The 72089-nt window shown below is 44.1% G+C and overlaps 1 protein-coding gene across 4 annotated transcripts; it reads right to left on the bottom strand.

Annotated features, from left to right (window-relative positions):
* Positions 1-22777: 22777 nt before the first annotated feature.
* On the bottom strand, positions 22778-42689 carry tle3a (TLE family member 3, transcriptional corepressor a). 4 transcript variants are annotated; one of them, XM_041938110.1, is made up of 21 exons: positions 42275-42689; positions 41598-41745; positions 40945-41045; positions 40691-40754; positions 38736-38780; positions 34488-34550; positions 34180-34284; positions 30385-30589; positions 29962-29969; positions 28334-28456; positions 27863-27913; positions 27614-27766; positions 27015-27147; positions 26730-26905; positions 26315-26388; positions 25980-26229; positions 25261-25508; positions 24990-25137; positions 24724-24874; positions 24432-24508; positions 22778-24129 (listed from the first exon to the last, which is right to left on the bottom strand). In XM_041938110.1, exons 2-21 carry the CDS (start codon positions 41619-41621, stop codon positions 24022-24024), a joined length of 2307 nt encoding a protein of 768 aa, XP_041794044.1. In that variant the 5' UTR covers positions 41622-41745; positions 42275-42689; the 3' UTR covers positions 22778-24021. The 4 variants fall into 4 exon arrangements, with proteins under 4 accessions (XP_041794044.1, XP_041794045.1, XP_041794046.1 ...); XM_041938111.1 differs by having other exon boundaries at positions 26730-26902; XM_041938112.1 differs by having other exon boundaries at positions 34210-34284.
* Between the last annotated feature and the right edge of the window lie 29400 nt (positions 42690-72089).

Below are 72089 nucleotides of genomic sequence, written 5' to 3'. Positions count from 1 at the left end.
GCTCTTGTCTAAATGTGAGGGGGTATGCAGACACTGTTAGGGATGGTGGCAGGCATGTTTACAGGCTACAACTAAGAACCTAATGGTGAGTGGTGTTATTGATTGATTGATTGATTGATTTTAAATAAATAAATAATAAAGTTATTAATTACACCTGTGCTGTATTGCAAAAGACACATTGTCAAATGAAAAATCATACATAATCATCAAAGCATATGTAGTACCAAATCATACATTTTAGTATACTGTTTTGTTCATAAGATGATGGTTACTTTACTACAATAGTGACATTGTAAAGTAAAATGTAGTTTTTGAGGAAACAAGGCTTTTGTTCAACAGTCATGCTGTCTTTCAAAGCTAAAAAAAAAAAAGAGTAGAAATCTCCTGAGCCCTTCGATCAAATGCAACCCTCTGCAAATCAAAGCAAGCCGATTATCTGTGGACTTCCACCTCCTGTGCTTTCACTCAGCCTCTGTGACAGGCCTGTTTGTCTTAGAAACAATGCATTATTTAATTGGATATTATTCAGGGGTAATTCAAATGCAGACCTAGTCATGAGAGAGACCTTGAAGATTTATGTTTGCTTAATCCTTTGAATTTGTGTATGCTGTGTGATTCAGCAATGCACTGGAGCAAAACCCAATCATTTGAAAAGAAAAAAAATACCCTCTTTAATATTCATAATCCCTTTTGAACTGTAAACTCCATCTGTAGTTTAAAGTGATGACTCATTCAAAGCGTAATCTTAATCCTTTTTTACGCAGCTTAGTTCTGAAACCAAAGGGAACTGGGGGAAATTGAAAGCTGCCATCAATGCAATAAACCAGAATCAAACACAAGCAGAAGGGCACCATCTAATCCTCATACAAGGGCACTAATGCTGTTCATCTGTGTCCCTCACTGCTAAGCAATGTATTGTTACACAAGATGAGAAAAAACACAGGATCTCTGCATTAGGAAACTAGATTCTGTAGATTTGTGAATAATGCGAGTCCAACAGACACAAACCATGAAAAGTTTCCAGCAGTAGATCATTATATTTTCCCTTAGTTTGGATTCCCTCATACTCTCCTGGCTTCAATGTTCCAGGCTGCATCTTTGTGCATGAAACATACACCACTGTGATATGTAGTTTGGCTCAACAGAGACATTCAGTTTGTTAACATCATGTAATCCAATTAATACGAGAGTATGGTCAGCACCTTAACCATGTTATCTTACTCGCATTAAGGTAATTGTAGGAGTAACCATGATTTGATTAAGATCGCTGGGTTACTTAAAGGACCAGTGTGTAGGATTTAGTGGCATCTAGTGGTGAATACCTGAACACCCCTCCCCTAACTCCTCCCTTTCCAAGTGTGGCCACAAAACTGTTTGATTTGTCCATTTTGGGCTGCTGTAGCAACATGGCTGTGCAACAGGGCGAACTCCATGGAAGAGGACCTGCTCCATCTTCAGATATAAAGATCTCATTCTAAGGTAAGGTATTTTTATTTTCAGGTGATTATACACCAATAAACACATGCTTATGAATATTATATTCCATTTCTGCCAATAGATTCCCCTAAATCTTGCATTCTGGTCTTTAACTGAATTAAATGTGGTGAGGCAAGAAGGCCTGTTCTGTAAAATCATTCAAAGAGAGAAAAACATGGCCGAGTCTCTTCAGTCAACCCAGTATTGGCTCAGGAATCACCTCATGATTTATAATGCAATATCAGTATGTACTTTATGAAGTAATATGCCCTACATGTAGAGGAGGGTGACGGGTGTGGTGGTTGCCTCCCATCACAGTTACCATAACCACAGACTTTCCAGTGGCTATGCTAAAACTGGCATTAAAAACAGTCACGAAAATGATTATTGTTGCTAACCTGCAGACAATAGAATATCAGCTGCTCCGGATCAGGAAACATGCAGGTTTGCACATTGAGACAGTTGCTATGCCTTTTGAAGGAGGGCTGCGAGTTGCACAGAGGTGGAAAAGTCTTCCAACAGCAGTGTCAGGTTTTACTAACTGGATTACGAGTGAAAGTCAGAGCCATCAGGCAGATTAGCCTGCATCAACACAAGGTCTGACCAGTCACTATGTCTCACAGTAGACACATGAAAAGTGATTTAATGTCCACATAGATGCAAATGCTTAGAGAAAGCTGTGGAAATAAACTGAAGGTGAAATATCAAATCTTTGGCCCTACACATGATGTAGCATCCTGTGTATCCAGATAGTGCAGCTAGATCTCATTACGACAGACTGCAGGTCACACAGCACATTAAGAATGTGTCTCGATTGACCCCTTAGTGAAAACTCTCCTGCTGAACATGCAAATAACTAGTTTTACCATTTCTTTTCCACAGACCAGAGCCAACACTGGACATCAGAAGGACCACTGTGCTGGATCTCAATGTATACAGGATACACCTACATCTAGGTGCTGTTGTTGCAGTTAATCTGTCTTATTCATTTACATCAGCAATGGTTGGCCCTAAAATAAAAAGAAATATGATGTTTAATAATTTGGGGAAATTAACTCCCTGCATTGGATCTGAAATTCTGGTGTTATCCTAGATTCAGATTTGAGCTTCAAGTCCCACATTAACAAGGTGACAGAAACACGGCTAAAGTATGACTATTTTTAAATCAAAAAGATGCTGAAAAACGGATTCATGCCTTTATTTCAAGCCGACTCGATCACTGTAATGCACCATTTACTGGCCTCCAGAAGAAAACCACTGAGAAACTTCCGCTCATTCAAAACTCTGCAGCTCAGCTATTTACCAGAACCAAGAGGAGAGAGCACATTAGTCCAGTTTTAGCTGCTCTGCACTGGCTTCCCGTAACATTCAGAATTGAGGTCATCCTCCTTGTATACAAAGCTGTTAATGGACTAGGACCAAGCTACATTGCTAACTCCCTCGTTTGTTATTTGCCTTCAAGAACACTGCGATCACCTGCTGCTGGTCTACTGGAGGTTTCCAGCAACAGTCAAACAGAAATTGGGGATGCCGCCTTTGTTAAATATGGCCCAAAGCTCTGGAACACACTACCAAAAGATATCAGGGAAGCCGCTCACCAAATATTTTCAAAAGAAAACTAAAAACTTATCTCTTCACTTTAGCCTTTAACTAGCTATGACTTCCTGATACAGGCCTGAAACTTTTGTGCATTGCCGGCTGCACTTCTTTTAAAATGTTGTATTTTACTCGTTTTTATGAATCCTGTTTAATTTATTTTTACCTATTTTTTATTATTTAATGCTGCGATTTGATGCTTTGTCATTATTTTTATTTTCATCCTTATTCTACTCCATTTTTACCTAGATTTTAATATTTTATTGTGTGGTTTTATGCATTGTCTTTATATACCGGTATATTTTCATCCTCATTGTCATTATCAAGTGGGTTTCATTCTCCATCTTATTTCACATTCATTTTTATCTGTTTTATGTCGGTTCTGTTTGTTTTTTTTCTTATAAAGCACTGCAATTCCTGTGTGAAAGGTGCTATACAAATATCGTTTAATATCATTATTATATGTGTATATTACTTTAATTGTGCAGCTGGTAAAGGTAATTTGAATGTCTTTAGACTCTACTGCTATATACTGCTGGGTAGTTTAGAGTAAAAGTACATTTGCCTCCAAAATGTAGGGGGTAGAAGTAGATGGAGATACTCAGGAATTATAAGAACAGTACTTGAGTAAATGTACTTAGTTACATTACACCACTGCCTGACAACTTCCAGATGAGATATGAGCAAATGTAAGCTGACGTGCCCCACATGTGTTTTGCATGCAGTTCGACAACGCCCATCAACATTTTTTTGAACGAGTATGAACAGACTTAAAAAAGTAATGACTCATCTTTTGCAAAACAATATAAACCATGTTTTCTCAGCTCGGTGTAACTGATTCGAAATGTGCTCAGAATCTCTGCAGAAACACTCAGTAGGTCTAAACACTTTGTTGTTCTCCTCATCTGCGTCTGTTTTCACTTAGCTTTGTGCGATGATGAATGGAGCACTGGGACTTACGGATGGGTTAATTAGCAGTGAGAGCTCATCTCATTAGACAGTGTATGGTATCAGTGCTGAGTCTAACATGTTGTCTGAGCTCTGATGACACATTCCTCCACAGACCTGCTTCAGCAGCTCTCCATGTATATCAGTCTGTTTATAGATGGTGGCCACCTCATCGCTGAGACACATCATTACATCGGCCATCTGCACGCCACACTACATTAGTCTACACCTATACTTACAAAATGGCTTGATGTGTAAATTTGTGACGATGAATATTCATACATACCTAAAGGAAAAGTTTTATAAATGCTGTTTTTGCTGAGTAACTGCCCTGGTAGGATTCTGGCTAATGTTTCTCTTCCTTTATTGCGAACATATCCCAGAGACTTTCAGGAAATAGTCATAATGCATGACTAACTCGTATTGAGTAAGAACAGAAAATAGAAAATGAAAACAGAAAAGAGCTGCAGACTCACAAACAGTGTTTAAGCCTTATTGGTCGAATTAAAATACCTGGTACTTGTAGTTTGGTTTGGCCAAATTTACCAAAAACAAACTACAAGTCATCGAATATTCTTTCTCTATTCTAAATTGAACTTGACAAAATATTTTTTTGTCATTAACTCAGAGTTAAACTTAATTAAATTCAGCCTGCAAAGCCATAATTAATGCAATTAAGAGGGAATACTTCATTGGGAGCCTCATTAGTCTATAAGCATCCCTGAAAAATAAAATAAAAACAAGTAGCCAGCCAACAAGCATGCAAGAAGACTTGATTCTGAATTGTTATCTATGTATGACTCTATCAATGCAAGTGCCACCATATTGCACATGTGCAGCAGAGTGATCCACCTTCTCACCAGCGAGAATAGCAGTCGGCCTGCACGAGGCAAGTTGTGGAATATCTGAAATCCTTTCAGATTTTGTAAACCACATTTTCTAAATAGAACAAATTAATCACCAGAAAGAATGTTTCCAGCAAAGCAAAGCTGAATTTGAGGTGCAGATGATTTTATTTCATATTTTGCATTAAAATGCATCATGTATCCCGACTGTATTGATTCAACCAGATTACATTTACACCTTAATGTGTATTTCCAGTGTCCACATTGAGAGCCAGTTGAGATTTGATTGCTCTGTCCAGCTTCTTGTCCTTGTTCTTTCTACCCTCCTCTCATTTGAATGTGCCCAAAACACCAACAATCAAAATAGACAGCAGCCATCCTTGAAGCTATTGTGTGGATTTTTGATTGCTTTCCAAATCAGGGGAACAAGCTGTCTTCGACAACTGGAATGCCGAAGACCAAAGCAGAGGAGGATGCTTTTTTATGCAGCTACTTTCATGGGACTGAAGACTGGGTGTCAAACCTACACATGCGGCATCAAACTTTTGGTTTCAGAAGATTGCAAACCGGTGCTATTCAGAACAGACATGCACTTGCACTCAGCCATGCAGTTGGAGACGAGGGTTGCAGCACCCATTTGGTACTTATCAACAGGTTTTAATTTCGCCCACGTCTGTGAACTGAAAATGCAATTTCACTTATACTTGTGTCCGTTGTGTTCACAATGCATCCTTGACCACAAGATGGTTTGACCAATTGGATCACAACCCTCAAAGTGTCTTGGGTGCATTTACACCTGTACTTTCACGTGGTCATGCATCCGATTGCAGTCCAATCACAAAAAAAAGCATTTTAATGCGAGGTGTAAAGGGGGTCTTTTTTTTTTTTTTACATAGCCTTACATTATACCTAAACAACAACACGCTCAAAGTAATGTTTAAAGTCACAAACAAAGCAGCACCAGAATAGTTCATTGTCTGTCTGCACTTCTGTGGGTTTTGTCCAATAAAGGCCCTTTCAGACACAATGTGGGTTCAGCATTTCGTCAGCGAGCTAGCGCCCAAACTTCAAGTTGAGCTCGCCTAGTGATACGCTGGGCTGCACACGCCACTTTGCTCGACACAGCGAAAAGCTGTCGTGGTGTGGCACAAGCCATTGGAAGTAATGGGCTTCAGAGTGCAGCAATGCATTGCGTCTGGAAGGGCCTTAACATTTCATAGCAAACACAAAGATTTCTTAATCACGTCTTCGCGTTCGCTATATTATGCACTGACAGTCAGTTTACTTTGTGAACATGTCCCCACATTTTGCAATATGCCTTTGCACTCAGTATCAGACTGTGACAATTCTTGACATTTTACAAAAAATATTTTGAAAAATAGGTCATTCACTTTTCACTTATTTGATATTTAAAAAGTTGTATTTTTTTTAAATTGCAAAGTTCAATTTTTCAGTTACTCAGTGACTCGAGCACTGACTCTAATGACCGCATGTATTTTCACCACAACCGTCTGTTCATTCTGACCATCTTTATTTCCACAGACCGATTCCTGCATAAATGGTCTGATATCAGATGCAAAGTGTCTCCAATTTAGAATCTAATTAAGTTTGATCTAACCGAGGCATGGAGCAGGTGTGAATCCCTCTCCTTCCACATTGTCTGCTTATCTTTGACACAGGAAGCAATCCAGCACTGAGCCACAGTCGCATTTCCACAGCACCTAGCCATTTACACATCTTAATAATTTAATGATTCTGGCAATTGGACATTAAATTTCTTATTTTCTAATCAGGAAAACCACAGGAGCTTTCTCCGTGTTGGTCAAATACAGATCATTTGACAAATCATCCCCCAAAGCGGGCTTAATGTCTCGTGCATATTCATAGCTTTTTCAGATTTCCAATCAAAGTGGCTGGCGGGTCTCTGGTGTGAGCTGTGCCTCTCGCTCCTCTATGAATCATTCATGCTGTTTAGCTCACAGTTGTTTGGGTGCATCTGGCTCGGGGAGGTATGGGGTTGGCCAAATGGAGAGGCCACATGGCGGCTCCAGATGTTTTGCTTTTGTATATGCACAGCTCATCAAAAACAACAAGCGCTGCCACCTTAGAGTCTCTGCCATCTGGGAGAAACCAGACAACAGCTTCTCATGTTCCCGGGTGAATTATTGGAGGGCTCTTTTGAAAAGACAGGAGTTGTTTTCAGGCAAACCCCTAATGCTACGTTCAGCAGCTATGACAGGAGCACCTAGTCTACTGTTTTTGGGATTTTGGGCAGCAGGCCGCTAATTTGAAGACAGTTCTTCAGCTGGAGGGCCCGGATTCAAAAAGCAACCGCTCAGCTGAAGAGTCCTTCAAATCGCTGACAGCTCGGGAAGGCGTTTTGTAGCTGCTACGTCTGACCTGCCTGTGTAAAACAGGGTGAAGCAAATTGACTTCGCTCCTCAGGGATCAATACAAAAAATGATTAACAATGCTGTTCCAACACTAACTTGTCTTTCAGTTTTTATTGCATCTCAGCATAAATCAATCAAAGTAATGAGAAAGCTGTTTGGGAGCTGAAGTTCACTTTTCACACAAAGTTTTTGAATATCTGTCAGGTCACATTATTCTGAGGGCTGTGTGCCGCGTTCCCTGCAGGCTCTTTGTGTCCAGCCCCCTGTGCACATCACACCCATCCCCAGATCCCTGCCACTCTCAGTAAAATCATTATTTAGTCCTTTTGTAAGCAAGCAGTGTCCCAGATCACAAATTAATCTTTCATATGTTTCCAAGATCTAGCCTTCTGTAATCCCATCTGTATGAGACACAACAAAGCACAGCCAGAGAGCGCCCATGAATTATTCATTCATTTCTCATGAAAGGCTTTCGTTATGTCTGTCATGTTTCACTCTTGCAAGGAAAATCCATTGATCCTTGCCTTTTCTCTGACAACAAGAACAAACAAGCGACATCACAAGGCTGTACATTTTCTCACACTCCGACAAATAGATCTGACAAAAATGCACTGGCAGTAAAGCATTGTATAATATGCATATGTGCATAATGTGTACACACATTACAAATGCTCACTCACACATACTGTGCGCACACCACATTAAACACATCTCCATGCTCTTAACTAATAGCTGCAAGTGCAACCTCAGGGAAAATGTTTGAACTGGAACACAGCGAGGCACAGTGGATTAAGTCACTTGTGCCTTGCCAGTAATCATTTATCTCCAGTAGTATTATAATATAATGGGCATGTCTTCTTTTTGACAAGTTGCCTTCATAATTCAGTGCAACAGAATAGAGAAAACAGCATTGTTAACAAGAAAAGGCTTTAAATCACAAGCACGGAGTACATTTCCTGTAAAATATTAATGTGGAAAGTGTGTTTGTGTACAAGGAACAAAGGGCAGAGTGTTGTACATCAATGGGCTGACAGTGCTGCAGGCTCCACAGACCGGGCTCTGCTTACTCCTGCTATGGCACACTGTGTATGTATAGGGGGTTGGTGCATGGGGGAAAGAGAGAGGGTCATTTATAATATATGGGCCTGCTGGAGCGTGAGGTGTTGGGTCTGCTTAGGTTAGTGTGCATAGCTCTGTGTGGCTGGTCTTCACCTCGCTCTGAGCACTTGCCTTATTTACTTTAAAAGCTTCCCTCTGGAGCCTTGTTTGGAAACTTGGAGGGCTGGATGGATAAGACAGATCCAATTCACTAATACCTCCATTTTTACCATGATGAGCCTATTGCCTTACAAGATTGGGAGCAGGCACAACTCTCCCTTTGAAAGTCACACAGCCTTGTAAGTCCACATTAGTGTCTTGTTACCTGCAATGTAATGAGGTTAGTCGGGCGCTTGTCTGCAGGGTGCTCCAGTAATACTCTCGGTTCTCAGGTTGGAGGCATCTGACTGGATCCTATTAAGAAAAACGCAGTGGCTTTATCTCTATTGACAGCAATGAAAAACTACACATCAGACACAATGAAAAAAACACTGTATATTAACTGTACAATTCCCATTAATCCTTCCACCTGAAGCTCGTTCTATTCTTGTCGCCCATGCTTATTTCATAGTACACTGCTGCTCTGATATGACAAGTTGCTCATGCTGATTGTGTGTACTTGACTATGTAGATTATACAGCAGCTTGCAGGATAAGAGTGCTGTTGTTGGCCCAGGCTGCCTCCTCCCTGCCTGTCAGCGCCAAGCGGAGATGAGCTTGTGGCCCGTTCTGTCTGCTGTTAATCCTGCCTGTTCTGCTTTGTCAAAGCTGCTGTTTGAACAATGGAGCTGTCTTCTTGTCTGCTAATTTAGGAACAAACATTTGCCTGCGTAGCAAACAAGCTCTCCCAGGAAGTGCTATTAATAGGATAATTAAGCAGACGGTAATGAGCAGGATTACTGCTAATTATGACAAGATTTGTTTTGGCATTTGCCTGAGAGGCAGCGGAGTGTTAAAGTCTGCACAGGAGTTCATCACTGCACCGAGCGAGCAGGCACCTGAGTAAACAGACTGGGACTCACTGGGGGTATGGGTGTGCTACATGCACATGTGCATGTGTGTGTTTGTAGGTGGATATGTGGGAGAGGGAGGGGGGGCACGGTAAACAGAGGGAAGATAATAGCAAAAGCACAACAATGCTAGAGGTGCTGCCAGACCAGGCTACCAGTCTGAACCAAGGTCAATCCAACCTGCCTCTATCCAGCTTTATGGCTGTGAGGGGCTGCTAGCTGACCCTGAAATATGCCTGTCACAGTTTCCCAGTCCAACGAAGCATCTTCAGATGTCTCGTTTTCACTGACCAACACTCCCAAATCCCAAGATATTCAGTGTGTTACATTATAAAACAGAGAAATTCTCACATTTGAGAAGCTATAACCGGCCAGAGTTGGACATTTTGCAGTCGTCAGTGACTCAAATAGCTAATCGATTATCTTTTTTTTTGTCAGTCAGCTGATTGATTAAACAACTAATCATTTGCTTTTGGTTAACAAAATACTGTTCAAATGCTTTTAATGGGTAGTCTGGCCCTTTTTCTAGGTTCACTGTGATCTTTCATGTACAGCCTTTCAGTGAAAACAGAAATATTCAGTGATTATGAAATTTGATAGATAAATAAATGCAAACTAATAGATTTACCAGATGAAGAAAGACAATAGTGACTCAGTAGACACACTTGTGGAACATCTGTTTAATGTTTCTTCATCTGTCAGGACATCTGATAATAAAGGATGCTGCTAATTTGAAAAAACAGCAATTTATAAAAAATAATCTTGACTGTGTACATTTAGGGATATTTCTCATATGGATTTCCATATTTCGACCTGCAAGTTTTCATCCAGGCCACATTATCACTGACATATGAAATCTTCAACATTAATGTAGAGGCTGTATACGTTCACTACTGGCTGTATAAGGATTTTCCTTTTTTTCTCCTCTGAATAAAATGTGTCACTTGGAGGTGAAAAAAACTGTGCAGTATTGTTTTTAAAGAGTTGTGTGAACTAGCCATTGTTTCTGTCATTAGATGCTAAAAGCAGTGGTGTTTTGTTTGAAATTAATTTCATGCACATAAAAGAAGTGATTCTTTTTTGTACTTATTTTGCATCTAAGAAAAAGGGCAAAAAGGCAAATCTTCAGCTTTACACCAGAAGTTTGATTATTTTTCAGCATATTAGTGTGTTATTAGTTGTAGTATTATTGTCATTCTCTCACATGATAAGAGATTAAATTAGACTGTTCCTTCCTGGGAACACAGCAGCGGGAAGAATTAAACCGTGGGGTGACTTAAAGCGAGATGAAACCTTAATTCACAAGATTCAATCAAAAACTGACAACAAACAAGCCTAGTTGAGGTGAAGGGGAATCTTAATGCGATTGTAGCTAAAGCTCAGACAGTGAGCCGCCTCCATTAAAGCATGCCACACGGCCCAGCAGCTCCAGATAAGACAGCTGAGTCTGGGATTTAGAGCTTTGGCTTATCGTCATCTTCACACCACTGTCTCACCAAGAGCAGAGAACATGGCCCCCAAATCCTCTCTGACTGGGAACCAGGTTTGTCTTTGGGCTGTAGGTGCAGTCCAAGTCGGGCGCAGGTACGTTAATGGGTTATAACTCTCAATTAGGACCGTGATCTCTTAGCCTCCTCAAAACACACAGCGGCTTTGGCACGCCAGTGAGACTTTTCATTCTGTAGCAGAAGCTGGGATGAGATTATAGAGAGGGAGAGCTGTGTGGAGCACTGTTTCAGAAATAAAATTGCTTTTATTCCACCCAACATGTGTTCAGTGAGATTAAGGCATAATCTTACAACGTTTAATAAGAGCCCGTTTGTGGCCTTCCGGCTGAGGCAGAAAAAGTGGAGCATGCCTGCTCTACTTGAAATCCTGTTTATTGAATTATAAAGAACCTTAAAGGATCAGGAATGTGACTCATAATATTTAAATATTTTATGGTATTTTCACGTCAAAGCACATCATCAAGCAAAGTGTGTGTGTGTTTTGAAAACTTTTTCTATCCAACACTGTGGTTTTTAAAATATAAATGCATTAACAAAAGGAGGACTATGTATAGAATATTCTGGGAGTATAGAATGATTTATTTGATATAAATTCATACAAAAGGTACCTTATCAATTACCAAAGGATACTGGGTCAGACATGAGTACTGATCTCGTTATTGAAGGTTGACCAGTAAAGAGGAAAAAAAGATAAAATGCAGCAGATTTGCCACCACAACCTACATCCAAATCCTGCTCTATTCTCAAACATAAGGCCATATTGGAAATCCCTAACCTCAATTTATGTAATCCAAAGCCCTTGCATGAACTTCAGCTTGAGCTCTGGCTTTCAAGAGGTATTTGGAAGTTAAAGTCTCAGATCAGATTTGCACAGATTAGAATTAAGAGTTGGAAGTCTGGGAGGGGTGGATATGAGGATTTGCACTGCTCCACGAGACGGCCTTGTCAGTGATAAGTTATACTGAGCCACGGGTAAGAGGATTGCCCAGACTAATCCGAATCAAAAGACATACCATGTGAATTACATCCCGAAACAGGTTCGCTTACAGAGATTAGGAACCTGCATGTAAATCCTGTCATACTCTACTTGGCGCTGGAAGATGAGCCTGAAAGAACAAACACAAACATGTGCTTTGTACCCTGCTGCAACTGCTGGCACCAGGTCGCCTACCAAAACCGTCGGCTTCCTTGATTACCGCTTTCTTTTTCCTTTTCTTTAGAAGATTAGATATTCATTGATGAGACTATCTAGGCCAGGCTCACTAATTATTCACACCACATCTAAGAAAGTGCTTATACTGAGGGTTGAGAATAACCCTCCGCTGGTGAACTGACACCCACAGACACACACATTGCTGCCTGCTCACCCCTCCCATTCCTCCCTCCCACCAACCACTAAGCTCTAGTTCAATGAAGCATTTATTTCTCTTCCTGTTTGACATGGGTGATTCTATCAAGGCATCCGGCAGCAAGTGCTGTAATACAAGGCTTTCTGTTGAGACGTCAAAGAATGTTACTCTCTGCGAGCGAAAGAGAGAGAGAAAAAAAATAGCTTACATTTTTCTCGCTCTCTTTTTTTCTCCAGAAGTACTGAACAAACAAGACTTGTATCCCTGGCCCAGAAATGCTTCAAAGAGCACATGTCTGCTGGGACTGGCTGTGAAATGTAGAGCAGTGTTGGCTGCTTAGCTTTGCATTTCAGCCAGAGCAAGCTCATAAGAGCACTGCAGAAATCTGGGCAGATCTGTAAACCAGGGAGAGTGGAGTATGAGCCACAACCTCTCTCACTGCAACATCCACACAAGGTGGAAACATGTTACTGCAATTTAAAAAAAAAAAAATACAACTGCAGTTCCATAACTTATGCACTACTCACATATTTCATACTGTCTGAACTGCACACTCATTGCTGTGGTAATAAGACACAGTGATCCCAGAAGGCTCAGAGTTGCACAGAACCATACGTATCGCCACTGATAAAAACTGATGAATAATACCACGTCTGAAAGAAGGATTGGATCTGTTGGGCCCTCATGTGTACAAGTGAGATATACCATGGTAATTACCCTACACATCAAGCCTTGTGAAAAATGCAGCAAAGCAAAGCTATTTTGTTGTAGACTGAATGGATGTAAATGCTTTAGGGCACAGTGTAAATGGAGAGCACTGAGACGAAAGCAGTAGGAGCCGGCATAAGAAAAACCATCAAGCGGTGGTGCAAAACTCTCTGCAGCGCTATGAAGCATGCCGAATAGAGGTCTCTCGCTGCAGTATAATGGCTCATAAAGCCGCAAATGGTATTTCCACTTCATTCAGTCTCAGGGCCAGGTTCCAAGCAGCTCCTCAACGATGGAATTGAACCCATTAGCAATCGATTAAAGAACCAGCAGGCAGTCACCACTCTGCCTGTGGGGAGGACGGGGTATGGCGGGGGTGGGGGCCTGTCGGCCAGCCAGCCGGGGCTCCTGGGGATTGAGGTCCAAATCTTTGTTTATGTAGAAATAGTGGTGAGCACTTTAACCTCGGAATCCACCCCTGCGGAGCAGATTAAGACCGTCAGATTGTGAGCGGGTAGTGCTCCAAAACGCAGAGCGTGGCAGCTTTTGATTGACGTGTCACGTCACCGATGCACAAGGTACAACACATCCCCGAGATAAGACGGCACCCGGCGGACACCTGTGTCTCCTCAAGAGATGGCTGGTTACCAATTTTAATGAGCATATTCATAAATCCTATCGAATGTTTGAGCCGTGGATGTTTACCCAGACCATGAGATATGAATGATGAACAATCTGACCTTTGGAAACAGATTAGAATTTCAATCAAGTGACCACAAACTAATCCATAAAACTATATGAAAATGTAAGTGGACTCATGAAATTGCCTCAGACTTAAAATGTCTCCTCTCGGTTTTTAAGTCATTTTGGCACATAGTGAACATATATGTTTATAAAAGTGCATGAGTCAGAAGTCTTTCTACTGTGATCCTCCTCTTCTCCATCCCTTTACTATATATGCGCCATACATAACAACCTGTCAGCTTTTGTTCTTGGGGCCGACCTTTGTCTCCACAGGCCTCATAACTGACATTTTCAATTACACTGCAAACAACTTATCAATATGCATGGATTTCCCAGCCAATATCAGAGCAAACAGAGTCGTTTGGAGAGCCGAGTATGTCAGGGGAGAGAAATAGGGCAGACATGTCAAGGTCAGGATTTTGTTAATGAGGGACGGGCCGCTGAATAATTGAATGGGCTGAGCAGTATCGACTGTTGAAGCAGAAGCGTTTAAAGCGTTGGCGATCGTTAAGGAAAATCCTCCCAGCACTTTATGTTCCATGGCAGTAATTTATGCACGGGCATCCAAGCGGGTGCCCTATGGTTCACAGCACTGAATGCACAAAGCAATGAGTGGATTAGCCAAGCACACTCTAGAAACAGCAGCCAAGCGTGCAAGTCATTCCTGTGGATGAAGTAATGACTCTGGCAGTGCAATTATTCAGCTGTGCATTTTAAATACACAGACAAATGGCAGCGAGAGAAGCGTGGAATATTTGCCGTGCGTACCTAGCAGAAACATGGAAAAATAACTAATCGTGAACAGAATGTCAAGGCTGAAAGTGATCAATCTGCAAATGATGTATCACACAAAGCGCACTCAAACGCAGAGCAGCTGCAGCAGAGACGCAGGGTGAGCCAGGGTGAGGGAAGCAGAACGTGGGATTTTTGTGCTCTGTGAACAGGTTCCTAGAGGTAAAAGAAAACGATCCGATGAATGGCTAAACTGACGACATCAGCTGGTACCGCCGGATTCCCTGGCAGACGCAACTGTGATATTTGGCCGCAAAAAAAAAAAAAAAAAATTCTGACAATTGCGGGATCAATAAACGCATGTAAACAAGCTAAGTAAAACTACAAAATGCCCCCTTTGTTTTGAGCACAATCTTGGCCATTTTTAATCTGCACCAGGAACTGCTCAAGCTGTTGTTGTTGCAGTAACATACTCGAGCAGTTCTCAGGCCTTTAAGCCTCCACCCCTCTCTCCTCTCTGTAGGTTGGGAGCTTTGGGGGGCTTCTAATCCCTCTATGTAATTACTGCTCCCTGCAATGGCCAGACCATCTCTGTGTAAATCAGATTAGCTGACCTAAATCGCTCTCGTTCCTCTCTACCCCATCAAACAATTCCTTATCTACACCCAGAGAGCTAAACAACACACAGACACCACTCCTCCAACCTCCCGCCCCCAAAGACATGGCCTGTTTATTTGATCAGCGCAGGAAAGCAAACAGTTTCTCCATGATACACAAACAGGCTGGGCTGGGCCGGGCCCTGCTGGGTGGCCAGAGAGCGAGGGCAGGGCTGAGTCGCTGGTGGGGCTGAAGGCACGCAGATAAACCGCCTCCGTCACGTCCACAACTTTCATACGGGGCAACGTGAAAAGCGAAGGCGACGAGGCAGGCGCATAACACAAACAATGTTGCTCAATGCGCGGTAAATAAAGGTCACCGAACATGATAGAGATGTATTACTCCTCTCCCTGCAGCCTCCTCGCCTCCTTCCCATCCAATTTATTCCTCGGGTCATACATTTACAACTTTGAGAGAGGGGGAGGAGGAGGAGGAGGGCGGTTATAGAGAGGAAATGCTGCTCTTCAGTGGGAATAGAGACAGGCTAAAGTAAAGAGGGGGAACAAATGAGGTCTGTGATCCTGCCTGTCCCCTCCTCTCCCCCCTCCCTCCCTCCCGAGCCCCAATCAGGCTGAACCAGTGCTCTCAGCGCGACAGCCAGGCCTTTGTTGCTGTCTGAATGGAGGTTAAATATCCCTCGAAATCAGAGCTCTTTGGCTTTCTGGACGCATAGTCAGAGACCCAGTGCCTTTCACATGCTAATGCCTGTGTTTTTTATTTCCTTTGTAACCATGGTTAGACAGCGGTATCATGCTAAAGGGCGATGAATAAAGCGGGTGAATTTGTTTTTTTTTTCCTCTCTCCCTCTCCTCTTTTTCTCCCCCCCCCCTTCCCTCTCTCCCTCTTTTATCACCATCTCTGCAAGCCAGCCCACATTCCATCCCCCTCCTGCAGGGGTTTAAAAAAGCACAGATGGTCTCTCCTGACCTGCTATTCATCATTGTGTCAAAAGCTTTGTCAGAATAATGCTCCACAACAACAAGCTGGAGGATTTTATTTGTTTCTATTGACGAGGCCCCGTTAATTTCACAGACGTCTCATTAGGCTTAAACCACCAATTAATTTCTTTTGTTCTCATTAAATGGCTAATTCTAAACATGAACCGCGCTGACAATGAGTGCTGCTCAGAGCCAAAGCCAGACAGCGTTGCTCCCGCCACGGAGCCGCTGGAGCGTGAAGCAGGCAGGTAGAGGGAGAAAATTGAAGAGCAGGGGGAGGGCGAGAAGGAGGGGGGGGGGGGGGGGGGGGGGGAGAAAGTGGTGGCAAGAGAAGGAAAGAGCAAGGGAGCGGCAGAGAGCCCTGACAAAAGCCTCTGTTAATTTGTGGACACCCTTAACACTAGGCATGGATGGCAACTCATTAACTGCTTGCAGATTTTTATGTTTTTTGGGTTTTTTTTTTCCCTGCCGGCAGATCAAGTGGCCCTCAGGAGTAAAGGTTGCAATCATCTGTTGGTGGCAGCAGCCAGCACTCGGCTCTGAATAAAAACGAAAATAAAAATGATAGCAGAATAAATCAAAATACAAATGGGAACAAAAGAAAAAATGAAAGCACAGACTGGGAACCAAGGTAGTAATTTTTCTATTGGAAGTGTTCTCACAAAAGCTATCTTGTGCCTGCACTCCATTATAGCAGTGCAAGCTGTCATTATGGCCAAGGATATATGGAAGCCTCATAATATCCAGAGATTGGTAGTTTGTTAGACAGCACTGTACAATTTGCTGCAGCCTTGAAGGATCCTTGAGCCTCTCTTGACAATTTACCGAGGGAATTGCCGGAGCGTTGCCTTTTGTCTGCTGGAGACACAGGGGCAATTATCCAGCCTCCTGTAATGTTTCCCTGACTTTAATCTCCTGGCTGAGAGCGTAAAGCAGAATGGGTAAGGTTTCAGAGTGCCTCTGGGTTCTATTAACACACAACTGCTGTTTCTGTTCAGGCCAGGCAGCCAAGAGAGGACTGCAATCTGACAGACAGGCCTCCCCTGGGCTTTTAGGGAGAAAACATGATTATGTCATAATATATTTTCGAAAAGAGATCCATTTGAGAGATTGCCCCTCTGTCTTTTCAATCTAACATGGCTCTGCTTTTGTCAGGCACAGTGGGAGCACTGGGAATGACAGATGCTTCAATGAACCAAACAGGAATAGAAATAAAGTGTTTACCAGGATAAAAAAAAGAAAAGAATCACCAGAGGCCGGAAGCAGGGGAAAGAAATCCAGTTTCACTAACAGTTTCATCAAACAAATCTCATTAGCCTGGTGTCAGAATTTCCCTGGGTTTACTTAAATGTATGTTTTAAATAAACACCCTGCAGAGCTGTATTATTTGTAAAAGCAGGACTATGATTTCAGTCATAACTCATATATGTGGCCACCATAAATAAGAAGAAAGTTGTATTTTATCCAAATATAAGAGCTGCAACAATAAGTCCATTAGGCAATTAAGTGATTAATGTATTGGCAGAAAAGTTAATTTGGACTATTTTGATAATCAATTCATCATTTTGGTCATTTTCAAGATGCCTAACATTCTCCAGACCCAGCTCCTCAAACGCTTATGTTATATATGATGCTGATTGCCTTTGGGTTTTGAACTGTTGGTTGAATAAAACAGTTGAATGAATCTCCTTGTCATTTTTCATTATTTTCTGACTACTTTCTAACAATTTATCCATTAATACAGGAGATAATTTGGCTGATTAATCAACAATGAAAATAATCGTTAGCTGCAGCCTAAAAATTTACTTGATTTTACATAATGATTGTCCAGTTTGAAACTTTGTCTGAAACCATGTCCCGTTCCTGAGGCCCAGTAGGTGTGTCAGTCCACTCCACTGAATGAAAGCACACACATCACTTTGTGGCTGAGAATAACACTTGAGCTTCAAAACAGAGCATTTGGACAGGACTGAGCTCTCCAGCGCAGAGATCATGCAACCACTTCACTTTTACTTATATGTGTAAGAGCTTTCCAAAAAGCCAAGAGACAAGGGTGGGCAATCTTGTGATCAAAGTATATGCCTTTTCGAGTGTAGGCTGCTCTCTGCACCTCTCCAGCGATGACTATAGTACACTACAGCAATGCTGAAATGAGAGCATTCGCTGGGAGGAAAGCAAGAGGTCCAGTGCTTCTTGATAGATGCATGCAATGTGTATACATGAGAGACAGTTGCATTGCTCAGATAACAAATCAATTTTGCTGTGCTTTTAGAACAGGACATGGCTGGAATTTAAACTCAGAAACTCCCGTGAAATTAGAATCAGGATGTATGTCCCGAAGAACCAATGGTTCATCAATTCAAATTGTTCAAAGCAGTCTACCAATACATGGATAACTAGCATCAGGATGGTGGATGTGACCTTACAATCAGCACTTTTATTCGCTTTTGTCACGTTTATCTGACAGCATAAAAATATTTTAGTTTCGTATTTGAACAAAATAATTAATTATATATGTGGTGTTTTATTATTTTACAGGTGAAAACAACAAAAAAATCAATGCCAAAATCATGATGAAATGTACCATCTACCAGTGGTGGAAAGTGAATAAGTGCATTTACCCAAGTACTGTGCTTAACTGCAATTTTGAGGTACTTCTACTTTATGGAAGTGTTTCCATTTTCTGCTACTTTATACTTCTCCTCGACTATATTGTACTTTTTACTCCACTACATGTATCTGCTAACTTTAGTTATTAGTTTCTTTTCAGATTCAGATAAATAATACTAAACATAATCAACAAATAAATGATGATGTGTTACTGTAGGTAAAAATAAAACTTTATTGATCCCCAGAGGGAAAGTCACCTTCAGCTGCTGCAACGTTAAAGTGGTGTTAACATTAATGCATCAATAATTGAATCTAATAATATAATATTATTCTAAAATGGGCCATTCTGCAGAATGAGTACTTGTGATGCTAATACTTTTATAATGTTTTTTATATACTAATACTTTTGATGTTAGTTGTAAAACCAAAAATTTAAAGTATATATTTAAAGTAAAGTTAGATTTCAGATAGCTTAAGTGTGCCAATATGTATTTGTGTATAAGTAGAAAAGATGGTTGCATGTTTTTGATAAATTGAGCCAAAAAGGTTGAACCATTAAATAGAATTTCATAACCGTATTCTGCATTGCTTGATCAAAACCATGTTGTTGTTAAGCATCACTGCAAGTACTTTAAATTCACTGAAGGAATAGATAAAACATGGGCATCTTCTTCAACAGTCCCAGAGAACAAATGACAGAAGGCTCCATGCAATCCATGTGAACTACTAATTCCTCTCTTTTAATTCAGTAAGTATGTGGATGAGCTGTTAAGCAGATGTATGTAAAAAACAAAAAGATATCTTACAGGTAAACACATGCAGAGGACGGGGCCACAGGGAAAGCCAGCTCCCACCACTTCAGCTCAATACCACCATTTCCTCTGTAATTAGTCATGTTGCTTATACACCTCCAGCTGTGCCTTAATCAAAGAATGTGTGTGGAAATATAATTAGCATGTTAGCATAGCGCACATAATAAAGAAGTACTTGTAGTTGTCTTGATCTCAACATCAAAGAGTATGTTGGTTCCTTCTAAGGGCATTAGTATCATACACATCTAATTACTCTGGGTATTGAATTACTGGATACTTGGAACAGGTACAAAGGAATGTCTCGACAGTGGTCTGGTCTTCTGGTGAAAAACGGCCGTTACGAAAAGGGCAGACGTGAGAAGACGGTCAAACAGCATACTGATAATGTGTGGTCACCTGCTCCTCGGGACACATCAGGAGGAATTTAGTTTTCCTGGCTTCACGGCCCTCCAGCTGCGATGACACAAACCTGCCCAGTGCAGACAGTCCCTTGACCTCAATATCTAAAATAGCATCCAGTCCATTACTGTGCCCGTGTCCTCTCGCTAAGCTCTAAGACTCCACGGGGTGAAGTGTAACATCAAGTTCTCATGTAGAAAGTCTTGTGAACATCAGTAGTCTGAACACAGCAGCAAAAGCGGCGGCGGCGGAGGCAGCAGCAATCCAGCCTAATCCAAATGAATCCGGGTCTCCCAGGTTTGTTCATCCTGGTTGGAGGGTGATGACTGCTCTGCTCTGCTGGGGTGCTTATCTGCTGTCAGTGGTCGGTGGCTGTACAGGCCTCGTGTTATCAGGGCTCAGCCTGCTCAGGGATTGGAGGGCCCATGGAAAGTAAACATAGAACCTGTCCTTTGCTTATCTATCCCAGGAGAGAGCGAGTGTGCATTATGTGTGTGTGCATGTGTGTCTGCGTGAGAGAGTGAGAGAGAGATGCAGAGAGAGAGAAGCTTGTTTCCATGGCAACCTCCTCCTTTAACCCCCCCAACTCCCCCCCAGCACCACCACACCCCTCCCCTCTAGAGGAGAACCCTGGTGGTCTTTGTGTAATGCGATTCCACTAGAATGCACTGTGGATTAAAGCTGCACTGCCTTCGGGCCCTAAGCAGGGCAACAGTGAAGACATTATTACCCAGATCAAATGCTGTAATCACTAGGCACTGGGGGCTTTCACATCCATTGCAGATAAAACCTAGGACTGGCAATACTCAGGTGATTAGGGGATTATTATTCTGCATTTCAGCACGGTGCCAGTCCCTCGCTGTTGGAAAAAAAAGAAAAATCCTGAATCTCTGTGTGATGGATGGGGGAGGGCGGAAAACAGAATGCCAGCCAAAAGAACCAGCCAGAATTCTGGTGGACTGTGATCAATGCCTGGCAACTAAAACTTAGAAGAAGGAAAAAAAAAACATTCACACAGTGGTTTGCATGTGCAAGCCCACATATTGGCATTGCAGACCCCCCTTGATTTTCTGTAGGGTCTTTGAGTCTTGGCTCTAACAATCCAAGCAGAAGCAGAGAATTGGACTATGTTCTTATGTTTAGAGCTGCTGTAAAACACTTAGGCCATTCTGCACTGTAGCCCTCCAAATAGAACAGAGCAGCATGGGCTTTTGCATGAGAACCTACTGAAAGCCCTCCATTGAGAGGTAGATCAGCGGAAGGCGAGACAATGACCCCCTCAGTGTCCAGCAATAGGCACTCAGGAGGTACAACCTTTCATCTGCAGATATTCCACTGTTTGATTAAGTGAGGAAGAAAATTCTACTTGAGCAAGGAGCTTAAGCTACAAATGCACACAGGAAGTACACACTTGAGCGATGTGGGAAAAGAAAGACTATAGCCTTTAACAAATGAGCCCGTGAGAGCAGAGCATGGCGGCTGGCTCCATGCTGAAAGCATCCGGCCCTGCTTTTATAATCTAACAATAACATCTCTGAAGAGGCAGCCATATGAAGGGCTCACAGCTTCACGCACAGAGTCCTAGAAGAGCCTTGCTCTGGAGTGGAAGGACTGGGCTATTCACCTCATCCTGCCCAAAAGTACTCAACTACCAAAAGACCACTCAAGAGAACTCAAGAGCAGTGTTTGCGTCATATTTCTGAAGTGGCACTGCATAAAAACTCTCCCTTATTGTATCACTGTGAGACGGCTGTGCGGTTTCAGTGCCGCCACTACACATGGATCCAACCCTAAAAAAGCTGCAGCTGACAGGGACCACAGTTGGTTACAGTACACTGTAACTTTCAAAGTTCAGCCCTCAAATATTAATGCAAGCTCAGTGATTTTCTGAGTTAAAGCCATTGCCAGAGGTCCCTTAGAAGCCTCCCTAACAGCACCCAGAATGCCTTCCTCTCATGTTTGTGGTTCTCCAGGGACAGTTGTCAGCTCCTATCTGGATGCATTTACAGCCATTTACTGATGTACTTCCATTTACAGTCAGGGAGAGCCTGTGAGTAAGTCTGTATGTACTGGAGATGCAGAATCAAGCATGGGACAGCCCTCACTAGCAATGCACAGGGCAATGAATGCTTTGCAGAGACATTACTGGTTTACAGTAGAGCCAAGAGGTGTTCATCATGTCAATACATGCAGTGTAATTCCCTCGGTTACTGGTGCAGCCGACAACGGTCGCTGCTTAGCAGGTTTACACTCCCTGTCCCACGGCTGGCTGCAGCACAAGGGCAAATATTAATCTGCATCTATAAATCTAAAACTGCCTTACTTAAAGGGATAGTTTGACATTGTGGGAAATAAGCTTGTTCGTTTTCTGGCTGGGAGTTAGATGAGAAGACTAGATGAGTAAATATGAAGTTATGGCCAGCAGACAGTTAGCTTAGCTTAGCATAGAGAGGTGAAACAAGAGGAAACAGCAAGTCTGCTGCAAAGTCTGCATACCAGCCCCTTGAAAGCAAACTAATTAACAGAGTAAACCTTATTTCTTAAATCCAAAAGACAAAACATAAAAATGACAGACTGTAATTTCAAGGTTGTGTGCTGGACTATTTATTGGCCAGGAGCGGTGACTTCCTGGAGTCTTGTCATCACTGTGAGCCTGCCAGGCAATCAGTGCACATTTCAGGAAATAACTAAACTGCAGACTTGCTGATTGGTAGATTTTGTTCCTTTCAGGTGGAGTGAGTCTAAATTTCCCTGTTCCCTATGCAAAGCTACGTGGCTGCTAGCTGTTGCTTAATATTTACCAGGCATGAGCCGTAGATTTAGTGTCGGTCTTCTCATCAAACTCTCTGCAAGAAAGCAAATAAGCATATTTCCCAAAGTATCAGATTATTCCCCGAAAACGTGGAACAGAAGCAAGGCACCCGCACTATAGAAATTCAGTCAAGATGATTTTTATATAAAAACAGTTTATTGATTTATCAACAACTGCCAACTGTACAATCCTTAGGGACGATGAAAGTGTATGCTACACAGTCTAACTTGTGTTTATGCAGAGACCATTCCTGTCTATGAGAAGATTGTAGTCGAATATTATGAAATACTGAAGAAAGCAAACAGAGCATACCCAAAATGTCAAATGTGGTAATGGCTTTGCCTGCCACCTTTATGAGTAACCACGTCTTGCATATCAGTCACAGAGAGTCAAACCAGAGGCAATAATTAACTTTTGACCGATCACTAAACTTCCCGAGTGGAGAAATTAAGATTCATACAATAGTCGAGTCCAGAGACTGAACTCAAGTCACAGCTGCTTGTCCATAAAATCCATCAGTCCTCCAGTTGATAGGTATCCATTCTAACGTCACTGAAAGCAGCCAATGTTCAGGGATAGGTCTTCATTTAAAAGTTTAATTTCTGCCGACCAAGGTAGAGGCAACTGGAAACCACAATTTTCTCCTTCCTCTGTCCGAGTCTGAAAAAAGGGCATTTCCAGAATCCTCCACTGCTAAAATCCAAGGGAATAACGTCTGTGTTACAGCAAATAGCAAAGAAAAAAAAAATGCCGTTGTCAGGGAGAAAAAAAATCCAAATTAGATTTCCGAAAAGGTCATTCTGGACAACGAACATGAAAAAAAAGCAGAGGAGGGAAAAAACTGAAATAGAATATCCTCTTACAAAGTCCTAATCTAATTTCCATCCCCAGAGGGGACAGAAAATCACGGAGAGAACAAGAAAGAACCATCACAAGCGTAACTGGACACCAAAATATAAATCTATAAAAGGCCTTTTATTACTCCATTATGTACACTTTTCACAGGACCTCCAAGGAGAAGCTCCAGAGCGAAGCGCCGCTTCTAGTTGTGTCATGGAACTTTATCTCCACATTAGAAAGGACGAATAAAAAAGAAATATCCAACAAACAGAAAAACAGCAAGACATTATTTTCTTCTTAGTGCCTTGGGGAACTGCACTTGCTGTACAAGTGTTATTTGTATGAGTGAGGAAGGGCAGAGCCGAAGGTCACAGCATCCAGGGCCACGACAGCGCCAACGTCCATTTCAGTCTGGCCCTGCCAAACTTCCTGCCCATCCACCCCGGGGCTGCAGGCAACATCCATGCTGTCTGTGTGAGGGAAGGTAGATGGAGGAAGAGTCTACTGTTCCTGAGCATGAGCATGCTCCCATCCAAAGCAGCCTGTTCTAGTAGATCACTTCATACACAGTGGCCTTCTTGTCACCAGAGCCTGTCACAATATACTTGTCGTCTGTCGAGATGTCACAGCTCAGGACAGATGAGGATTCCTTGGACTGAAGGAGATTAAAAAAAGAAACAAAAAAACATTTATGTCTTGGAGGCACATTGAATATTTTCAACTCGATTTGAAGTTAAGTGAAGAGGATTAGCTGACTACAGGGCAAGATTAGATTGCAATGACATCAAGTTCTGGCCTGATGCCCCTCAAAAAGACTTCTTTGTCAGGTCAATAATTCAGGTTCAGTTTTCACTGATAGGAGAGTCCTGTCAGACAGCGGTCGCTGTGCCCTTCCTCTCAGAGACAACTGTGCATAGTTTTGGACTGGCTGCAGACAGTGTGTATTGATCTGCATACCTGGAATATGCTGGCGCCATAAGGAGTCCTCCAAGCATTCAACAGATTGTCCTTCCCAGTGCTTACGAACCATTTACCTGCCAAGAAAACAACAGCGCAATCAGGCCTGCTTGAACAAAGAAGCCGTGGTAAAATACCTACAAATGAAGAGTTATCATGTCTGTAACCTTGAAAACACAACAGGCACACAGACGGTAAAGGAACTGTAGTTTTAGCACTAAATAAACTAGGACAGGCTAAGGCTGAGCAGTCAGCATTATCTCTCCATCATTTTATGTGTGTGTGTTCATACCACAGTAGGCGAACTTGAGGGAGAGGACACAGCTCTCGTGCAGGTGGAGCTGGTATTTGTCAGGCTTTGAGTGGTGGAGCACCTCCACGTTACTGCTCTCCATGCCCACAGCGAGCCACTCTCCAGTCGGACAGTAGCCCAAGGAGAAGATCTGGAAACAGGGCAGAACGGTAATTACCGACAGCTCTGCTGCTGAAGGGAAACTGTCCTCCACCATAAGTCTGTGAATGCGTGTTATCCATCTCTTTCATGTTACTGGGCTGTACCTGTGAAGTGAAGTCATGCTGCTGCAGCTGTCGACCCTCCCTCAGATCCCAGGAGCGAACAGTGTTGTCAAGACCGCCTGTCCAAAGCTTAGTGCCATCGTGGGAGATGTCAATACAGCTAGCACCATCCGTGTGACCCTGGAACTGCCTACAATCAAAGTCAGAAGGCATACAAACATTTATTGACATCCACTTTCAAAATGACTCACACAACAGCAATCCTGTGGCCGGGCCAAAGCCCACACAGTGTGAATAAGTGTTTTCTTCCAACCTAACGAGAGTCTGGTTGTGCAGGTCCCAAACGGCAATGTTTCCATCGCTGCAGCAGGAGAAGCAGACCTTGGCATCGGGGCTGATGGCCAATGCGTAGCATGCCGGGGCCGAGGAGGTGAGCTCAGCCTTGATGCGGGGCGTCTGAGAAGCCAGATCCCAGATGGTCAATGTGCTGGCCTCACCTCCGACAATCAATGTGCGGCCATCAGGCAGCAGCTTACAGGAGCGGATGTAGTTATCCCTGTTCTGTTGCACAGAGGACAAAGCGAATCAATACATGTTCAGGGCAGTGGAGCTAGAGAGAGATTTAGGAACAAGTCGGTTGGAAAGAGGATGAGAATCCTTCTGTCATAATAAAACAACCACAGGGTATTCTCAAACTAGTGGGCACATTTTTAGCTTTATTCAGTGATGCTCGCTTCTCCAGCCAACAACAATTTATCCAAAAATGGCAAATGAGCTTCATAATTTTCTACCTTGGTCTTTAGCAGATGTACGCTTGTCTAAAGCATCGGCTGCATTAGTGTACCAGTGCATTCGCTGAAAAACTGTTAGTGGGACGTGTGCGTGTTGTGGTCCTCTTGTATAACAAAGGATAATCCCATTGTTAAGGGAATGAGGTTGTGTGTAAACAGTTCATTACCTTTCAAAGCAACTGCACAGAAAGAATAAGGTGTAAAACCGTTGAGTGAAATGTGAATCAGCAGCGGTCCTCACCAGACAGTCCAGTTGGGACACGGGGCTCTTGCTGCCAGGTTGGCTGATGTCCCAGATTTTGACACAGCCTTTGCCACCAGTGTAGACATGACGTGTGGGGTTGCTAATGGTAACGGCGCACACCACCTCGCCGTGGCTCAGCGTGTTGATCTGACGGGCGTGGCGCGGAATACCCGGGCCGATCAGGGCGTCGGGCGGGAAGGGCACGGGCTGCATCTGACCGTCTGCGCTGACGTGGAAGGAGTAAGCCCTGACGGAAAAGACAGACAGGTCTGAGTGTTTTAAAACGCTGTTGCTTCTAAAAATGCTTCAAACTCATTTGGCGAGAAACTTACGGTTTGCCACCAGAAATGGATGTGAGGCTGGCTGGAAGGCCTGGAGCTCTCATGTGGGTGTGAGGATCAAATCCCTGAAAAATGACAAGATGGAAATCTCATAAGAGATCTGTGACTGACCAATGATCAAATCCACATGGTGCTATTGTAAAAGAAATAGTTCCACATTTTTGGAAATACACTTTGTAACAGGCACTCATAGAAAAACAGCTCCACAGCGTTACTAGAGGTCTAAAACTCCACAGGGAACCTTTAACAGACAGATATGAGAGAGGTATCGATCTTTTCATCCAGCTCTCGCCAAGAAAGTTAATGAGTGTATTTCCCAAAATGTTAAAACTGTTCTTTTAACTATGTGCAGTGCTTTTAGCTGATCTCAAATGCAGCTACATAACAGTACAGGAGAAGGAGTTACCATGGGGGAGCGTCCATAAGCTGCAGCTGCCGCAGCGCTCATCTGTGGGGAGATGTGCAGACCAGCATACACACCAGGACTAGTCAGGCCTCCATTCATTTCATGATGACCCATCATGGCAAAGGGGGTAGGGTAGGAGCCTGCAATGGACAGAGGGGTGCGCAAAGCTGGGGCTGCTACGGACAAAGACGGGAGAAGGATATTGGTATGTGACATAACAGTACACTGGGAGAGGATGGTAAAAGATTAACTCAGTTGCTAGAGAGGAAAGAGAGCGGTACCAACCGAGAGCCTCCATGCCTGGTGGTTTGCCCAGGATGGGTCTGAGCCCGGGAGTGGAGCTGGTGCCAGGGGTGGGGGCGTCGTTGCGGGGGGTGGGGGTGTTGGACTTGAGGCCAGGCGTGGAGGATTTGTCATTCTGTCGAGGGAACGAGAGAGCAAGCACGTTCACAATTCCGGAAACGAGGCACTGTGTAGACTGACAATTTGAGAGCAAACTGAACTTAATCCAATCTAATTCTGACAACCCTCATAGTCCTGCAGAGCCATAAACTGCTATTTATTCTAAAACCTATTATGGCCACAATGGAGATGGGGCCGTTTTTATCCCCTTACTGCTTTGGCTTTAATCTTTTAGTGAGGCAGAGGGGGAAAAATCCTGGAATAGTTAAATACATTGAGCTATTAACAGAGAAGACCTGACTGATCCTGATGCGGGACAATATTATCCCTGACGTTTAGTCATGCACTTAAAGCACCGACAGCCATTCCTAATCCACTACAGAAAACGTCCTAGATTTATTTGCACATATCCCTTTGCTCTCTCTGCAATTCTCATTTAAACCCTTTCTGTCCTAGTTTGTTCGTAACTCTTGGTGTCTTACATGACTGAGCTCCTTGGCCTTGGAGGATGGGGTGCTTCCAGAGGAAGCCACTGATGCAGGGCTGTTGGGTGTGTCCTTCTTTGGCGGGCGGGGCTTATCGATCCCATTTTCAGGTGGCGAGTGGGCTGGGCTCGCTCGCGGAGTGGCAGGGTCCTGCAAAACCACAGCAACAGATTTTGACGTTTATGCAATAGCTTCATCTCAGTACACGTCAATATACCACTCCCAATTACGAGCTGCACTGCTCACCTCATTAGACACATCTACCACCAGGTCATCACTTTTCTCTCCATCACTGTCCTGTGAAGATAATTGGCAAATTAGTCACCTTAACAAATTGCTTTTTCAGTGAAACCTTTGAAATGGGTCTCTGAACACAGGAGGGCCTAAGGAACACTTTGACATTTTGGGAAATGCGCTTATTCGCCTTCTTGCCAAGAGTTGGATTTCCTGGAGACTTGTTGTCACGGTCAAGGTTGCCAGGCAACCAATGGAGACTCCAGGAAGTCCCTGTTCCCAGCCAAAATTGTCCAGCACATCACCCGCTGTTTTTTTAAATCTTCAGACAGAGCCTGGCTAGCTGTTACCCTCTGTTCCCACTCTTTATGCTTAGCTAAGCTAACCAACTCCTGGTTCATATTTAATGGATAGACGTGAGTGGTATGAACCTTCTTATCTTACTCTTGGCAAGAAAGTGAATAAATTCCTTTAAATACTCACATATCTGCTCATGCTGTCCTTCTCCTCCACTTTGCGTTTCTTTGAGTCCAAACTGTAGTCAGAGGAGCTGCGGTGCTTCTCACTGGATGTGCGTAAGCTTTCTGATGGGGATATGGAGTTATTCTGCAAAAAGTAAACCAAACATACTTTATTACCATTTCATCTTCCATCGTAAAAGAGAGCAGTGAAGTCATTCATCAGTTACAAATTCACAGGGAACACGCTGTGCCAATCCTAACACTGAAAATGCCTCATTCATGCGACTATGGATGCTGCAGACTCTTAAAATGCAGCTGTAGGCCAGCTCCAAGCAGTACCCTGACACCAGCCAAGCCCAACCTCACACACAAGCCTGTCCCTGGCCAAACAACAGAATGGGCCGTTATCTGAACTGAAAGGAGGAGGGCTTGTTTTCTGAGCTGGGCTCCCTCCTCCTCATAACTGGACAACAAACAGCCTCACAGGGACATGAGCAGTGTGTTGTGGCTGAACAGAGGGCCTTTTCTCTGGAGGCAGTCAAGCTAAGAGAGAGAGGGAGAGAGAGACTGAGAGCGAGAGAGACTGTACGTTGTGGGCATTGGGCATTGATTGCCGCAGCGCGCTTGGGCACCATGTCAGCTCGGGCTTTGAGCTCTGATAAAGAAAGAGAATCTATATCCTGCCAGTGGGCACGGCAGCGTGGGACTGACTGGTGCTTCTTCATGGAGCCCGCCCGCCCGCCCACACAAGCTGGGACAGCTCACTCCAAACACCAACAGAATGGGAGGAACTCGGCAGGTGTCCAGCGGCTTTCACAGGAGTTTGCCATTTGCCCGTAAACTGCCAAGTTCTCCTGATTCCCTCTGTCCCTTCCTCTGAAGACCAAAGCAACAACATGGACTAAGTCAGTGGCAGCCCAGGGAAGTGAACAATGGCCGATGGACTAGCAGTCTGGGCAAAGGGCCACTGTCTGCATAATGGCTGACCTTTAAAGAGATGCTTAGCGTGACTCATTAACCAAAGTCACCACTCTGCTATCAGATGACCTGGGACAAGAGCACAGAAACAAAACAGGCCTGCTAATCGCCCCAGGAGTTCCATTTCTTCAGACATGACTGCACCCATTCAGCTGGCCCAGCCTGCAGAAACACAATCTCACAGGCCCATCACAAGCCATCAGAGATCGCAGCCATTCAAATAAAACGCTTTAGCAGGTCCAGCCAGACGGGGTGGAGAAAAAGAAAACAAAACAATTCTCCATTTGTGTTCATAAATATTCATCGCAAGCCAAGGAGGAGAAAGAGTGAGCTGGTAAACAAGGGAGACAGTAACAGTAGACGGGATCAAATAAATCCCTTAAGAAGGGGAAGTCCAAGTCTTCCTTTAATTGTGATGAAATTACAAGTCTTCTAATCTCTCCAGCATGATACCAGTCATTTCCCTTTTGGATTAAAAGCACAGGACTTATATTCCAAACCTCATTTCCAATTAATAATTTTATTGAAAGCTGATTACAACAGTGCATGAAATCAGCCGCAGCGTGCCATTAGCAGGAATTTTTACTTGTCATTCGCAGTGCAGATGAAAATGTGATGAATTATGAAATCAGCAAAAAAAAAAAAAAAACAGTCGCGGGTTTGGGCGCTCACCGTATTCTCTGTGTTGCGGGCGTCACAATGGCGGCCGAGGCGATGGCGAAACCAAGTAGAGCAAAGAGAAAAACAAGTCAGTTAGCATATCATAACAGATGCTTCTGGCTGAACGTGTGAGAATCAACTGCAGGGCACAAGGCCCCTCTTATCACCGTGTGTTGGAGCTGTTGAATAGCTTATGCAGTCATGGACTAGGAATGTACCAGCTCATTACCCAGACAGAATGTGAACAGACAGGATGTGCTCCTCACCTTAGGGCCTTACGATTTTGCTCTAGAGAGTGAGATACACTCCACACTAAATTGGTTTCTCCCCATTTAACATACATGCAATGACGTTAAATTGAATACGCACTTCAAGTCTTCTAAATAAACCGGTTAAGCAGCTAATGCCCGATTGGATGGCAATACGCCTCCTCACCTCTGTGTTCGAGATCATGGTGGTTCTTCTCATCCTTCACTGGGAGGTGGGCTTGGCTGCCCAGGGCGCCTAATGCCAGCAGGCCTGAACCAGAGCCTGTCACGGGGGGGATGCCGGGTGGCTGCAGGCCTGAGGGGTGAGGTGGCAGCTGGACCGGGGGCCCGTGAGTGGCATGGGAGAGATGCTGCGCCTGGAGCTGCTGCTGCTGTAAGTAGACAGTGAGATAGACAGACAGACACCAAGTGGGTCGGAGGGAAAAGGCAAGGAGAAGCCACACACTTAACATGAGGCTGATCAGTTAAACCCTGGATGATATTAGCGCATTCACACATCTATTACTGTCAGGATCAGACAGCAATCCCCCTCAGTGCTATTTCCATACCAGGCCAGGCTGGCATAAGCCCCCGATCTGTGCTGAGGTGAGTAGATGTTATGACTAACGATCAACTGCTCAACACGTCTAACGCATGAGACGCACGCTCAGGCGGCGTTAGTCAGCCATGATGAGGTGAAAAGAAAATAGAAGCGTTTTTCATTCCGTGTCAACGACAAACAGCGAAGCAAAGTTTGATTCAACCGCTGTTTAACACAGTGGAAACCGCTTCACGTCAGGTAAACTGGCGCATTTCATACTGCAGCACCACAGCACTCCTGTGCCATCCGTGAGCTGAGCAATCCTCTAAAGGAACATGAAGCTGTGTGGGAATCTGTCAGCCTGTGGGCTAAACAACTACCTGCTTTTTAAACACTTCGAAAAACACAACCAGCGTCTATTTACTCCTCTCATATTCATGTTCCTGGATTAACAGAACATGAATCATTTGCACACCCAAACTTTAAGAGACCGAGGGAACACTAAGTGCCAGAAGCTGGCACTCTTTCCCTCTCACTCGGAGCATTTGAGTGTGTGTGTATGTCTGGAAGGCTGCTCCGGGAGCCAGGACCAGGGGTCCCATGCTGGCACTCAGTCAACCCTCCAATATTCACCATCAATATTTGAAAGGCACAGGGAAATGGATGGGAGTTAAAAGGCACTCAGCATGGAAGTAAGCAGTTTAAAACAAGGTTAAATAATACTTAGCTGAGACACCAATAAAAACATCAGCAATTTATTACCCGTCTACGAGCCAGCTGAATAATTCAGCCGCTGTTACAGCGTGCACCTTCTCTTTTACAAGACAGACTTCAATCAGTGACCATTTATGGCCATTTCAGGAATATTAGGTAGTTTGTAACGACTGAGGAGTCGGTACAACACATACACACGCCTGCTTCACACACAGCTAAAATACATTAACTCAGAATGCGCTTGCTCTTGACTTCTTATCTCTTTTTAAAACAGAGATATTCAGTCATAGATCTTACAAAGGGCACGTCCTACTAAAATATGTCCTTTAAAAAAAAAGGATCATATCTGGAGGGTCTTTCTAATTGCTTATTGCCCTCTACTGTATCCGCCCTGAAGGTAGAGACCAAATTGGAAAATCGTAAGGTTTTTAACTTGCAACCTTGTCCTTTGCTCTACAGGGCAGATGTCAATCCAATTACAAAATGCACCCAGGACACAGAGGGAGAGAGAGAGAAAGAGAGCAAGAGAGACAGTGAGTGTGTTATAATATTGTGTCCATGAGGGAAATTAAGGAGCCAGTTCATTGGCAGGGGAGAGCCATCCTTGCTCATTGTGTTTAATGAGGCACTGATGGGTAATATGCATGGTTGATCAGCAAGAGCCCTCATTAGAGGGCCATAAATGAAGACAATAATAAATAAAGAAAGGAGTCTGGCCTATTTCCTCTAATTTAATATTCACAGATAAAGACCTACTCTTTGCCCTTTTTTTCTCACACTGAGTGTCGCCACAGAAACACACACACAGGCAAAACTGAGCAAATGCATTATAGTCTCCAGTGTCCTACCTATGCTAACTATTGGGAAACGCATAGCACTTGGACAGAAAAAGTGCCATGCAACATGCACAAGCCCTTCAAGCCCAGATGTGTGTACACACCAAGTGCATTAACAACAGCATGGCACATACAGAGATTTGTGGATGCCACTGACCATGAGAGAAGGGTAGGCAGCGTGCTGCTGCTGAAAAGGAGGACAGAAAACAGTCAGGGCAACAGCTGCTCGAGATGCCCATTCTCCATTATTATATACTGCAAATGATGGCGTTACAGACAAAAGAATTCTCTTTTAGTTCAACGCCCTATTAATACAAAGCCATTGAGAGGGGTTTATCCAGGTGGCCACTCGCTGGCTGAAAGGTGGACTTATCTGAACTACTCCTTGGCTGCTTTCAATATTTGGTGTGTTTTCTAATCAAACAGGAAGCACCACCTGTCAGGTTCTTCTCGACGCAAGCAGCTGCCCTAGTTGCATCCTATTAATGGCCCTCAGCCCCATCAATAAGGCATGCAGCTGGCTCCTGGATGCTGCCTGTCTGCCTGGCACGCTCTTTCACCCCACCTTGCTTTACAATATGCATGAGGATTTTGGCATGCCTACAGAGCTTCTCCTCAATGAATAACTAATGGAGAGGTATTCGTAAAACATACAGTAGCTACATTTCCACCTCCTCTGACATGAGAAACCAGCACGACTTGGGTGGAGGCCTGAGTGTTTCTGTAAACAGGCCGGGTGCCAAATAGGACCACACACTAAAATCGTGAATGGGCTCATCCAATATTTTAGAAAATGTAGATTTTTTTTAATGCTACTAATATTAAATTATAGCCAAAGACAAACAGAGAGCTACAGTGAAAGCATCGCAGCCACAAATTCTAAAGCACAGCAATATTCCAGCATTGTATCCGAATGTTAAAAATCGCACACACGGGAGGGAGCCGCAAATCAAGTCTGCTTTTCTTAGGAACAACTTCTGCTTGCAGCTGCTCTGCTTTGATGAAACTGTAATAACACATCTGCTTCAGTCTAAAAGACACCTACTCAGACAAATTCTGGGGAGCAATTATCCTGGAACAAAAGGTCACTAAGGGGGCATTAATTGAATTCCAATATGTGCCTCCAGTCATCAAGTCAGCCTTTTGGGCCAGCCTCTTATGCATGCTAAAGACTCTGCAAGATTCAACTGTTGTAATAAGATCAGTGATAGCCTGAGCTTTGTATCGAGGGTGACACCAATCACTTCTGCCTTAGGAGGGCAGGGTGAGTACGGCTGATCAATGAGGAGCAGATGGCGTTTTGAAGCAGTGATGAACGCCGTGCATTACCGCTCACTGCTGCGGTGAGCAAAGAGAGCCGTGCTGCGGAGCTGTGATGGCTGACTGCTGTCTGTACTGCCTCAGCTAGCTTGCAGCGCTGGCTGCGTTCTGCTCACCCTCAGCCTTTTAATTCCCACAGCTATCCAGGTCAGCAGTGAGGGATGAGGCTCCTCGTTAAAACCTTAGCCAATTAAAGCAATACAGGCTGCGAAGGGGATCTCAAGAGCTCTCAGGCTCGCATTTATAAACACACAACAAGGCAGTGAAGATGCCACAGAGACCAAAGCTGGAGCAACAGACGAGCTCTCGAGAGCTGCACTTGTGCATATAGGTTGAAAACACTGATGACGAATATAGCGCTAAATAGAAAAAAAATACATTAACACACTTGATTCAAGAAAAGACACATCAGCAATATATAACTTAAGTCAGTGGTGTATCACATCCTATCACTTAACAGAGACTACTTGCATAAAGAAGACATGGAAAAATACTATTCACAGTGATTATCTTATGTGCACGTTTGTCACTGACCAAGGTCAAATAAAGGAAAAAAAGGGGGTATACACACGGTGAGAGGCAGATTGGGAAGTCCACGTACCCCGATGATGGCATTCAGCTCAGTCATAGTCACCTGCTTAGCCCGCTCGACTGCCTGAGCAACCTGCTGCTGGTGCTGTGGGAAGACATTTACAGAAGATGAGTTGGGCATGCCAGCATCTATCACGCACCCACACTCACTTATCTGTGAATTTCACACTTAATTTTCATAGTGCTGCGGCAGTTTTCAAAGTGAGGGCACACTGTACAATGTACAATAAGTGACTTTATTTTAGTGCTAAACTGTGACACTGGTTCAGAGCCACATTCAGAACTCACCTCTTGTGACAGGAAAGGCATAATTTGAGCTAAAATTGCGTTGAGCCGCTTGGCAATCTCCGTCTGGAAAGACAAAAGAGGAGCAAAATGAGACGGTAAAGTATGAAACAGACAGTGACTTAATATAACCCCGCCTTTAATGTTTACACCGATTAAGTCAATTACTGCGGCAATCAGAACTGCTTGACTCAACATCCTCTAAACAGCGTGATATTGACATTTGAAATATTTAAAACATTAGGAGAGCCCAGGGGGATGGAGCACAGCTGTGCTGAGAGTGCACTCCATGCTAAACGGATATGAGCAGGCAGAGTGCTGCTGTGTTGAGAGGATCCTCTCTCACTCAGCCCTCCTTCCCCTCATCTGCAACTGCGGTGTCCTGCAGTTAACCTCAGAGTTAAACCACACAACCACACCCCAGCGAGAGAGAGGCCCACTGACCAGACTGCACTGTTTACTTACATGTGACAGTGCAGGCAATTTACATTAAGGGTCGCAACTGCAGTTTAAGCAAAGTTCACAAACCGTAATGACCTCCAGGGCAACGCACCTCAAATCTATGATCAATACCATTAAAAGACAACTACCAGCCTGTAAACATTAAGAGTGCAGTGTGCAAGAGCTCTGCCTTTCCAGGACTGAAGCCTGGGCCATTTCTCACTGCAATCAGCTGCCCAGCCCACCACCCTCCAAACCTCCCATCTATCCACAGAGCCCTGCCTCCATTCTTCTGCTTGTCTACCAACTGCCATGGCAACGGCTGCAGCCCTATCTTGCTGGGATCATTATGCAAATGGCACCTCTGCTTGACCGTAACAGGCTTTAAAAATCATATTACGTGCTTGGAGGCAGGTCATTAAATTGAATTTTCAGCCTGTCGATCACATGAACGCAGCAAATGAATGGTGGATAAAAAGAGCAATGGGAGGAGGCGTATAACAACCCCCCCCCCCCCTCCACACCTCCCCTGTAAAAACACTGCACAGCCGGCTTGTTCTGCCTCCTTCTTCTTCCAGGGATGGGAGATGAGACTCTCAGGTTCAAGCTCTGTGCTGGGAGCAGAAAAATAACAGTGCCAAAGCTACATCATCTATGGAATTTATGAGCTGCAGTTCAACCCAAGGCCACTGCGGAACACAAACACATCACAGGGATTTTCTCCGATTTTTCATTTGGAGCAGCACACACAATGTACTTTGCAGACCGCCAGCTTATTTATTACACATGGCAGAAATGCCAGGCAGTTTTGGCAGCCAGACATATTACCTCTGAGCAGAGCCAGAGAGATTGGAGAGTAATGTCCAACAGAACGAGACCTGCTGACCCAAGCCGCAACATGGATAGCCACTTAGCCAGGCAAGCCGGCAGCACAAACAACAAGCTGAAGATGAAATATCGGATGAAACAAAGTAAAGCTTGGGATCAGCGGCAATAATGTGAAACAAATATATGGTAGCATGTGCTACAGAGAGTACAATAGCCCATAAGATAACACCGATTACAACTTCATTACAGTCTCCAGACAAGAAAGAACACTGAGGATCTCTGACACGCAATAAATGTGACCTACAACCAATAAAGCAATGAAAGGGTTAGATAAAGGTTTTATGAGCATTAGTATTAATACAATGCAGTAAGTGCTCGAGCAAGAGCTCAAGAACGCCCTCAGAAATGGTTGAAAAGCTACAGAGCCTGTATAATCCATGTTTGTTGAGATAAGCCATGTCAATAGCAGTCGAACATTTGACAGGATTTGTGAAAAGGCCTTGAGCGCGCAGTCCATTCCTCTGTAGCTTAGTGTCATGGTGACAGCTGGCTGGGAGAGGTCAGGAGGTGGCTGATCTACTGTGCCCCGAACAACTGGCAGCCTCTGCACTCTTACAACACAACATGCAAATACATGGAAAAGGCATCAACTCAGCTCGCCATCGCTGTCAAAATAGATACAGTGCAGTGTCGGGAGGATTTTTTTTAAAATACTGCTGGCAGATAAAAATGGGGCTGTTGTCACTTTAAGTAGATGACAGCTTGGCCCTTGAGAGGCCAGCTTTGCGCTGCTGCTACACAATTACAGGTACTCGGACCTGTGTAGCACCACTTTAAGAGCACTCTCAGGCTGGCTTGTCAATGGCGTGCAGAAAGGTATTCGCCTGTTGCTATCAGCAGTGGGAAAATGGAGTCGAGACACTGATGAGTATTAAATACAGAGGGAAAAACCACCAGTGGCTGTGGTCCATCTATAAATAATACTTGACTAGTCAGATTTAGAGGGGCTCCAATTTGTCCAAGATGACAGCATCGCCCCTTTCCTGATTTTTCTAGTAGGAAGAAAACTAGACTAGTGCTTCACGAGCGGCTCATCTAAGCCAGAAAATGATGCATGTTTCCACTAAACTGAGATGTTGCACAAAGCCTCAGAGCCTTTGTTAATGTGAAGCCAGTCCAGAACACTTTTCTAATTGGCATCTGAAGTTATCTGTATTGATCTGGCTAAGGCCAAAAGCCTGCCTAAATGGATGCGTGAGTCATTACTATGACTGCAGCAGTGAGTCAGGTGATTATCATGGGTAAAGGATGGCTGCGATCTTAGAATAATACAATTTATTCGAACAAATGCAAAGCATAAAAACATTACCTTCTTTGAAGATGCCATACGTTAAAAAAACTGTCTGTTTATATAACAGGACCTGACAGCCAACAGGTCACACCCTGTAATTATTGCACTCCAGTCCAGTCCAGCATGACAGATTGAGGATTCGGGAGCATGATGGCTCGGAGAGCCACAGTTTCCCCAGCTACTTTTCACTGCATGCCTCTTTTGTATGAACACAGCAGACAGTCCGCTGGCTGACCGTATTTGTTTTGGCCCTGGGCATGGCGGATAGTTTGCTACTTAGCAAATGATTCCCGCAGCCACGGTCCTCGTGTCTGCCTTACGACTACAGGTAACAGCCAAATCTGATTGAGCCTCGCTAACACCCAAGCCCCAAACCCCGTGCAGCTCTTGGAAACAAGCACCAGATGATGGCAATTACTGGCTGACATCACGCAGCAGAAATTAGCCGTTTGTATCTACATACTGTCACGGCTGATAGAGAGGGATCAGATAACACTGCCACATCAGTCCATCTGAGCCGTGCCGGTGTGTGCATTCTGCAATCTGAATTATGTCTCTGCACTGTAATGAAAAAGGCACAGTTAGAGGAATGGATTTCCTCACTATGGAATAAATCTCCTGGCAGGAAAATAATATGCCTATGTGCATCCAATAATCCATCCCAACCCTGCCTGTTAACCACTCTTCATCTCCTCCTCCTCCCCTGCCTGAGCCGTAAGCTGGGGGAGCTGCATGGACGGGGCCCACACTGTTTGCTCACAAACACGCCGTTCAGCAGGTTAGGGCCCCACTGATGAATTATTCAAGCGCTTCCATCAGCTCTGTTGAGGTTCCTGATAAAAGTCAGGCGCTAAAATGGATCAGTCGATTAACCTGTTTACACAGAGCCGGGCTGTTGCCCCTCCCCCAGCACTATTCTCCAACATGTCTCCGGCTCCCATCCCCCTCCTCTTTCCTCCGGTTGGCGATAAGTGCCTGACAGAAGCTATCAGAGCGGCTCGAGCCCTGACAGACATGTGGCAGTGTGACACACGGCCCAGACACTGATGGATCACCCTACCACGCCAATCCACCATGCCCCCAACGCTGTCATTAGCCAGGCTAGGCTGTCGCAGGAGAGGGGAAAACCTCACTGGCTTAAGAGCAACATGTATGGGAATCTCAGGGTTACTCATTCATACAATTGTTATCTCTTCAAGCATCACTGTGATTGATCTGTGGAGTAATACAAGATAGGATCTTTTGATAAAGATAAGGGCACAATAACCGACTAAAGGACTTTTACCCCCCTCTTGTAATTCCCGTTCATCTTAAAAAGAAATACTGGCCCATCAGCAATCCTCTCTCCTTTAATCATTAAGTCAAAGGCCGAGCCTGCCAAAGTCTACCTTTAATCTTATCAAAAGGCTGAGACAAATCCCGACTTTACACAACTCAAATAGGACAATAGCAGTTGTACAAGTTTCCGATTGTATTGTCTTGTTTGTGTGCAGTAGATCCGTCTGTTTACAGCCCTATTACCAATGCTCTCTCAGTTCACAGCCTTCGAGCGGCTCCTCCTGGGTCTTACATCCCCTGACGCCGTGGAAAACCACTGAGCTGAAAAATATGATGGGCATGATGGCACCTACCTGTTTGTGCATCTCTATGTTCAGCCCGTAGGACATCTCGTAATACTGAAATGAAAGCAAAGATGTAATTGTGATTAATGAGGGAAAAAAGGTCACATTTGCAATCAAGTTGTGCTAACATTTACCGTATGTATGCAATCACTTTAAAATACAAACCCCAATTCCAAAAAAGTTTGGACGCTGTGTAAAATGTAAATAAAAACCGAACGCAATCATTTGCAAACGAGCTGCGTTCACCAACAAGTGTTCCTGAGATGTAGTAACATCCTTTATATAGTCATGTGTTTACAAAGTGGTGAACCTCACTCCATCCTTGCTTGTGAATGACTGAGGCTTTCCAGGATGCTCCTTTGATACCCAATCATGATACTATCACCTGTTACCAATCAACCTGTTTACCTGTGGAATGATCCAAACAGGTGTTTTTGGAGCGTTCCACATCTTTCTCAGTCTTTTGTCGCTCCTGGCCCAATTCGTTTGAAATGTTAAGAATTCAGGATAAGCAAAAATTGAGAATTGATTTTTACAAAAAAAACAATGAAGCTGATGAGGTAAAACATTAAATATATTGTCTCTGTATTGTTTTCAATGGAGTGTCAAAAAGGATTTGCAAGTTATCACGTTCTGTTTTATTATGTTTTACACAACTTCCCAGCTTTTTTGGAAAGCTTTTGCTTTTATTTCCATACTCAAAATCATAATAAATCATCATTTTAGTTTAACTAATATACTGTCTGTAGCCACAAATCAATATTTTGATTGATCACTACACTAATTACATCATCAAATGATTTTTTTAACATCATGACTGAGACCTGAAGACAATCCAGCTTCTGTGGAGCAACTGTGACAGACTAAGATCAGACAGAAACGGAGTTCTTTGAGCAGCTTACAGCCAATAAATCAATATTTTGTTGTTTATAGTGTGGGCACAGAGAAGAAAGGGGTTAGATTTATTGATCACTATCTTAAGTCCTCAGATCTCCAGGATGTCTATTTACTTAGCGTAACGCGATTGCTCAACACTCTTGATATTTCGAGCCAGGGCAGTCTGGCTGGCTGAAATGTAATCCGTGGAGCCCACAAGTGGCAGCCAGGGCAGAAATGGCTTTCCAGTCAGCGTCTATTTGATGAGGCCAATGCATTATTCAGTCCATTAGCTTCTTCGAAAATTACTCTCAAACAAGAGAGCCATTCTGTCTGAGATCAGAGCCCCACAGCCGTGGCGTAACCCGACACCCAGCGCTGGCTGTGGGATACTTCCCTACATGTTTACCTAACCTCCTCCCTGTCAGGCTGACATGTTGTTTTCCTGTGAAAAGAATGTTTAACTTAAGCCTGCATGTGTTGGTTTAAGTCATCCCGGGTGTGTTTACCTGGGACAACAGAGTGCACTGCCTCTGATTGCATCATGTCTGAACTAAATTCCTGCGTCATAAGCACACCTATGTTTTTTCTAAAGGGCCGCTCAAATAAAAGCTAATAATTTTGGTTTACACAGAAACTGAGGTCGGCCGAGTGCAAAATAAACTGCAGCGTGCTCCACGTCCTCCATTTTGTTTGCTGCGGTGCATTTTTCCCACACGCTGCTCTGGCCCTCCACCATCAGCTCACACCTAATTTATGGCCATGCATATGTCTGAGCGTGGAGTCTCCTAGGAGAATAATCAGATCAGCACACACAGAGGGCAGCACTGCAGTCGACCCTTGGAGATCAGGGGCGCGCTATAATGGAGCCTCAGCCCACTGCCGCCGGCATGTCAGGAGGAACTCCTCCGTAACAACCAGCTACATCAACCCCCCTGGGGGCTTTCACAGGCCTGTACCTGACACTCAACCCGCCCTAACCACCACATAGGTGATCACAATAGCTTGTCTCACTCCACCCCAACTAGATCTTCAACAAGCCTTGCAATTTGGAACCATAATTGCTCCCCATTGTAACGTAATCTTACCATGACATAGTGGCGCTGCATCTCTGTCTTCTCATTGGCCAGTTTGTCATACTCCACCTTAAGACTAAAATAGAAGGCAAGGTGTCAATTTCAGGCATCTCAATCACTTGAATAAGTCACTCACACTTAACCAATTGACAGCACTGTCTTTCTCCATTCGTGCAGACGTCAAGTACCAGACATAACTTTGACTATTCAACAGAGAGTAAATGTTGACACTGTCATACTTTGGTGATACACTGTGTAATCATTACCTGTGATACTGGGCTTGCAGGAACTGAAATTCATCTTTAATCCTGTCACAGGACTCGGCTACGGTGAATTTGAAGCCAGGCTGGCCGGGCTGATGTGGAGCCTGAAAGAAGGTTGTAAAAATCACATCAGTCCAGACACAGTAGAAAGTTTTATTCATCTTTTTTTTTTCCTGCTTTGTGCCCCGTGCTGCTCAGGGGAGCTGAATACTTCTCACATTAGGATACTTCCAAGATAATATCTCCTCTGCAGCAAGTAAGACATTACCACCACACCAAAGACGTGGGTCTGCTTCACACCTCCAGAAGCTAATAACACAACATGAAAAGGCTTTCACACTGAAAATGAAATCTAATTTCAAAAATGAATTAAAACCACCACCTGTCCTGGTGCTCAGCAGTCATATGTTCGTGTGTGGCTGAGTAAATATCTCCAGGCATGCAAACCATCTGCATCCATTTACCACTAAGTGCATATTCTGGTGTGGCTTAAATGCATTGTAATATGTCCATATAGGAATTTGATGAGCTGCATTAAGGATGGAAAACGCTTTGTGGGGCAGATTTGAGAGGGAATCAGCACAGTCAGGAACCATGTCAACATCAGTGTTGACAGATAAATATGCTGTAGTAAGTACAGAGGAAGCGCGTCTTACCGGATGTCGGCCTTGTGGATACATCTTGAAATGTACCCTTTGTTTATCTCTCCAGTGTTCAGGTCCTTTGGCAAAATGGTTGAAATGTGCTCACAGCCACACCAGTCTCAGCAGACAGGGGTGGGGGGCAGGGGAGGTCGTGAAAGCCCTGTGTTGAAAAACGACGCGGTTTAATCTACAGACGAAAAAAAAAAACCCAACAACAACAGCACAATACAGCGCACGTTGTTCACTAATAAGTAGTCAGAACAGTAAAGTAGGTCCAAATTGTTGCAGGCGGTTAGAGTACATGTCAAAAAGCAGCAGCAGTCATGCGCTTCTGTCTTCTTGATGACCTTATTCGGTCAGTGGTCAGCGACAGACGCGATATACAAACAAAATCTCAATTTGCAATTTAAACTGCTGCAAACACAACAGAGACCGAATACAGGGGCCACTTCCACGGTGCGAAATTCAAAATGCTCGCACCGAATCCGTTTGTTTGGGACTCTAATCCTGACTGATGTTGGTCAAATGACCAAAAACCCCGCTCCCGGACGTCTACAGGCAGGCCACAGCCGACACCGCTGGCTTCCACCTCCTGTTTGACTCCGCGGAACGCGATGGAAGCGGCGCGCCGCCGCGCGTACGCCCCGCAAACACTGAGAAAGAAATCAGCGGCTCTGGGAAATACGTACCCGTGCGTGCGTCCTAGCCGTCCGTCCGACTTTCGCTCCCGAAGAAAAGACAGAGAAGGCTACAATTCATGCGTTTAATCCCTCCTAATGTGAGCGTGGTGGACGCGGATCTCGACAAGCATCCTCTCGCTCTCTCCGGAGCGCACCCAGCCAGACCGGGGGAGCAGTTAGGAGAAAATTTGGTGCGGTCGGGCTAGATTAAACTACTTTATTCTCAGCCGCGAAGCTCCGAGGAATGTGCGCCCTTTGTGGCTGGTTAATCCCAAAAATGAAAAAATGAAAAATAAAAAACCCCAATAAAAAACAAATACGCTTCCAAAATCTGTCTTCCGACTCGAAGAGGCTGGAGATTCTTTAAAAGCGTAACATGGTACTCTCCACAATCTCGCATTTCCCCCAGTTGTCCAGCTTACCCCGGTTGCCACACACAGGCAGCAGGGCTGAACTGCCGTGAAAGCGCCTATCTGTCCAATCGGATTACTGGGAAGGAATACGGCCACATCTGCCTATCGGAGAGCGACGGCCCCCACGTGGGGTGCAACGATACATGACATCATCCCGCGGATCCACAAGGCATCATCCGTCCGTCCCACCATGTACAACAACAACAGCAGCAGGCATTGATGTGCCGACGATGATATCCAAATTTGACAGAGACAGCACAAATTCCACATCCGCGCTTCATTAGGGCGTTTGCTTTTCTTCTTCTTCTTCATTTTTTGCAGCCCAAATAAAGTTGATGAATATTTTGGGTGAGACCACCACCGGCGGGGACGGGAAGGGAGGGAGGTGTGAGGTGCAACAAGCATTCTTGAATTTTTACCCCCGTACAAAGAAGAAGGGGGGAGCTGCGAGCTTGTTAGTGTGATACTGTTCAAAATTGTGGAGCAGCGTTACAGAAAAACATCCAAAGTAACGACCACAATCAGAAATGTGCGGGTTAAACTCCCCCCAACACACACACACACACACACACACACACACACACATGCACGCACGCACGCACACCGTGAAGGACACAATAATGACCAATCGATCGACGATGTCCACCGAACTGAAGCTCGATGCATTTTTAACCTTAAATATCTCGTGATTCCTGCGCGGGCCTACCTATCAGCATTTGTGTAATAGTTGCACTGCGGGGAGAGAAGAGATGATTGCCTTTGTCTGATATGAACATCAGCCATGTCTGAGCGCAGCCTCTACGCCTTGTTTTGAAGGTTCAACTCAGCCCCACGTGGGACTGCTCTGCGGCTTTAAGGCCTCTCGTCCAATAGCAGCGCGGCGCACTTACTCGCCGGCTTCCCATTGGCCCAGCGGCGTCGAGCCTGTCATTCACGGCGCAGCGTTGTCAATCAATACCACGCGGGGTCAAGCGCTGACAAATGCCTGTGCTCCTCGGTCCTCTGCCTGTGAATAGAGCCTGGAATGGCTGCTTAATTAGCTTCGAATGGCTTTTCTCTCCAGTTCAAACAATCTGTTACCACCACGTGGTAATGAGAGCCTACATTAAACAAAGGAAGAAAGGAAGCATGCAAACAGTTGTAACATTACAACCTGTAGTTTTCCTTTACATATGGGCCTATGTAACCAGCAGTCAAAGGGGTCTTGTTTACCTTCATCACCAAGGCCAATCGACCTGGTCCAACATTAAACATGAGCAACAACCTAATATTAATGTTATTCTGTACAGATGGATGTAGTGCCTCCACAATCAAAAGACCAGAACTGAGACACTTGTTTTTATGATGGATACAAAGGAAGCTACTTAAATCAGTTGTACGTTATTTCTCGGCTGTGATAACAAGCCTGTGAAATGAAGAAAAACAACACCAGATGCATTAAAATAGCAGACTAATTATGTTATCTCCAGTCTTTTAATGTATAACACAATATACTCAAAGCTGCTAAATTAGCAAGAGACAAAACATTAGGACTCTTCACACGTGCAAAAGATGTAATCTTAGACAATACTGAATGAAATTATGGTCGTTCCAATGAAGCAAATGTAAATAAATGAATCTGGTCTGCGTAAAGCCTGGATAAAGCGACAAAATTGCAAAACAACTGGCCGTGTTTCACACTGAGTATAGCAAAAGCTTTTTGGGAACACTAGGGTCATTTTGTCATGTTAAGGTCTGAGCTCGCCCAGCAGTCGTCTTACTTGTCATTCTTGTCAGCCACCTTGAGGATGTGGGATAACTGTGTTATTTCCAAAAGTATGGAGGCAGTCTGTGAGAAACTCAAGCACACACAAGAGCTGGCGGGCTAATCTCAGCCAGGCACCCCCTCATGCTTTTCAATAGAGAGTGCTTGGATTAAAGGCAACAAAAGGCCGGGCCAAACCCCAGGGAGAGGGGGCCCTCCGCCCACTGAGACCCCCACACTGTTTATTTACACGGAAACCCCAGCCTCGGTGAAGCTCCCACCCTCAGGCATTACACACTGGCCTATTTGCAGAGGTGGCTCTAATTCTTGACAGAGCAGGGATTGTCCTCACTCCTGCCACTTTGAACTGAGTATAGCAAGTCACTCTCCACATAGCTCAGATATAGCTGCTGAGGAATGATTGTGTTCCCTCCACAGAACAACTACTCTGGGTTTTATTGTCAAAAGGTAGCCATACAGTAGCTGCCACGCTCTGCATGCATTTCTGTGGAAAAACCGGTATCACTCCACTGAGCTGCTGTTTTGAAATCGTGGCGTTGCAGCTGCCAAACAAGGTAAAGATCAACGACATGGTGGAACCATTTATCATGAACCTATATTGGATGTATTTGGAGATTACACAGCATTGGCTCATTAATGTGACTTGCAGTTAATAAATGACTTGGCCATTTTTCTCTCTCACGCAGGCTTACTTTCCTGTTCATGAAGCAGAAAATGAGGGTCCTGTTACTGCAAAGGCTCGGGTTTGTATTGCAGTGACTTACACTTCAGGATACTGGCATGCTGTCTATATGGAGATGCACACAGATGTACCGCACATTCACAAATAAAAACACACACACACGCTGCGTGTCGCAGCCGCGCCATTCACAGGCAGGAGGCAGAAATTCAAAAACACACACACACACACACACACACACACACACACACACACACACAAACACGCATTCCACGCAACAAAGGGCCTTCAGTGTTTGGTGGAAACTAAGATGAATTGCCTGTACTGTGTAATCAGGATGACTCATCAGACAGTAATCAATGAAAACAGGATGAAAGTCCTTATCAAAGGAGAAAAATGCAGACATGAGGAGTGTCTCCAAATAAAAAGTCAAGATTTTTGGCAGGAATCTGGAGCTGTACGTAGCCCTCAGCTGAGGGGGACACAGAGCCAATAGCTTCTCTAAAATTAATATTCTGTGCTATCAACAGTCCCACGCTGATGAATAAGTTCAGACATTAATAAGAATACACAACTGAGCACGGTAGAGTTTGCTCCATGCCTGTGTGATTTCCCTTGAGGAGCAAGCTGAGGTAAAGCTCAGGTGAATATTGGTTAAGAACTATCTTTTTTTGATACATCATTGTGGTTTCAATTCTCGAAACAACAGCAGCTAAGTTACTTGTTTGGCATCTTGTTTCATGTAAATGATCCACTTTTCCCGGTTTCTGTCAGAAATACTTCCTGTGACTGTTAACAGACTCTTCAAATACCTTTCCTGCACAACATCGAGCCATTGCTCTTTTCCTGGAGGATCAGCTTTACATCAGTTTCTTACTACGGCCGAAAACAGCCCTGCGTCTCAAGAATGTGCCGAAGTCTGAGGAGGTTTCCCCTTCAACGACATATCCCATGTTCCACTGTCACAGTTCAAAGTTAACTGTTGGTTAGACTGTAACGCACTAAAATTAGATATTTTGTAGAGAGCCTTGTAAATTATTACTAAAAGATGTATGTACTCTCCGCTCATCTATCTTCCGAGGTTATTATGGGTTAGTATTTCCCAACACATGAAGCCTTGAGTTCTAGAGTGAATTCTGTCACGTTCAGGTTCATTCAAAGAAAACATCATTTGGTTTGTTGACAGACACTCAGCCGGTGTGTTCACATGCTAACAAACAAGTCAAACAAAGCGAAAAAGCGAAAGCAAACCACAGTTTTGTGTTTTCATCTGACACAACAGTCAGAAAACATCCAGCATTAACATCCAAACAGTTGACATGACAATCTTTAAAAAAAAAAGGGTGACAATAAAACTGTCGTCACCATTTATTGGCTGCGTTTGCTAATCAATCCATGATACAAGCAGCCATGATGATCCTCGAGTTCAGCGTAGCAGTCGTTGGCAATGAAAATCAATCAAAGCTTAGCCACATAAATCACAGTTTTGATTCAGCACATTGCTCATAATATTCATTTCCGCTAATACGCAGCGCAGATAAGACACAGAAATGCCTCAGAAGTACAATATGGAGCATGTCTCAGCGCTGAACCAGCAGGACTCGCACAGCGGATACATGAACACCTCCTCCCTCATACTGCCTCATCCTTGTACACAAAGCTGTTGTCCTGCCACGTTGTTGTTCTGTGTATCCACCACACACGGCAGAGCTGGCGGGCCGCCAGTTATATTCTTATCCACTTAAATTCAGCAGCCTACTTTCGGAGAGGTCATGGTGGTGCGGCGGCAGCCCTTCTAAACTTAATTCTCGCTCACACCCTTCACAATGCAAATCGAGAATCAGAACTGCCGTTATAGTGAGAGCTTGTTCAACAGACCCTCAGCTCAGGAAAAAGCACAACGAACTGCAGATTACGGCTAGTAACTCAGGACACAATTACTGAGGAAAGATTCAACATTAAAGTGATCAGAGGATCAAGCGGTACCAGTTGATTGAGAAGACCTTGAGCGGCTCAACAACTATTCGGTTCCTCTAATCCAGTTTGCTAAATGGCTAATGTGATTAAAAAGATTCTTTAGGCCTAAATTCAGTTATGGTTCATGATTACATTCACATGGCATGGGAATGACTTCACATGACTGTCTCGAAAGAAAATATGTTGTCAAGGTAACAGCCCATGCAAGAAAAGTGCAATGTCTGCAGAGGTCAGAGTCTGTGAATTGTTCAGCTAAGTGTCTCATGAGGGTTAGCATTATATTCAGAGACGTAGCAGTGCACGGCAAGGGAAAACCTCAACGGTGAGAAATGTGATGAAGCAACTTTGCAGAGCTGAGATGAATTTATCGCTGAGTGTAATGAATGGTAAGCAGAGCCCTTTAACCAGCTCCACAATGATAATGTGAGCTGTGCAGTATCTCAGAAATCTCCTCATGAGGCCGCAAGCTTCTGTCCTCATATACCGCTTTTCACCACTTCTGCCTCACTGAGGAGCATTTCATATTCCCTGGCACACAGTAATATAGCTCCACTCCTCCATGCCAAATTGACTCCACAAGTGCTCCTATACCTGCTGACTGACACATGCTCGCTGAAAATGATTCCTTCACCAGCAGCCAGCATTGCTGCTTGCTCTGGAGGGGTACTTGATTCCATTATTAAGTTGAAAAAGAGAGACAGAGTGAGGGTGTGGGGAGGAAAAAAAAAAAAGCTTGACTGGGTAGAGAAGAATAATAGAGAGCTGAGGAAGTTATCAGGGCAGGGGAGAGTGAGCCTGCCGTCTGACAGCAGATCAGAGAGCTCCTCCAGCTGGAACTCCTGCTCATGAGCCCGGCAGAGCAGAGCCCAGCAGTCGGCCGGGATGATGAGCGGCTGCACCTTTAAACTGCGCCGTACATCAGCTCCACATCTACACCACAACACTTCATCGCCAGTGGTGGAGGAAGCATTCAAATCCTTTACTTAAGCAGTGGTGAGAAGTAACTAAAGACATGTACTGAAGTACTCTAAGCACAAGTTTGAGCTACTTGTTTTGAGTTTGTGTTTTTTATGCTGCTTTATTCTTCTACTCTGCAGCATTTCTGAGGGAAATGTTGGAGGAGTTTATACAGTGTTTTGTTAAAAAGAGCAGAGTGTAATGTGGTCTCTCGTCATGTTTCAGATGCCGGTGACTTGTTTACAGACAAACCACAGAGTCATTTCCCCTCTAAACGTCTCAGAGGGTTTTATCTGAATAACTCTGAGGCCCAAAGAAGTAAAATTATCTAATAATTCACAAAATAAGCAACTATTCCATACAAACACACAAAAAAATGGATACACAGTTGTGCAGCATAGCCTTTTTTATTCATCTCATGGCCCCTTAGACTTACCTCATGGCCGGTTGGAGGGGCGCAGCCCCTGGGTTGGTAACCACTGGACTAAACTATCTAACTAGATATATAGTAGTTAAAATCAACTCCACATTTGAAGAGCTACAACAGTAAAATGCTTCTTATGCTCTGAAGTATCAATATTAACAATCTAATAATGTCATATATGAAAATATATCACAGCAGTCACAGCAGCCATTTTTATGTACTTTTATGCTCATAATTTACAGTGTAATACTGAAGCATACTTTTTTTGACTTACTTAAGAAGGATTTGGATGCACAACTTTACATCTAATGGAGTACTTTCACTTCAGAAGGGGATCTGAATACTTCTTCTACCACTGAAAGTAAACATATTAACACTACACTGTAAAATACATTCAAATTAAAAATCCATTACTATTTCCAGAGTATGTAAGCATCTTCGGCAAAATGTAAAGTATCAAAAGTAAAATATTAATTGCAAAAAAATGGCCCTCTGATATCATATATAATATTATTGGTTTATTAAGGGTGATGTATTAAAGTTTTAGCAGCATTTTACTGCAGCAGCTGGTCTATTTTAAATAATGTTGGGTAGTTCATAATTTAATGCATCACATCTTAAAAACTGATCATATGGTTTGTATGCAAAATATTTAATGCACTTAGGGAGGTAAAAAGTACACAGTAGCAGAAAATGGAATGACTCAAATAAAGTACAAGTACCTCAAAATTGTAAGTGCAGTCCTTGAGTAAATGTACTGAGTTCTGTTCCAGCACTGTTCACCACTCAGCATCCCTCACATCAGAAAGTAGTGTGGGAATCAGCAGCTTATTCACATATCATTGGAGTGATTGATTTTATAGGTGTGTGGTCCCCAGAATACTGCAGTGAGTGTATTTTTGTTCCCCAAACAAGGACACAAAAGGGTTAAAGAATTATGGAGGCAGAGGCCCTGTGAGAGAAAGCGAGACCAAATCAACAAATTAATGCCTGTCCTATGAGAGACTAAGCCTCTTATTTTTATTTCAAATGAGAATAGAAATTGACTTCCTTATTAAATCTAATTATTAGCCGGTGCCCTCCAAAAGTCTTCTGAAATCGCCTGGAGCGTCCAGGCTATTAGCATAAACACCACCACTGGCAAGCTTAAAACAAATGGTATATTTAGTCAGTGTTAATGGGATTAAAGTGTGCTGGATTCAGGAGCAGCTCTACTAACAGTGAGCATCACATCTTCATTATGGATGCCCTGACTTCTCCATTTCCACTCTCTTTGTTTGCATTTCATTCCACTCTGCTGCCTCCTGCTCCTCTCAGTTATTCAACAGATTGTGTTCAATCTTGATCCAAAAATCCCAGACAATCATAAATAATAAAGGATTACACCAATCTCTGAAAAGCTGGTGGCTCGCCAGCGGCAATGCACACACAGAGAAATAATTGTTGGCCATCTGTGCACCAGATTGGTAAGAGAAGGGTAAACAAAGAGCACAGTATACCTGCTAAAGCGTCCTCCTCTTCCCTCTCTCTCCCCTTTCAGCGAGAGAACATGAAAGCTTTGATGACGCTCACCCCTGCAGAATCCACTGGCTCGCTCCGAGAGATTTTTTGATTAGGGAGGTTTCAGAACCACAGACTGACAAGCTGCGCCTGTCAGGAATCTAACAAGGCTTGGGGTTATCTCTCTATCAGCAGCCAAACTGTGCCGAAACACTGCGCAATGCCAGCCAAATAGAGTAAGGATGGAGGATAATTGACCAGGCAAATGATCGCATTTACATGTCATATAACACAGCTCTCCAGAAAAGAAAGTGAAGTCATGAAAGCTTAGCCTCTGCAGTCTCATAAATCACTCGTCTGTGGGCTAAGATTGGATTTGCTGGCATAGTGTTACTAACACACTGCCAGAACCACTGTTAGGGATGCATAAACCTGCACCGAACATCACAGACCCTTATTAGGGAAAATTGATCTTGTTGCTAAAGATTGTGCAGGGGTCAATCAATGCATTTTGATGTGAGCTGTAAACTTAATAGTGATATGCTTTAGATTTATGAGTTGGAGAATAAATCAATATTAAATGGATTTCACATGGATTCCACGTGTATGCAATAGCCTCATTGACTCCAATTTACTGTCTCGTGATTAGGACTCATTTGATATGAACCATCACATTTACCGTTTGGATAATAACCACAGAATGCTGGATTTTCCGCAGGGAGCGTACACCACACCACAGCTGTTTCCACCTTTTAATGGGAAACTAAAACAAAAGCTGGGGGTTTTGCATGCTTTTGCTGATTCACAGTCTGCAAAGGGAGTGAAAAATGACCTTCCAGCTTCCCATCCATCCTAACTGGAGGACCCTCATTATGGTGTGAGATTTATACATGTATATATAAAGAGAGATAGATAGAGATAAATAGTGTGGGATTCTGGAGCAGGGAGGAGACAAAAGACGGGGCAGAGTCATAATGAGCTGTGTTTATGTTTAGCGTTGCTTGGCCTGTTGACAGCGGTTAATGAAGTTACAGTGAGTGGGGGGACCTGCTGGCACTAATTAAACTTACTGTCATTAGCAGTGTTGGAAAGAGGAGGCGCTGCAGCAGGAAGGGGAGGAGAGAACACAGGCAGATCCATCAGAGCAGCAGCAGCAAAGCACACAAACATTAACACACACGGGAACAAGATGTGATGAGGGGGATCAGATATAACCTTACTTAAACAGGGAACTCCTGACTTTGCATTTAAGTTTTATGCAATGACAAAAAACCTCCTAAAAGCAAACTTACTCACAAACAGAGGCTGGTTCCTTTTAAAGCAATAGATTTGCAACACATAATCTACCCCTATGGGAAAAAAAACAGTAATATGAGATGTAGGATTTAAACATATATACAAATATACCAAGTACCTAAAGAAATATAACCAACAGAGTTTATATTAAACAGCAGAAGCAGGAAATATTCTACACCTAACTGAGCCTACAGTGTGGATTGGCTCCTGTTGAAGCCACAGCTCTGACATCTGGAAATGCTGCAGTCACCACTGAGCTGTTAGAAAGTGGGAGAGAGCTCGATTGACTGTCACAGAGTCTGAGTGGAGCTCAGTGTGTGCCATCTTAACCACAGCTCCATCGTAGCCTGTAATCCAGCTCACCACCAAAGCCACTGCTGTTGGCTGCCTGCGCAGACCAAGCCTCACTGTTTGTTTATGCGGCACGTAGACCCGGCCATTAAAAGTGGGAAGCCTGTCAAAAATAAAAAGAGACTTTTCATGTTTGAGGGCTGCAATTGTGGCTCTTGTGTGATGTTTTTCCTCCACACTGACCCCTTGCTTTGAGGTCGGGAAGCCGCTTAACCCTGGGATGTGGAGCCAGCGGATTGGCTGGGACAAATGCAGTATTTTTGAATGTGGTGGCGTAGTGGGTGCCTACGGCAGAGGTACTGCGGTTGCGTGCAAAGACTACGGCTGTGTAACCGAGGCAGCCTACACATCATTATTATGGCTCCTCAGGCAAAGAAGCCAAAGACCCTTCATAAATGTGCACATCATTTCCCTCATTATGTCCTAGTTACCTTTCCTCATGCTTGTTACCTTTCCTTATGTTCTCCAAACCATGCAACAAGCTGCGCAAAGGCTTGAGATCATACCGATGAAGAAGTAAAGGTACAGCAGCATTCTTGTGCTGAAATACTTAATCTCTATAAATACCTCTGCACAACATGCATCCTTCCTCATACACAGAAGCTGCTTACAAATGATACAAGCTGTTTAAAATAGCTATACCCAACTCACAGCCATTCAAATACTAAAGCAGCGCAGGGAGAATGTGGAAATTTGCTATGTAGTTAACTTGCGACAGCCACCAATTAGGTTTACGATTCGGGCGCCTTTGGGCCACTGTCGCCAGGCCTCAGTCTCCCTCTGATGTCATTACACAAATCTGCTGCAGTCTGACAGAGCAACAAAGCTGTAGGACACAGGGGGAGAAGGAGAAGGAAAGTTGGCCCGGCTCCTCTCCTCTGATAGCAGCAGATAAGGCGGCCTTGGGGCCTCTTATCTCATCTGCGGATCCTGTGTAAATGTAAGTTTTAGTCTGGCAGATTACATCAGTGGAGCCTGTTGGGGACAGCAGCCGGCCGCCGGGGGACCATGATGACTCCCTTCATGCGACAAATGCATCCCCTCCACCCTCCGTGGACTAACAAAGCAGGACTGGAGTGTACTGTGGGACACGGCTCCTCTCAGCCAGTTAAAGTGAGTCCCCAAAGGAACCGGAATTAAAACTGTCAACTTCCATTTAGTCCAAAACGTTCACCCCATAGCATTTGTTTTCACTGTCAGCAGCACACTGTGTACAGTGATAGTGATATTAGTGGACAGCACACCTCACTTTGGATAAACGTCTGTGTTACAGCTGTGTGACGGTGTGTCCAGGCAGGGGAAGGACCGACCAGCTGATGTGGGACAGCATACTCTGCGGTCCAGGGGCCACAAAGGTGCCATGTGACTGCAAGAGGTTCATTTTAGGATACATAAACACAACCTCCCTGTTTGCCTAAAAGTCTCTCTATCCGTCTACTGTATGTACTGCACATTCCAGCCAGACAGACAGACAGGCCACATCTGGGGAGCAACCAGTGGAAGGCCATCCCCCTTTTCCTTCTTCTCTCCCTGCTCCCTGCGCCTGTCATCCCACCCAGCGAGGGGAAGTGGTGAGGTTGGAGTGGTTGGCCAGACGGGGCCAGCTGTGTGACCACAGACCTCTGAGTGTGTGTATGTGGGAGGGAGGGAGGGATCCACAGGCCTTATTACAGACCCGACTACACACTGGGCCTCACAAACAGCTACTTCACAGCCAGCGGCAGCCACTGACTAGCAGCAGAAACACTGCAGGATTTGTACTGTGACAGCATGAGAATGTATGCCTGTGTGTTACTATCAATCACAAACCAGCATATCTAGTATCCAGTGTTTTTAATGCATACTTAAATGTAGCCTTGGTTCATTTCTACATGGAAAAAGGAAAATAAGCTTTAACTTTGCTGTTTCGTAGTCAAAATAAACAGATTAAGTCACTGAAACGACAAACTTACTAAAGTGAGACAGATGTTAAATAACCCTGGCAGTTTGGGGAGGCATGTGTTGTACCGGAGTCTGCTGCCAGCTCATATCAGCTGAACGAGACTGTTGCTGGACTGCACCGTCAGCCGGATCACAGGACCAAAGGTCTCAGAGTGATGATGTCACTGTTTTGCCTCGGTCCCCAGGGCTGTGATTTATGAGCTAATCTGGGTCTGTCTCTCCAGATTCCAGGTCTTTCTCTCCCTGGGGAGCTGCTAATGGTACAGTGGGATGGAGCCACCATGCAGCAGAAGTCCTCTCGGCTCACAGGCCCTGACATCCATCTCCATGATCACACACCAAAAGGGGGGGAGAAGAAGAAAAAATAGAACAATGTTAACTTCATTTTGCTGCACATGTAGATGTACACCCACACATATAAGCATACATGCACACTCATACAGACCAACACACACACACACACTTGCACAGAAGCAAATACAGAATAAATTAAGTATTGCATATATAACCTTGGCTATTTGCAATTTGTCATGCAGCCCAAGAAAGATAATTGAGGCAACCTCCCAGTATGCAAATAGAATGATAATCAGCCTGCGCCACTCTTCCAAACACATATGCACAGGAAAAAAAACAGTTACATTGTTAGCAATTTCTAATAGAGGACACCTATTGACCCATTTTCTCTTGGAAAGCAATTTGTCCCTCCAAAATAAAACTAATAGGTGGCAAGATGAATGGATTAGAGTGGGCTAGACTGGGTGCACCGTGCCACGAGGCACTAAATCACCAGATTATTAGTTTTATGAGCCAAGCCCATGAGAGAATAATTGCTAATGTTCCCAGAGTAACCAAGGGAAATAAAGGTAATGGAGCAATTTATAAATCCTGATTGGTATACATAGAGAACTTCCAGCCCATCTCCTTTGTTATTTTACTGGTCTCGATAAAATACGCCCCAAGCCACACAAACACTAGGGCCAGCTATCAAAATCAATACAATCACAGAAGCGCGAGTGCTGCTTCTGCTCCTTTGTTATTTTTAGTGCAATGCAGCCTGACTTGCTGTTATAAATCAAACTAATGTGGAAAGGAAAAAAAAAAGAGGACCAACATCAGCTTCCATTTCTAAACTTCATTTAGCCCGTCTGAGATGATGATTCACCCCCCAACGCACTCAGCACACTGTAGGTGGCGTACTATTGATGACAAAGACAAATTCCAGCTAAAAATTGCGAGAGCTGTTAGGACTGTTGTACAGCGACACAGGCAGAAGAAAGACAGGCAGGAGGAACACAGGATGCCGAGGCAGGCAGGTGTCCCGTTTAATCCGCCCAGCTCAGATGAATAACCGTTCTTCACTCATCCTGTTTTTGTAACCACACAACTTTCCATCATACAGACCCAAATCCCTAATTTCCACTTCTTCACAGCTCTCTGATGTTTAAATTGTAAGTTGCACTGAGTCCAAACATCGTCTGAAATGTTCTGCAGATGTACGGCCTTCTCATGTGGTTCATGAAAGCGGAGATTTATCTGGTTAGAGAGGGCTCGTTGCTTTGCGGCCGCAGTCTGCCTCCCTCATATTCAAGTCGAGGTGGGTGGTCCTAGCGTCTACTCATCTCCATTTCCCAGGAGGATAAACAGCATGTATCCTGCAACAATCAACTCCTGGTGTTATGTTTTAAACAAACCGCCCAGTTATAATTGCATTAAAATTGAAACAAGCCAGCGTGCCGTTTAAACTAGGCATGTGCAGCTATAGTCTCTAATGTCATTTGATCCACTGCTGTATTGAATTGCACGTTCAAGTCAGGGTGAGAGACGGTAAAACCGATTACATGTAGAAAACAATATGGAGGCAGGGTTAGAGTGTCATCTCCCAGCCCTGAGCCGTTTGTCTGCGAGTGGATCTGCGATAGATTTGCTGTGCTGGAGTGTTTGCAGCTGAGCAGAGCTGATGTCTTACCATATGCAGACACGGTCTACACACATATGCACGCACGCACGCACACATGCACGCACGCACACATGCACGCACGCGCACACACACACTACTTGACCTTTCAACAGCGGCGATGACAGCTGAGTAACTGAAAATCTCCTCATATACTTTCCACCCACTTCTTGTTTTTCTGTGGTGCAACTGCATTGCTCACTTGTGTTTTCACTTCCTTGTCTTACAGGTATGAAGTAACACAGTGAACTGTGACAGCATTATCTGTTCAGACTTGTTGGGTTAAGGTAAGTATCCTTTTTGTGTATTTAACATTCACTCCTAAGAGTGATTCAGATGAGACAATTCAGCCGTCCTCGGGCCAGAATGTATAAATTTTTCAAATCCGGACTCCCACGTACTGTATCTGCACTTTTTCTTCCCATCTGTACTCCTGTAGTCCCACAGAGAGGGTGTTTTTGGGTCAGATCGTTGGTTCATCACCTCACATTTCCTGTTATGAAATAGCATGACACCCGGCGCAGTGTACAACAGATCTTAACAAACCATGAGAGCGGAAATCACGTAGGATGGAAGTTTATCTCACACAGTAAAGACTCAACTCTCTATTGTTTTTCGGATTCTGTATGCTGACGCTAAAGCATTTTATTCCAGCTTTACAGTGTCGTTTAAACTGAAGCAGGTTTTAAAGCAATTCACTATCAGCCTTAGATGTGAATTTAATTCCAAACACGGCTTTCGAGAACCACTGACAGCAGGACGCAAGCTCAGACATGGAAATTGATTTTCCAGTGGATTGATTCCACGCCGGATCTTGCACCGATCTACAGAGAAAGAAGCAGTAATGACACATTCTGTGATCCCACAGTTTCTATACGATGTGGTTAGGTTTTATCCAAATGCGACAAGGCCTGTAATAAATCTTGTCTTCCTTCCATCAGCTTGCCAGCAGCTGGGAGCCGTCAAGGGAAGCCACCCCAAGCAAAATGTTATTCCAGCTTGTTAGTGTTTGAAGTCACAGCAAGCTGGGCTGCAGAAGCTGCTGCCTGTGGTTTATGGCTTGTGGGGTTGCTCAAGATATGGAGTCTCACTTTCCAAGTCAGGATGTCTCACCGCCATTGAAGCCACAACTGTAGCTGTGAGATAACGCAGGCACGTTGAGAAGAAAGGACTTCAGAGCAGACATGTGGTCTTGACTCAGTGAGTGACAACACTACACTGTGCGTGTGTGTGGGTGTGTGTGTGTGCGTGCATATGTGCCTCAGTTCACGTTGTTTTTCCACATCTGCCTACGGATGCAGTGCTGCAACCACTTTCTGAAACACTATTGCTTCCTCTTCTACTTTCAGACACTTTGCTTTTATCCAAAAACATGTCATTTTCTACGAGTTTGTTCACTTGCCAGGTTGTTGTATGGCAGAACCTTTTTATGTTCCTTTTCATTATGGAAATAAATTAATTAGACAGTCCTGACAAAATGGCAAAATTAATTTATTTGTACTCAGACAAAGAAAATGAATGATGGATATAAAAATGGATGTGCAATTGCATTTCTGTGCAACATATGGGGACATTTTCATATTCCACTACAAAGCCACTAAGCCACATATACAGCTCCTTTGATTTCTGAAATTCAATAATATCTCGAAAATCTTGGCTCAGATCACTGTTTCAGTGATTAGACTGGTTGCATTTCAACCACAGTGGGTCAAAGGTCGTCAGACACCCAGTGTATCCACTGCTGCAGTCTCTGATATTTTTCTGTAATCCTTCAATGTTGCACTGTGGGACTAATCCCTCAGACTCCCTCACAGTCACAAGACCCTCAGAGACTATCTGCAATCAAACAAACAACTGCTGCTTAACAGCTCACAACCCAAAGCACTGTTACAGGACAGTATTAGTTCAAAGAAAGTTTAAAGGAAATCAGTGGTGGAAGGTTTTACCTTAAAAAGCAGCAAAGTCCTTTTTTTCAAATAATATGGAGGTGTAGAAGTATTGTGACTAAAATAAACTGAAATATCAAAAGTAAACAAACTTATTGTGCATAAAGTCCACTTTCAGCATGCTAGATAATCATATATATATAATATTAATGATGCACATCTCGTTACAATTTAGCAGGGGAACCACCGGTATGATCAATGTAACATTAGCTACAAATCTTTTAAATATGGACCTAGCTGATATAATTAACCTCAGGCTTCAGTCTGGTTATGCTTTAAACGCTTTTTTTCTGTTGATGGGTAGACTTTATTATTGCTCTGTCTCAGGACAAGTCTATGGTCCAAGCAGTCAGCAGCCACTCGCTGGAGAGCAGCTCGAGTGCTACAGAGATGCTGCACGGATGGAACCTGGGAAATGCAGTCCATTAGCAAGCCAAGGTATCAGGGTGAAGTAAAGCATTTTCCCAAAAACCCACTTAGTTTGGTTTGTGCAGCGGTTCAGAAACTTTCAAGAGTGTTGTGTTCATGTGTGAATTGTTTCCAAAGTGGAAGCAGCTTCTATTAAGTTTAAATTTTCAATTATGTCATTTAGAAATCATTTATTGTGGAGAGCACCTTCTTGATTCTCAGCAGTTGGATGGGACCCATCACCCCCAGCCCCTGAAATCTGCACGTGGAGCTAATTTTAATTACTTTACACATTGCTGGGCTGTTAAATAAGGTACCTCGGAATCGTATTTGAGCAGAATACATAAGCACTTACTTTCCATTACTGTAGAAAACTGCATGTAGCGATGATAACACAGCAGTGTTATCCACAGCTCACCTTAACATTGTCATCTGCGCCTCCACATGTCATTGTTTTCTGTCCCAGTTAGGGATGCAACTCATTTTCATTTTCAATTAAGCGTTTGGTTTATAATATCTTTCTAAATTCCAATTTTATTTTCCCAGAATACAAAGAGCATCTTCAAATTTGTTGTTTTATCCAGAACCCAAATACATTTAATTTACCATTCATCACCAAACACAGAGAAAAACAGCAAAACCTCACATTTGAGAGGCTGAAACCTGAGAATATTTGCCAATGTTAAAAATAAAAGACTAAAATAATGAATCGATTACTGAAATAGTTGCTCATTTTGTGTCTACTGATCGCCTGATCAGATGACCTCCAGTTCTAATGGGTATGAGTAACAATCACCAATCCGTACACCCTCACTGGGATAAATACTCCAAAGGGAATAGGAGTGCAGGACAGAGACAGCTGGAAGAAAGTACTTTCAGTGAGAATGACAGGGGAGGATGTGAAAATGTCTCCTATGTACTACTATGAATAAACCATTAAAGCTTAAGTGAAGGACACGCAGATACTAATTGGATATGCTTGGTTGATTCTATTACGCTGTGAAGATAAGGTTAGGCAGAAGGGTCAAAAGGGCAATGTGATGCTCCATCTGATTCAGTGATAGTTTTCTCCCAAACCTCCCTCCCCCACGCACACAGTCACACGACCTGGGGGTCAGCTGTCGTGGCTGCTGCTCCCGCTCGTCCCTTAGGGACAGCGGGCGGACAGGCTATTGATCAGCCGGACTATTATCAGAGCTGAAGCTGTTTATCATGCTGTCTGCTCTCAGCAGGGAGCCTCCGTCTCTAATGGACCATGGTACGGCGCTCCCCTGCACCTGTCCTTGTCACCCCCACACCTTAAGCACCATCGATCCCCGCGTCACCCGTCCTTGCTCCCTGGTGCCACACTCTCTGGGGGAGGGTGGCTCCTCCTGTACTGTCAGCACTGAAATATGTTTCTCACTGGTGTCGCCATGCTGATGAGTCCCTCCTCTGTCCTTTCAGGAACCACCGTCACTCTGGTAGCTGCCGTTTGGAAACAATGATGATGATGCATATCATCATACTCTGACCTCTGACATACTGATGCTTAGCATACTCGAGTAAGTCAGAGGGACGGAGTCGTGATTTCCCTCTCTATGTCTCAAAGGCTACTCATCATGTTGAGGGGCTACTGCTGCAATTTCACTTCCATAAAGCTGGAGCCACAGACAGATAAAAAAATAAATAGTCAAAATTGAAGTATCCAAAAAAAAAAGCAACTTTGAAACACAGGCTTACTGTTATAAATTTGTCTCCAAGCCCCAACAGACATAACCCTGATGACACCACTATGACATCCCCAGGGTTATTTTCTCATAATGGAGCGCACCCTCCAGATTCTCAGAAGGCATAAGACCACAACCTGCACACTCATCTTGATGCATGAAATCAGTGGACTGCCCCTTTAAAATTACTCAAACTTTTAAAAAAATATTTCTAACACTTGCCTCGTTGACACATAAACACATTAAAAGACACCGTGTGCTGACAAAGCTTGAGTGTATTTTCCGTTGACGGCAGATGACCTACTATATGTGCTCACTTGATGGGATAAAACCATGTCCAGTCACACACTCTGAGGCAGTGGTCAATATCAGCTCTGTGTACAGCAGAGCTGTTACACTGGCCTATTAAAAAAGAGGCAGTAAATGTCACACACCAGGAGCCGGGGCCATAAACAAGCCAGTGGACAGTGGTTATTCAGAGGTCACGCAGAGTGCTCAGTCGTCTGTGGCGGCTGGCCGGGGGAAACAAAGTGATGAGGATTTAATGATATCCAGCTTTGTGGCTATTGATAGCAGAGTCAATGGGCTGCACTGTGGGTGTCTCTCTGATACACAGCAGATTAGCAGCTCTGTGCCAGATGAAAACGTCAGAGATCAATAGGACACAGGGGAGAATCAATAATCGTCCCACTACTCTGTGGCTTTCATTTGGTGGATTGCTCTGGTCCTTTATGGCCTGCCGTGCTGTCAGCGTGCCATTAACTGCATTCATAAAACATGCATCAGAGATCTGTCACGGGCATCATATGTTAATGCCTGCTGCTAATGAATATGAATGCTCTGTTCATAAGCCAAGTCTCTCTCTCATTACATTGCTTTACACCTCGCTGAGCCCGGAGAGCGCGCCTTGGATGAAATGTAAATCACTGCTTTATTGGAGTAAAATGCATGACTATCATACTAAAACGCCATGCAGATGAGAACAAAATATACTCACTTTGCAGTAGATCGAATGCTTTGAAGCCAATGGTCTTGTGGAAGTGGGAGAATTGAGTGGGCTAATTGCAGCATCATCACCGAGCCTGGGATGGGGAAATAACACAGAATATTCAGTCATGTCCTAAATACTATAATCAGCATTACCTGGCTTGTCGCGCTTCATTATAGTCCAGAAATCTTAGATTAATTAGCATTATTTTGCACAGTGAGTGAGAGAATTGGACAGTAATTACATTAACCTTCGGGATCACACCTTGTCTTCTTACAAGATGTGTCTGAGCAATAAAAGATTGCTACTGCACAGATGATTACTCTTATCCTTGACAGTGTCTGCCTTCCAAATTGATCCAATTAGCCATTCAGGGCTAATTTAATTACTTGGGGCTGCTATAGCCTCTCTATCTTTCTGTCCTTGCCACCAGGATAATCATAACTCTGAGCACTGGAACAGATTATCTTTAGCACATGCATGAAGAAAGCAAATTTAATCTGATATGGGAAAACATGAATTAACAGTCCCTCTTACAGCAATTGGTAGAAGGACAAAAATACCTCTCTTTGTCCTGATTTGTCATGTATTAATGCGCTCTATAGCCAGCTTATTCTTCAACACTGACAGACCTGTGAAGGAGAAGCTAGCGAGTCTAGCTTTGTCACTGTTATCAGTCTCTTACTTGCTAAACTTCTCTGGAATATCAATCACGTAAAGCAAAAAAAAAAAAGAAGAAGAAGAAGAAGAAGAAGAAGAAACTATGTTCCATTTTAGACACTAATGAAGGTGAGAGCTAGTGCGTATGAGAGAACATCCATATGATTAGTATGCATGGGGCAGACTCATAGTTGATATTAGGTGAAACCATCTTCATGCACACAGAGTAATCTCATCTGCTTCATTTTGAGCACAGCAGTGGGAGGCCGGGCACGTACCAATCTTCTCTGCTCCGGGGACAATATGGGTTTGAGAAATGAGAGGTGGAAGCCACTGCGTTGCCAGCCACATCCATAATTGGCAAACCGAACAAGATGAGAATGAACTCCGGGCTTGGCTCGTCTTTGGTGTAATTAAGATGAAATTCACCAATCATTTAAACTCACAAATGGAGGTTTGACAGGAGGCCAAGAGCCCATTGAAATACCATTGGCTTGCAGTTTAGGTATTTATCTGTCTCTGCAGAACAGAGGAGCCAGTATTTAAGTTTCTTCAATCAGCACTGAGGATTGGGATTCCAGTAAACCCTTAAGTAAAGGTCAAACTGTAATATAACAGAGAAAGCTGAAAACATGTACACTATAATTGAATTTGAAATTAGGTGCAGGAGGAGATATGACAAATTAACCTAGTTTGTGCAGTTGCAAATGTATGTAAGATTAGAGTGTGTCTTCCTGCACTGTACATGTGACAGAGAAGCCAATTTACACACTACATCTTGCAGCATCTGTTGAGCGGTTGCGAAAAAGACATAAAAGATCCACAGGAAGCAGATCTGTTGAACCCCGAAAAATGTTTCTTTCAGTTTTTCTTTCTGTTGTGTCCCCTCATCTCTCTGCGGGTTCGATTCATAAGCATGACATGTTAGATTCAGGCCAAGTTTCGGAGCTAATGAGTTGAAACGGATCCAGAGACTTGGTGTTCACAATAGCCAGTGGGAGCCACATTAAAGACTGTGTGTTCGCAGCTCTGCTCGTCCTACAGGGGCTTTTTTCAATGCCTGTGTGTGAATCTCACTTGGTCGTGAGCGGAGCGTATAAACAGAGCTTTAATCAGGGAATTGTTTGGGGAGAGTTCTTTTAATCTGTGATTATAACACCAGATCAATGAGGATTCCTGCTCTGAGCCATGTCAGTGATAAAAAGGCGGATTTACATCAAATATTCATAGCCAGCTTTCCCAGAGGATTCACCACCACAGACAACCACTGACTTTTCTATACCGAGCAGATGGAAAACAAAACCACCAAGTGAATTCCCTGTAAAGACCGAGCTGCTCCAAATTGGGTCTTATGTAAGGAAAGTTGAAAACTGCAGTAATTATCTACAAAGTGCTGCTTTATGTTTAAAGAAAACAGAACTTTAAACAGGAAAAAAAACGGCGTTTTCTTATCCTCCCCCCCGCCACCAGCATCAGGATAGCGAGCCAACAACATGTTAAACATGGTTACACAACGGTATTATACAGTCAATGAAAGCAGTCTCCTGAGACAGACCCCGCCTTGTCGTCAGACAGTGTTTGGTCTTCGCTTTGTGATTCCCTCTGAAGAACTGAGACATAATTCAAGACTGGACACAGTCTTTCAAGTGCAACAGCACAATGAATAATAAATGATCACTGTATTACCAAAGTGAAACAATGAAAAGTTTTCAGGGTACGAGCGGTTGCTGTCTCTTCTTCAAGTGCTATCAGTAACTACAGAGGCACTTTAGGCTAAACCCTAAGTGTTTTTGGTGGCTCAGATTTTTTACATAGAAAACTACGCAATACCTGCTTCATTTACTGGCTATTTCACTCATTTCTTCATTACATACTTTTGATTACTGCATTAAACTGTACCTGTATCCTGGGTGGTGGAATATACTTCAGACAACGCAGTGTTACTTTAGAGAAACAAATTTGTTGCTGACAAATCACAGCTTTGACGTGGCCATAGAGAACCACCGCAGGCTCGTTGCAATGTGAGAGAGTTTAATCTTTCTCAATGTTTGATGGTATTTGCTTGAAAGCAAAAGCAACAAGTACATAATTATCTGTCTAATTAAGCTGCCAAAACACAAGCACAGTGCTGGAGCACCTCTGAAACAGTGAGTGCACCATTCATTAGCATGTGCTATAAGCTTATTAATCATCTAACAGCCAATTAGCACACTGTTACCATTTGCAGTGGGTGTGTAAATAAATTCCTGGGTTAATTTCTTCCTCTGATAATAAAGGGAACATTATGAAAATTAGCTCTGTGACTATGTAAATGATCTATGTCGTTAATTGCATTGCAGCGATAGATGTTTGCCATGAACCGGGCTGGTGATGCAACAAATATTTCCCGGGCTGTTAGAGAAATTAATCGGGTAGCTGCTGATTCCCTGGAGGAATCCACAAGCTACAATAATGACATTTACCCAGCCCTCTGGCACACTGATAATGACAATGTCGCTGCTTGGCAGCGGGCCAGTGGGAGGTGAGGGCGATGGTGTGGGGGCTGGCAATCATCTCTGAGAAAGACAGCGCGGACACACACACGCGCACACGCACACGCACGCACGCACACGCACGCACGCACGCACGCACGCACACACACACACACACACAGGCCACACTGGCAGAAAAACCGCGGCTTTAAGGACTAAATCAGCTCTTGTATCACCCACTGGTAATTAATAATAATTGCTTTCTAATAAGGGCCATGCCATTAGCAAATTACCTCTCTACTGAAATGCAGCCGCAGCTAAACATGCTGTTATTGGAAATGGAATCTAATGGGATTCACTTGACCAAAACAAAACCAAAAAAAAAAAAAAAAAAAGCAACCCACTCACGCACACACATACGCACTGAATTCATTGAAAACAACTGATGACCACTCACTCACTGCTAATGGAATTAGATGCATAATGCATTATGGCTGTCAAAATAATGCCATCAGATGGTGCTGATCCTGAATCATTGTGCAGCACTGACGAGATAACTGAGGGGGGAGTTCACTGTTGATGTTTCACTGACAAGTCAGAGAAGTGAGAGATGTTAGAAAAACAAAAAAGCAAGGTGGGCTCGGTTTCCTTTCTCGCTTGAACTCCAGCACTCCACCACCTGCCCCCCCTGTGTTCTGGCCTTGTGATAAATGCTTCAAGCTGGTCTTAATCATGCGTGTGACAGAGGAGGAAATGGAAGCCAGTGCAGACAGACAGGATGAATGGAGCATTTACTTCGGGTTGCTCCCATAAAAAACAGCCCTCCATGCAATACTGCCCTCATACTGCTGACAATGTCTGGCTACTGACTGTGCAGCTCAGACACTTTAGCAAATATGCTCTGCAGGGCCAAGCAGATAACGTTAGGCTTCACTAATGCCAACAAAATTCAGAGTATGAATGGATCCACGCTAATAACTGAACTAGGAAGCTTTCAGACTTGCATTGTTTACGTATTATTATACTTATATTAAACTACACACACTCATGCTTGTTGTCGTCTTTCGCTTTAATAATTATCAGGCATCCTGCTAGTATGGAAGGACAACATTTAGCAGCTTGGACTGCAATTATCACACAAATGTTTGGTCATATTATGTAAGTGAATATTTTGAGTTAGTGTTTATTTATCAGCTGCTTAGCCTTCAATTCTCAGTGTGGCCAATTCCACCCTCCCTCTGCAGTCCAATCAATTAACACACGGGTAATACCAGGCCTATTAGAGCCAGCCAAAACCTTCCCAGCCCTGTCATCTGCTGTTGGAACAATTGCTTAATATAACACCAGACTCAAAGGAGCACTTACCGGGGCCCAATCTTCTGGAATCAATAACAACAGGCAGCCTATATTGTTTCAAACAAGGAAACAGTGGGGGATGAGAGGGAGAGAGAGGGGAGAGAGATGGGAGGTGGGTCAATACAAGTGCTTGGGTTTAAGAGACGCTGGCTCAGCCATAAAAAAAAAACACGTGCCCTAAAGTGCTGCTGTTCTCTGACATGGATATAAGCACCATTTCCTGGGCAGAGGGTCTTTGAGGTCTGGGAAAGGACGTGGCCTATCACCAGGCCTCTCCACAACTATGAGAAAAGTCACAAGGTTAACCTCTGAGCTGCAACACAACAGCTAAAGGGCAGTCGCCCGGAGGGAGACGCCGCGCGACCGTCTGCGGCCTTTGTCACCAGCACTACGGGACGGCGTCAGGGAGCGGCGGCAGCCGTGGCATTTCGGGTCAGGGAAGATTTCATTTTCTTGATGATAATTCTTCAGGAGCTGTCCATCAAAGTTGATGAAAATTCAAATTGTGCTGCGAGTGAATGATTAGAGAGGCATTTGCCATCCACATAACACAAATGTCACAGCCTCGCTAGCATAACAATGACAGGGCAGAGCCACCCAGCCGCACTAATGGAGAGCATTTTTCTAGTAAGTGAAGCTGTCGCCTCTCTGGGGCCTGTCAATGTCAGAGCCGCATGGATCGCATCATTTCCTGTGCCAGCAGGGTGAGCTGGCTGGGGACACCGCAAGGTATCGATCTGTCTGTAATCACACGAGCAGTTTGGGCTTCAGAAAAACTTCACCCTGAAGTGCTTAGCTTTAAGGACAGGATCCAATTTCTTTGCACGGTGCAGGAGAGGACTGAAGGAAGGAGGGAGAGAGATACAGTGTCAGTGATCTTTACTACAGGCCTGAAACAGAAGAGCAGACAGATATCGACAGCACGCTGTCTATCATCAGCACCGGAGGCCTGACTTTGCCCCTGTGTGACCCAGTGGAAACACTTGTGTGAGACCTCATAGCACACAGCCCAATAAACAATCCTTACAGTTTTCTGCTGCCAAATTGGTTTGGTTCGATCAGTTAAGTGCAGGAACAGTACCTGATGCCAAAACATGCCCGAGTATTTTCAAAAGGAACATCAGAGAGGGCGGAAATCACTGACAAATAAAAACCGACCGTAAGAACGAAACATCACATTCCCGAAGTTCTGGATCTCCTGTTTTCAAAGAGCGAGAATGTGCTCTGAATGCGCACTCGTACGTTCTATTAAAAAATGATCAGTGCAGTTGAGCGGCTTTGACAAATCGTGAATTTCTGTGGAGAGTGAAGAAAAAATGACAGTCTTTTCTGATGATGGAAATTTGAATAATTGTCTATTTTGAGAGTAGAAGAGGTGGTTTTGACTAACAACGAACGGGTGAATGATCGCACCTGCATCTTTGGATGAAGACACCGAACCTCGACGGACAGAAAAAGGAGAGTGTGAGTGCGAGAGAGAGAGAGAGCGAGGAAACAGGTGAAGAGGAGGTGTGAACTATAGCATTCTCCCCGGAGGAGTGTGATCATTTCTGCCTCTCATCTCACTTCTCTTTGATGTATTCACATGAAAGTATCGCCAAAGCAGACTCACAATCTCCAAATGAAGGTTTAAATTCTGAAAACTGATTGGGGAACTTTCAGTTTTACATCACTTTGCTCTTAATATGATGCCAATGAATAAATACTCAACAAGAAATCTGTTCACAAAGAGTTTTTCCGATAAAAAAAATCGCACAAAATAAAGAAGAATGGGAACATTTTAGGGGATGGACAGAGAAAAAAAATACGATTTTTACCAGACTGGGTTTGCCATGAGCTTAAATCCAGCAATATCTAATGTTTGTTATTCAATTGGGTGTGTATTGCAACACAGGAAAACAAAATAAGCCTCTAAATCTTTGTAAAGAAACACTTAAATTACGAATCTGAGTGAATATTTACTCCGCTGCCTCAACATATTGGTGGAGAAGCAGATATGAAGAGGACCATCCGCCTGCAGATGCACTGACAGAGAGAGCCGTCTGCTGCTGTATGGCTGCTATCACACAGCACACCATGACTTCTCCCGGCTTACAGCCCGCTACCTGCATACGTCCCCCCAGTTGCCATGGTAATAGAGACTGGCGTAAGTAGTGACGGGCCAACCACAGACAACAGAGCAGCTCTTAAGCAGAAACATCAGAGGACTGCTGGTGGAGGTGATTTATTAAGCCTGTGTTCAAAGTCCATCTGAACCATAACAAGCCTATAAGCATGCAACGGATCGAATACATTAAACTGGTCGAGAAAGCCTTCTCCCTCTTCATTACAGCATTCATATTACATTCTACCATGCATGAAAGGCTGAATGAAAGGACAAATAATAAACCTGAATAAAAGAGACTGGAGTGTGCTGAAAAACAAGCTCACAATCTTATTTGGATTATATCATGTTTATGCGCAGAGTGAGCCATAATTTGCTGCTAAATAATTGACTTCTCCAGTGTTAAGATCTCAGGGGACTCTTTGAGTTTATTCATTGAATGGCCTTTGCAGCATGCGCAGCATATTAGCCTTTCAGAAATGTCTTGTCAGGCCTGCCACCAGGCTGTACGTGGAGTCTCTCCTCCTCCACGCCTTTCCCTGAATAATAACCTTCAACTAACCTTTAAACCACAGTGAATAATTTCAATCCCATTCTCATATCAATGGCTGAGTCAAGCCAGGCAATTATCTTTTATCCGTATACTTTGCTGTCAGTGGAGAGAATAATAAAGTTTTCCCTTGTGAGGTTGGAGAAGGAAGAAAAAGAGAGGGAGCCAAAAAAAAAGCGGAGCAAGATGCTGGAGATGCTATCTAAAGACATGAATGCGGAGATGAATTATTCAGTAATGACTACAAGATCTGTCATAAAAAAAAGCTCTGCTAACATCTGCACTGTGTTCTGAGGGGGCTGAGCAGAGCAGGGCATTGACGCCAGAACGCCTCTGAAGATAAACATGACAAATTGGCAGATCATCTGTTCAATTAGGATAGAAGAGCAGGTGTGCCGGTAAGGCGCCTGTGCCACAGGATGACACAGTTACCAAGCCAAACCAGAGGCATGATGGGAAATACCTTGTTTGTGTGACAGTGATTTAGAGCGATGCACCAGAAGGATACCCCAAGAAAAAAAAATAGGATATTCCCCTTGGTACTCATTAAAATTCGACTGCAGACGGCACCCTGCCCCTCTCCCCCTCCGTTTCATTGCTTCATCCTTCTGCTTTTGGCTCCTCAACTGCCTGACTGGACCTTCCAGGATCATTTCTTATTAATCCATAAAACATACCGCACTGGTGATTGGATTGAAGGGTGCACTGGAGCAGCAAAACTTGAGATATGGAAAAACATCACACATTTCGGCAGTGAAAGGCAGGCAGGCAGGTTTGGGGGGTGGGTGGGGGTGGGGGTTGGATGGAGGGGGGAGAGTAAGTGGTGAACAGGGAATGGGCTGCATGTGTGTGTGTGTGAGAGAGATGGTGTTGAGGTGGGGGGAGGAGAACCATTGGGGGCAAAGGAGGGAGGGGAGGTATAGCGAGAGGAGGGGAGAGGGAGAGGGGATGCAAGCACAAAACATGTTTTGAAATATTAATCCGCGGTTCTGGCCGTGGGCTGGAGCACAGAGATGAAAAAAAGCAGGGGAACCTTTGAAGCGAGGGAATGTTCCCTGCGTTCGTGAAGCAGGCGCTGCGCAGACGGCCATATTGGTGGAGAGCAACTGGGGCAGGTGCAACGTTTCTCCCTCACATCTGAGAGCCCTCGTCTCCACTCTACCACATACGGCTTATTGGTGCAGGGTGTATTTAGAGTGCTCCCTTTTCCCCAGCTCTGACACAAATGAGATGAGTGTGGTACAGTCTCTTAATCCCCAGTGCCTTGTAAAACCTTTGAACGGAATACCTACTGCGGCATAAACTGTCGTTGGCAGTCTTAAAGCAAGCGCGTGAGGCTCCGAGGGAAAGACAATTTCCTGCAAGGAGCATCAGAATCAGAATCAGATTTGAGTGAAGAGGAAAAGTGTACAGGATATCACAGGATCTTATTGAACCTTAATGACCTGCTGAAACCCTGCTGAGGCACTAATGGATTCAGCACTCTGTTGTGACCGTGTGCCCGCTACAACCACGGCCCACTTACTTACGGCTCTGTGTGGCTGAGCGGCCAGCCAGCCAGTCAGTCGGCCGCATCGCCTCTCAGCCATCCCTCAGTGGCATTACACACGATCTGGCTCCACGCACAGCCCTCCCCGCTCCCCACGCGCAGCCGTGCAAGAGCCGCAACCACAGAGCACGCGGAGCGGCACGTCTGCAAAAAGTGGCAAAAAGTGAAGGCTCATTAAACATGAAGGAAAAAAACTCATTTAGGTGGATGACTTAATATGCAGTCCTACGGCTTTACCACGGCAAACACATCCGCTATGAAGACAATACATTAAAACACTTTGAAAAATCACATTGGGAAAAGTCATCATCATTAAAGCGTACTCAGGCTAAGTATCTTAGATGAATTATGCTCCCTGCATCAAAAGACAGCAGGAATAACATTGAGAGTGTGTCCTTTCTCTTCTATTCTCTGGCAGCACCCTGCTGGGAAACTTGAAATTACCCTCTGTCTGGCTATTCTCCACTAATAATAATGATAAAGTTTTTTCTCTCTAATTATGCAAAGAACTCTCAATTAGCATAACTCGTCCTCTGTGTCAGTACAAACAGCAGAACACCCTGCGGGCCCATGATGGTTTCATTCTCAGCCTGTTGTGTTTTTTTTTTTTTTTTTTTAACATTTCTGTTTTTTTCCTGACTTCCTCTAGTGAGTTAATGAAGATGTATGTTAATAAAGATAGCTGTGGTGGTGCAGGTGTAAAAGGAGCTGCTGCTGTAGGAGGTGAGTGACGCTGTGTTTAGTATGCTGCCCTCTGCAGGCCTCCCACAGGGGCTGCAGCGCCGGGAAAGCCAGACCTGAAGCCTCAGTGGGGAGGCAGTGACACACTCCCTCTCACACAGCCTGCAGCAGAGATTAAAGATGTATGTTTAGGGCACATCAAATAGAATGCAGAATCCACAGGCCCACAGAGAGAAAACAACACATTAAAAACGATTTTAAATAAAACCATACATACTGTATGCTCGAGGCTTTGTCTGAGCCTGGAGTCGTGGCGGCTGATAACGTCCATCAAGCTTGCTATCATCAAAAGAAACAGACATCCGGAGAACCAGAGGTACTGGTTGTGATTTGTGCATTTTAAGGACAATGCCGTCCTGAGGGGAAACCATGAAAGAAGCTGAGAACAAATGACGGCTGGTGTAGGATGCTCTTCATGAAAATGAGTGTATGACGGGAGTGCGCTGCCACTAGGAGATGCCAATCAGTCCTTACAGACACAAATAAGTGACGCCTGGGACTCAGAGGTGTCATTTATAGATTCCTTTTTTAAAATGCAGAAGGGTGAGAGGAAAATAAGACATTAAAGGCTGAGGAACACAGGCGGGGAAGTGTGTACTATGTACTACTTAGTGCTGATGAAAGTGCCTGAAGTCCTCAAGGGTTTGGCAGTAAACACTACAAACAGACAATCCCCAGAGGGGCCCATCACCACCCTCCTCCACCTCCTCCTCTACCTCCCCGTGTCTCAGAGGAAGTGCTCTTTGAGGGGGAACACCATTAAGACCACGCTGAGCAGCATTTCTTTAAAAAAAAAAAAAAAAAAAAAAAAAAAAGTCTAACCAGATGCCAGTAACCCTCGAATAGATCCACCGGTTCTGCTGACTTGTGCTCTATCAAGTGTCCTCAACACTGGAAAAAGTCACAGCTGAAGGTGTGAAGTGGACACCCAGCCACCACATGACACAGCGATATCCAATCAGTGAACAACGTTTTGACACATCAGCAGCACCCCAGAGGGCCTGTGTCGACTCAAGTGTCCACATTCCTGCTCAGTGGGCACTCAGCCCGGCCAGGCGAAGGCACACACACACACATACACACGCACAGGCATGTACACTGTGCAGGGTGGAGCAATGTTTCCTGTGAGAAGTGGAGATGAAAGGTCACATTATGGTGTCAGATTAGGCAAGGCTCTCTGTCCGGCCCTCTCAGAGCTCGGTCAGACACATTAGAGGGACATGTTTTCCCATTGCCTCATTTGAGGTGCGCTTGTGAGCCTCGTGAAATCCTCTCCCCTCCTTACATCCCACTTCCTCCGCCTCAGGCACTCACGGAGAAGGAGAGGCGAGAGTGAGAAAGAGAAAGAGAGAAAGCGTGTGTGTGTGCGTGAAAGAGAGAGAGGATTTCACGAATGCCTTCATCATTTAAACGGCTGTGCTGTCGCTGGAGCGCAGCATGAATAATTCAGTGAGACTGCTCCTTCTTCAAACAGACAAATAGAACAGGATTACGCCTCCACAAAGCAAACGGTAAACACCACAATCAAAACAACAGAATTAATTAGGTAATTAGGGAGACAAAATAAATGTGAAATAATGATAAACTCTTCTGAGACCACAGCTGCAACTCTGTTACAGTATGCAAATATGCAGATTCAAGAGTTCGGAATACATTACAGGCTCGGAGGATTGTTTGGAATGAATGGCATTGGCAAGCATTTTTAAAATGATGAGATTCAACGCATAATCCACAACCAAGCATGCTGCTGAGGAGGAATTTCAAAAGTGTATTTGCAAGACAGCCTTGCACAAATCTATATGAAGCCAATCAATCAATGGTGATGAATATTCAGAGCCTTTCTCGGGAGATCATCAACACACAGCGTATTGTTTACTTAATGCTTGTGTTGCTTTAAAACCCGGGCTAAAATGGACTCATGCCCTTGTTAATGCTTGTATTTCAAAGTTGAAAGAGATTATAAATCTTCTCCAGCAAGAATATATGTGTATATACACACTGACACTGTTGAGTCAGGGAAAAAAAAAAACAGATGGGGCTTACATAATTGAAGAATGAACAGCAATCCAGCTCAAGGATTTGTAG

Source organism: Chelmon rostratus, chromosome 6 (genome assembly GCF_017976325.1).
Source record: "Chelmon rostratus isolate fCheRos1 chromosome 6, fCheRos1.pri, whole genome shotgun sequence".
Lineage (NCBI taxonomy): Eukaryota > Metazoa > Chordata > Actinopteri > Chaetodontiformes > Chaetodontidae > Chelmon > Chelmon rostratus.
This window is presented reverse-complemented; position numbering and strand designations above follow the sequence as displayed.

Excerpts from the sequence above, each read along its gene's own strand:
- tle3a (XM_041938110.1), bottom strand. The coding sequence starts at position 41,621 with ATGTATCCACAAGGCCGACATCCG. Across the intron at positions 34,551-38,735 it reads ACATAGAGATGCACAAACAG|ACGGAGATTGCCAAGCGGCT; the intron begins GTAGGTGCCATC and ends TTGTCTTTCCAG. Across the intron at positions 26,389-26,729 it reads CTTATGGACGCTCCCCCATG|GGATTTGATCCTCACACCCA; the intron begins GTAACTCCTTCT and ends GTCATTTTTCAG.